This window comes from Lissotriton helveticus, chromosome 7 (genome assembly GCF_964261635.1).
Source record: "Lissotriton helveticus chromosome 7, aLisHel1.1, whole genome shotgun sequence".
Lineage (NCBI taxonomy): Eukaryota > Metazoa > Chordata > Amphibia > Caudata > Salamandridae > Lissotriton > Lissotriton helveticus.
The window spans coordinates 1,812,117,204-1,812,189,292 of NC_136068.1; the positions used below are offsets into that span (position 1 = coordinate 1,812,117,204).

General features: G+C 43.4%; 1 protein-coding gene across 1 annotated transcript; it reads right to left on the reverse strand.

Annotated features, from left to right (window-relative positions):
- Positions 1-497: 497 nt before the first annotated feature.
- Positions 498-57,362, reverse strand: LOC144769723 (phospholipase A2 inhibitor and Ly6/PLAUR domain-containing protein-like). The gene is made up of 5 exons (XM_078653904.1): positions 57,198-57,362; positions 28,644-28,791; positions 26,033-26,182; positions 10,967-11,113; positions 498-625 (listed from the first exon to the last, which is right to left on the reverse strand). The coding sequence occupies exons 1-5, from the start codon at positions 57,360-57,362 to the stop codon at positions 498-500; spliced, it is 738 nt and encodes a 245-aa protein (XP_078510030.1).
- Between the last annotated feature and the right edge of the window lie 14,727 nt (positions 57,363-72,089).

Genomic DNA, 72,089 nt, shown 5'->3' on the forward strand with positions numbered 1-72,089 from the left:
GAGGACAACTAGAAGCAAACAAATGTAGATTGGGACTTTTAAGGAAGATTTTTTTTTCTTCAAGAATACCTTTAGGACCCTTCCTTTGGTCATCTTTGGAACGTGGCCATCTTCTAAATGACTGTTGCCACTGAAAAGTTGAAAAATATTTCAGAAATGTTGAATTTTTGTACACAAAGGATCTACCAAAATAATTAATGTACAAAGCCCAACCCTTCATGATTAGACATACAGCAAATAAATCGAAGTTTTAAAAAACAAACACAGAGTAAATACATTTATTTTATATTTGGGGATGGATAAACAGATAAACAATGATTGTGGGACAGTTAGACAAGATAAGACAAAGATGAAAGATTTGGTTCCCAAAGGTCGAATATTTTTAATAATCATTCTGTAAAGAAGCTATTTCCTGATTTAAACATGGATGAGTGTAGTGAGCTTTGCCAGGTTCGGAGCAAAAGGATCCTTGCTTCAGTGCCTTGTTGCCAAATTCTTTAAACGCCCTTGCTGATTTCCAGAATCGCAATGGTTTGCAGTCTGTATGACATATCCCCTGGGTAATCTTTCTTGCTCTTTGCACTTGTGCAGCCACGGTATGCAGAAGCCTCGGTAGGAGGTGGCTCTGTGGAGAAACGTTGCAGAGTTCACAACTATGATTACATTTTGCAATTATATAGCACTTACTACCCCAGACGTGGCGTTGAAGCATGTGCTGAGTTTGAGCACTGAGTTGGACATGAGACACCCTTAAACAGATTCCACGGGTCCTTGTTTCCCCAATTGTTCTGCACTGATGGCTGGCATTGCAGGAAGGTGTGAAAGCTATTGGAATTCTGATCCACCTAAATGCCTGCACAGCAATTAGTGGGCAATGCAGATAAGATCACCACCAGAACTAACAGGGAGAAGGAAACAACAGAAACATGGGCAGTGGCATGGCATTCTCCAAACCAACACACAGCCACGTATAGAAACATATCCTTCCCTTAAGAGAGTTATATGCTTACCCTCTCCAGTCGGGAGGGAAGAGTTGCCTCTGACCTATTGGGGGATGGGGGGTAGTATCTTGATGATGCAGGACCTCAGATTCTCTCATGCATGTATGTGGGGGAGAGTTGTATATCACCAAAGGGTCGGTTTTTCAGCTCCTCAGATGGCTTTAGCATTGATAACCCTATTTATTTTTATCCTTGTCCACTCCTGTAGTCAGTTGCACTCTCTGTATTAGGGATATATGTTATTAAGGGCAGTAAGTGTTGGAAATTACCATCTTCTGCATGTTGTACTCCCAGATTCTTGCCTGAGCTGTTTTTCTTAACCGTAGAATTCAATTCAATTTCTCCTGCTACCAGTTACAAACTGCCTATGCTCCCCCTCTTAATATGTTGAAATTGGTATACATCTGATTCACATACTTATCTTATCTATATGTCCCTAGCATATGGTACAGAGTGTACCTCGAGCCTGAGAGTTAAATGCTACCAGTGGTCCTGCAGCACCGATTGCACCAAGACCTAGCACCCCATATCTAGGCCTACCATTGTAGCCTGGCTGAGCATTGTTAAACTGCAAATTCTGCGGCCAACAAAAAACCCTTTAGACAACTCAAAAATGTCCTTTTGAAATATAAACAAGTCGCTCCTAAGTAGGCCCTACTGCCCATAAGGCAGGGTGCATTTTATTTAAGGTAGGACATGTAAATGTTGAATGTTCCACACGTCCTTGAGGCGAAATAAGGTCCAAAAGCTATTTTCACTGTAGCAAGGTTGACTGCTCCTTTGGAAAATAGTGGTTTACATTATTACATATATATTACATCTAATCTAGGTTGGAAACACGGCTCTCAACTTGGTAGTACAGGAGCCAAGGTTTAGTTTATCCGGGCTGTCAGGGGTAGGTATGTAGGTATTAGACTCACACTCCGTGAAGGGGGAAAAGACAGACTGGTTCATAGGGAATGAGGGGAAAGCAGAGCAGAAGGAAAGAGAGGCGGAGCAACCCAAAGGTTCAGCATTAGTGGGAAGACTGAAATGATGAGGACTAGCAGGATTTGAGTTATTTTATTTATTTTTGTTTTTTTATCCTCATCTCACCTTAGATCAATGCAGGTTTAACAAGCCGTCTGTGGTCGATCTGGGCGCCCTTCGACTAACTGCATAGATCTATACCCCCTGGGCGACCTCTTGTGACTGAGGTGAGGTGTTATCATTGGACCGGGGACCCGACAACTTTATGCTTAGAGATTGGTCAGATGTAAGCGTCTGCCCCAGTTCAGAACGGGGGACCATATGTTGACCTGTCTCCCTAGCTGGTCTCCCTGGTCCCTTTGGGCGATGTTAAACATAGATTTTACCCAGCTCTCTCTATTTGGGGGTATCGGATCTTTCCATTTTAAGCAGATTTCTCTCCTGGCTAAGATTATCAGATACAGTAATATCAGATAAATTCTCTCCTGGCTAAGATTATCAGATACAGTAATAAACCTTTATCTGGAGGAGCATCTCATCAGTAAAGTAATTTTTTCCAAATATGACCAGGTTAATGTCCATTTCTAGATCGATACTAAAAATTGCAGCCAGTATTTCTCTCACATTTTTCCAAAATATAATTAATTCTGGAGAGTCAAAAAACATATGTAGGTCAAAATTACATCTGGGGCATTTGGGGGTAGGGATTGGGGCAAACTTTGCAATTTTGGCCGGTGTAAAGTAGAGTCTATTTAACACAAAAAAGTGGTTCCTTTTTAAGCTTGCTGGTTTTATATATTTATACAGTATTTTAAAGGATGATTCAAACCTTTCCTCTACCGGACAAGCCTGAGGAAGGGAGTTCCATACAGCGGATTGGGGTGGGATCACACTATTCTCCGCCTGGAGCAGCTTTGCGTACCAATAGGCTATTTCTTTTTTCTTTGGATGTGGATCCAAAAAAAGCTGTTTGAGCTCCCAATCTCCTTTGATCTCGCTCTCTTCTGCTTTATACCATGATCTCAAATGTATGTATTTAAATCTTGAAAGTGTGGGACCAATCTTGGCCGATAGATATTCCCAAGGTAATAAACCATCCCCGTCTGTCAGCTCTGACCAGGTCTGCAGACTCTCCCTCCTCAATGGAGCCGCTAGGCTGTCCTTCAAGCACTCTGGGGTCCCGGGTGAGTCCCATATTGGGGCTAAGTTGGAAAAGTACCCCAGCCCCCATGCTCGCCTCAGCCTATACCATGTTGACAAGGCAGCTTTCAAGACCTTCAAGCGTACTCGTTTAAAGAATCTGGGTGCCCCAAATTTAAACAGGAATAGGTCTTGCCCATTATCTCCTTCTGCTATAGTCATTTCCCTCAAAAGACTACCCCACTTAGATCTGGACGGTGTTGTAAGCAACATTCTAATGTTTTTAAACTGGAATGCCATTAAGTACCAGTTAATATCTGGTAAATCCAAGCCGCCTTTTAGTAGCTTCCTTCTCAGTTTCTTCCACGACAGTCTAGCACTTTTTTGTCCCCATATAAAACTTCCAATCTTCCCCTGGATGTTATTAATAGCTTTGTGTGAAAAAGTGAGGGGGATGGTGTTAAACAGGTAGGTCAATTTGGGCAGGACTATCATCTTTACAGGTTGACCCGACCATAAATAGACAAGGGGAGGTTTTTCCATCTTGCAAAGAGGTACTCTATATCTTTTTCAACTTTAGCTAGATTTAACATGGGAATTTTCTTTAGATCTTTTACAATTTTAATCCCCAAATACCTAAACTCCTCACTTTCTGGGCCACCTCTGTACACTGTGTTCCAACACATGATTTCCGTTTTAGTTGAGTTAGCAAGATAACCCAACAGTGTCCCAAACTCTCGCAGCAATGTCTCAATCCGAGGGATGGCTATATTAGGATCACAAGTATATATAATGACATCATCTGCATAGGGAGTTATTTTACACTGGTACTCTTGTGATTCAAATGGACTGATGATATTGTCCAACCTGATAATTTGTGCCATGGGTTTGATGTAAATATTAAATAATAGGGGGGACAGAGGGCATCCCTGCCTTGTTCCCCTCTTTATTTAAAAACACAGAATAAGGGAGCCGTTTACCAGGATTTTCGCTGATGCCCCAGAATAGCATTTTATTAAGTTTGTATGAATACAGGGCCCATTCCAGCAGTTTCTAGTACTCCCCAAAGGTTTCTCCAGCACACTCGGTCAAATGCCTTAGCGGCATCTAAGCGATACAAAAGGGGATGATGGACGGAGCGTTTGAGCAAATCAAACACTCACCCCCAGTCAACTGATCTGGGTTTAATCCATCACCATTCTTTAGCCCACTCAGCTACCCCATTTCAGACATGGCTATATGCAAATCAGTCTGACCCTGTGCCTCATGGGAACAGTCAAGCCCGAACTGCCAAGCCATGTCTTCCATGGACCGGAAACAAGCATCCTGGGGCCGGTTTCGGATTCATAATCCTCATCAGCCAGGCTATCTTGAATCCAGTGACCAAGTGAGCAAGGGACTCACGTCTGAGCATACCCTGCCACACTTAGGGCGAACAAAGCGATACAAAAGGGGATGATGGACGGAGCGTTTGAGCAAATCAAACACTCACCCCCAGTCAACTGATCTGGGTTTAATCCATCACCATTCTTTAGCCCACTCAGCCACCCCATTTCAGACATGGCTATATGCAAATCAGTCTGACCCTGTGCCTCATGGAAACAGTCCAGCCCGAACTGCCAAGCCATGTCTTCCATGGACCGGAAGCAAGCATCCTGGGACCGGTTTTGGATTCATAATCCTCATCAGCCAGGCTATCTTGAATCCAGTGGCCAAGTGAGCAAGGGACTCACGTCTGAGCATACCCTGCCACACTTAGGGCGAACAAAGCGATACAAAATCTGCACACGGAGCTATTTTACACTGGTACTCTTGTGATTCAAATGGACTGATGATATTGTCCAACCTGATCATTTGTGCCATGGGTTTGATGTAAATATTAAATAATAGGGGGGACAGAGGGCATCCCTGCCTTGCTCCCCTCTTTATTTTAAAACACAGGATAAGGGAGCCGTTTACCAGGATTTTTGCTGATGCCCCAGAATAGCATTTTATTAAGGTTTGTATGAATACAGGGCCCATTCCGGCAGTTTCTAGTACTCCCCAAAGGTTTCTCCAGCACACTCGGTCAAATGCCTTAGCGGCATCTAAGGCCACTACTGCTAAAGGGTTGTTCCTCTTCTCAGCCAAGTCGATGTTACCAACCTTCCGACCATAAAACCTTTCTGGTCAGAATTGATCAGATTTGGTACAAGTTTTGCCAGCCTCCCTGCTAAGATACCCATAAAGATTTTATAATCTGCATTCAGCAGGGAGATTGGTCGGTAGGAATCGGGCAACAATGGGTTCTTCCCTGGCTTCAATATTAAAATTATTGTAGCCTCTTTCCAGGATCCTGGAACCGCCCCAGAAGTGATGTAAACTGAGTTGAAAAGAGTCTGGAGGATAGGTGACAACTCTTCGCTTAATAGCTTATAGACTTCATTGCGGAGGGAATCGGGTCCCGCAGCTTTCTTATTTTTAGCTTTTTTGATTTGCGTCTTTATTTCCTCCACCGAGAGGGGTCTTTCTAGTGATTCATTTTCTGTTTTTGTTAAGACAGGCATGGACTTATCCCTGAACCATGCACTAATTACTTCTGGGGAAGGTGTTATTTCTCGCTATATAAAGTTGTAAATAGAGACCGTAGACAATCTTGGATATCCTCTGAATTACTAGATTTTGTTCCTACATTATCAATGATAAGTTCATTTATATCATTTCTTGCTCAGTCTACTCTGGCTTTCCACGCCAACAATGCTCCAGCTCTCTCCCCATACTCAAAATTTTCCATATTGCGTGTTTGCCATTGAGCCTTACATTTCCTATCGAGAAAAATCCTTAGTTTTTGTCTTGTATTCTCAAGATCTTTTTCCAGTTGCGCCAAGCGCCTAAGACTGGCCTGGATTACTTGGTTTCTTTCTCTCTCGAGGTCTGTTATTCTTACCTCTAGGGTCTGTAGCTCTTGTGCACTTTTCTTATTTTTTATTCTTATTTGGATACCCAACACCCCTCTTAAATTAGCTTTATAGGCGTCCCAAATTTGGTCCATTGAACTAGAACCCATATTAAATGTGAAAAATTCAGTTGAGGCCGCTTTTGCTACCTGGATGATATTTATGTCATTCAAATAGGCTGTATTGAGAGTCCACCTCGACCGTCGGCATGCTCCACTAGTGGTGAAATGAAAAAGTAAAGGGGCATGATCCGAAAGATGCCTAGGTGCTACAGAGATATTTTGGATCTTCTCAATGTCTTCTTTGTTAACTAAGACATAATCTATCCTTGCAAGATGATGGTATTTCTTACTATTTAAAGTAAAGCCTTGTGTGGCTCCCATCTTCACTCTCCAAACATCTACCATGTTGATATTGAGGAGAAGATTCTTTAGAACCCTTCTCGATCTTGGAGATCCGATCACTCTACTGCGATTGGACCTATCCATTACTGGGTCCAGGCGAATGTTAAAGTCACCCCCCACAATAATTGGAGGTGACGCTAAAATAAGATTCTATTGCAGTTTGAGCAAAGAATAGGGATCGTCCACATTCGGACCATAAAAAGAGCTACATGTAATTCTTTTACCTTCCACCTCTAACTGGGCAATAATCCATCTTCCTGATTGGTCTGTGAGGACCGATTTTTTCTCGCACTTTAGACCCTTCTTAAACAATATTGCCACTCCTCGACAATGTACCACTTGCTGAGAGTGGCAGTAACACTGTAACCACGATAATTTGAGTTAAATGCGTTTCTTGTAGTAGACAAACCTGTATTGGCAACATCTCTATATATTTAAGGATTAGTCTCTGTTGTCTTGGGCATCTTAGACCATTCACCTTCCAGGAAATAAATTGGATATTAATACTTTTCATCTTGTCTTTTCATCTTACCTCCCCTACTTAGCAGACAACCATCACCATACTGTATAAATAGCCTGTGAGATGAGAAACTTTTTTTCTTTTTTTTTCTGCCACCGTGTGCTCCCCCCCAACTGACCTTTCATCCTTTCCACCCCATGCCCCCCTAACCCATTACTCCCTTGAGGAACCCTACCTACCAGGATTTGAGTTATTAAGTGTATTTGTAATCCTCATAAATATTCTGTCAAAGCTCTTGAGTTTCAGGTAGGAGGCTTGAATGAGGATGTTACTATTATTGTATAGGGAGATGTTCAGATCAGCATGAAGGACAGGAGAGAGTAGTATCATTATATTGAAACTGTGGGGGGTTTGTTCAGCGGTTTGGAAAAAAGTGAAAAAGTTAGTGCTTTTCTCCATTGAGGTCAGTAACCACCCGTACCCTTTTCTGTGGAAAAGTAGGAGTTAGAGAGTAGCGTTTCAGGAAATGTTTTAAGCAGATTGTGCTTGAAGGACTTTGCCACTTTCTTCAAGAGGTGGGGGGTAGACAATCTTAAATGCATTCAATCCTACCTGAACAAGGAGGTCAGAGGAGCTATTAGTAGGTTGATCCATAGCGAGGATAGCATGCAGAATAAAGGTGGTAATGGAGGCGAGGTAGTCCAATTTTAGGGGAGCAATAATCCAATCAAGGGTTCCAGGTACAGCTGACCAGTACTCCTGCCAGCAATAGCTAGTTGTTGAGCTGACATGCCAGGGTAGTGCAAAATTACACCTTCATAAGAGATCAACAACACTAAGGAAGATGACCACAGAGGGTAGTGAAATGCATCAGCTTATGCTACAGAACAGAGAAAGGTAATTATAAAGGTAATACAGATATACGGAGGTCTAGAGTGGAGAATTCATATGAATTTTATAGTCAAATTGGGATAGCACCCGTAGCTGGAAGAAGGGTTCAACATCAAGTATTCAATCAACAAGTGAATTGATGATAGTGAAAATAAAATGATTTGTATACCCGTGCAACATTTTATGGTGAAGGATTCTACTAGATAATTGGATTTACACTATAGTTGTTACCAGTATTAGTACTGATCAGTTTAATTGTTTTTTAGAAGCTCCTTTCATGGATATATTAGTAGATCCAAAAATCTTTGCTCTAAGCTGCTCAGTTCCTGAGAGATGATCTGTGACGTTTGGCCAGCAAAATTTGGAATGCAGCTGATGAAGCACCATGCGTTTACTGGCAGCACTTAGCACTTAGGCCAACATCTTTTTTATAAGGAAACATTGTTTTTGCACTGGAAATGTATCACACCTTTAGATGCAATATGTCAGCCATATGGATCACTACAAAGATGATATCATGGTGTTCACCCAGTTTGATGTTTACAACAATGGAATTCTGTGTATTATGTAATTGTTTTACAATTCCAAGGTGGCCAACTCATTGCTTCTAAATGTGGCATTCATCTTCGCTCGTTAAGTAATCTTACATTATGCACAATCCCATCCCTGTATCACTGCTCAATGTAATATTTAAATTGTTACTAATTTCTTATTGCAAACATTTGCACAATGCATATAGGTTTCTTTCTACTTTTATTCTCTTAATGTATTCGTATAAGCTTGTCAAGTGTGTGTGTGTTTGCGCATTATATTGCAGTTGGGTTGAGGTGATGCAGTATGAGTTACTGGGTGCCTGAATTCACCAATGTTTAAATAGGCAATTTAAGGTTGCCACATTGTTGGCAGCTCATTGAATGATGGAATCACGCATGCATTTACCGAGCATGCCTTTATAACGCAGACACTACTTTCACTGTGATGTTACCACATGTTCCATTACCTCACAATTCATTATAACTTGCTTCAGAGGAGCACTGGATAAATTACAATTCCACCTCCAGTGGGTGTGTGAGTAGCGAAGGTGTTGGACTTAAAATCCGCTTTCCCTAAACCAAGTTATTGTAATGGGTTGTGTGGAAAAGGAACGCATGGTGGGAGGGTGGTAGTCACTGCATTGAAAAAAGCAGGTTGTGTTCTCTGCCTGATATTTTCACCTCACCAGCCTCAGAAATTATATAAGCTATGTTAGAATTGAGTGACAGTAAAAAATATCCTATTTAATCTTCAAAGTGTTGCTTAATCAGGTCTTTTATAGTCATTTCAGGAAATCTTGGCTCATGTTTTATATAGTCCTTACTGGCAAGTGTTGTTCCTGAATTTGGTCTTGCATGGTACACAGATGCGGCTTCTTCTGCTACCAGCAACATTTATCACATCTGTCCAACTTTTTATTTTCAGTTGAACTCAGGGTTTGTCGATTGATGAGTTACTTAGAAGAAGTATTTCTAGATTACATTTTCAGAGCCTTAACAAGTCTATTCTTTTTGACCTGAAACTTGTCTTTTGTTAAGCCAAATGTCCTATTTCCAAAGATCTGGCCTTACCTCTAAGACCATTTCAGATAGGCATCTATGGATTTTCATTAGATAGCTGAGATGTGTATTGTTCAGTCTTTGTGGAGAAATATTGCAGACTTTGCCATGTATCCTTGTGTCAAATAAAACAAACAATAAACAATAATTAAGAAAGTCCCCCACCTGCCATAATGAGGAGGTCTTACCATGTGGGCTCTTTGAAGATAAGTGTGAGAAATAGAACACATTAAATAAGGGTAAGAAGTTTCCTAGATTCTGTAAGGATATTAGCTCTCTCCACAGATACTATTCAATAGTGTGTTACCAATGTATCTAATCATGTAAGTCAGCCTCAGTTCCGTTATGAAAGGCAGATCCCTTTGATGACGACATGTTTCCATCTGCAGGAACATTAACACATTTAGAGTTGAGAATCCTGAAGACCTGATGTTGGTTACCATTCTTAAGGCATTATATAGAATATATCCTGTGCACATCAGCACCTTTACAGACTAAACTCCTCAAGCCTATTTTTCAGACAAAATATGTATAAGGATGCCGCTGTGGTAGAGACACCTTCACAGTTTAAGTGATGTACAGAAACTAGCTATAGCTAGTACTTCTCACTCTTTCAAGTGGCCTTTAATATTATCTTGGAAGATCATAGTTAAGGGGCCACAGCATGAAGACCAAAGCATTAGGTACCACTTTGTACAAGAGGTGATGACTATGTGAAGATTGATAGTGTGGATTTGTACATATATCACTACTGTGCAGTCAATTATTCTCAGCAATGTGTATAGGGAGTTACCCTTTCTGGTAGGAAAAGGATTGGGTCAACAATCTAACAAAAAGAGGGTTCCTTCTCCTGGGAGTAAATAATGCTTAAGATCCCAACTGGGGGATGATTTGCAATAAAGGAATGGGTTGCAGTGTTACGCTGATTACCACATTACAACTCAACTCAATATGTATGGACCATAAAGATATCATTAAAACCATGAGGCATACTTGTTAGTTAAAACATTTTCATACATTTATTAGTAAGGTAGTAGTATGTACAAATCATATACACAATTTTATTCACACATTTAAAAAAGGTTTTCCAAGGAATAATTAAAACACATTTAAAAATTCACTAATTTGGTACTTAAACATAAACATAAACATTGTTTTATGAATATGATTATGTAATGTTTATGTTTAAGTACCAAATTAGTGAAGTTTTAAATGTTTTTTAATTATTTCTTGGAAAACCTTTTTTAAATGTGTGAATAAAATTGTGTATATGATTTGTACATACTACTACCTAAGATTACTTATTCTAATAAATGTATGAAAATGTTTTAACTAACAAGAATGCCTCATGGTTTTAATGATATCTTTATGGTCCATACATATTGAGTTGTAAATTTGGTAATCAGCTTAACACTGCAACCCATTCCTTTATTGCAAATCATCCCCCAGTTGGGATCTTAAGCATTATTTACTCCCAGGAGAAGGAACCCTCTTTTTGTTAGTCAATTATTCTCAGCACATTGAGATCAAGAGGAAAGGAATATAAAAATCACCTCTATTCAGAGGCACCTACCGGAGCGATAAAATGTTCCTGCCATGTAGATACAGTTGGTCATCTTCCCAACACATTTAACAAATCCATCAGCCTCACAGGCCAGGGCACCAGTCGCATTGCAGGTGGGGCACTTCACTCCATTCAGAGTGTTGCGTATGGGTGGTACTGTACAATGCATAAAGGGAAAGAAGATCTCTGTTGATTCTTAGGTTTTCCATACACGTGTCTCAATATGCAATATATATTCCATAGAGCAGCATTTGCCAAACTGTCATTATGTGGTGAGTCACGAAAGACCTGGTACATATCACATTTAAAACTTGTGCTTGATTCGTACCTCACTCCTCCTCAGTCCTAATGGTAAAAATACTGTGTTTACAAAGTAAATGCAACATGACACCAGCTGATTGGAGTGTACATTTTCCCAGTGGTGTGTGTGTGTTCACAGCATCGTCCAATTTAAATCATGTTATAGCAGATTAATCGCTGACATAGTTCAAAGTGTTCATATTGCCCCATCTTCCACGAAATCAGAAATAGTCAATTATTTCTACCATTAGGAATGCGGGGCAGTGAGTTGCAAATTTAACACAAGCTGTGAGTGTGAGTGACACTGACTCATTCCTACTGTTCTTCCAGTAGGCCTGCCCTGCAAGTAATTAAAATATATTGCCTGAATATGTAGGTTTCGCTCTTGCCCTGAGCGTGTGCAGTTGACAAGACAAATACATTGCAGGCTGCAGCCCTGAACTCAGGCCAAGGCAAATGATCTGCAAAAACAACAGAAAAGCAGATTCTGCATAGTTGTCAAGGTTAAGAGTACTGTGCATCATCTATCAAAGGAGCTCGATTTTAGCTTGCTGCCCCAACAGGAATCAGAAGCAAACCATACCCACATTTGATTGTCTTTAATATAAGTTGAAGAAAGTCCATAAGCCTCAAAAACCTGATTATGTTCTACCAGATTGTTCATGATCGGGCCATAGCTCAACTCCTTGACAATGCCCACAGCATCCCAATACACCGGCCAGCAGGGGACATTATTGCAGGCAGCAGATGTATTCCTTTACACTAAAAATCACCCTGCTTCAAGTCCATTAAAGCTATGTGGGTCACAAATGTCCATTGTCCAAAGTCCATTGAAAGCACGATCTAAATGGGCTTTGCAAAGACTGGAATATAATATTAACACAAACATATCACAATAATGACAGGTCTAGGACATACTTACTACATCACCTCTACCTTTTCAACAATGGAGGTATTTGTGTTGGAGCTCGTTTGGGGCAGGTGTTGATACTAAAAAAATCTAGGGACATCTGCAATCCACAATCAAGAACAAGAATCACTAATAAAAGGTGGCTGAAAATACATACCCTCACTTTTTAATGCTAGTTCATAAGAATAACTCACCCAGGTTCTCTACCAGTGTCAGTATCAACAAGACAATTAGAACTGCTATTAAATAGGGGTGGGCTCAACTCACAGATCTTCATTCAGTGGAATTACGCAGAGTTACATGAAAACTCTACGAGATTCAGCATAGTTCTGCGATCAACTGGAAATCAGCATGTCACACTGCTCGTGCTGATTTGTAGGACTGGGAACTTGTTCCTCACCGAAAAATCTGTGCGAACAGCACCACGTGGGGTGCCAGAGGGCGCTGCAACGTAAATTTGTTTTGCTGCCGAATTTACAATTGGTGGTTGGAAATATACATTAGCTAAGGGGGGATCCCTGCATATAGCATTTATAAACCTAACTTCGCATTTGACTGTGTCAAGAGACCCAAGCTGTGGTCTATCCTCCTGGATCTGGGCATTGACAAATATTTGGTGGCTTTTCTACACTCCGCCTATGCTAACACTACTGCTGAGGTGAGATATAATAAGGCTCCAAATGTATCCCTGCACTTCTCTACACAGATAACCCAGTGTTGCTTGTCAGAACTGCTGTAGGTATTTAACAACTTTAAAATCCTTTTTTCTTAATCTCATACCATGATGATCGCTACTCAGAAGGCTGTTAGGTATAAGTTTTTCTATCGGGGAAGAACTATCAAATGTTTCAACTTCCCCCTACTTGGGTGTGCTGTTTGATGACAGAGGGTCGTGGATTGCGCAAAATGCACACAAAAAACGTTTGACAAGGGCAGTGGGGGAACCATGGACTTTGGAGAGATTAGGGGCTACACCTGTACCTGCCCTGTTAAACGGGTATAGAGATACATATATCCCAATGGCCCTGTATGGATGCAATGTGTGACGGTACAAGGATATGAGAGATTTGCAGGTAGTGGAAAACAAATGTATGCTTGGACTCCTGACCATCCCCCCTGCACCCCTGCCATCATGCACAAGGGGCTTAGCCTGGGATACATTTCAGATCTTATCGCAGTCATGCCCTTAAAGCATTGGATGAGAATCTGGTCCAGCTCCTACTTTAAATGAACTCTTAAAAGTGGACTGCACTGCACTTGAGGGAGTTCTGGTTAAGGTAGATCATGGAGTAGATGAGGCAGCTATGTTGCCCTGATTTGTATATGAACCCCAGGCCTTTACACCCCAGTGACATTACGGACATTAAACATCTTTTTCTGGCTAGGCAGCAGAGAGAAAGGGAGGGTATGGAACTTGCTAAGCCCACACTGAGATTAAGCTTGCAGGTGCAGCACCATTAGTCTCTTGTTAACAGTGTTCACCGTCGCTTCTTGATAACAAGATTTAGATTTAATTTTATACACTTGTTATTAGCCTTTCCCAAGGGCTTCTTTAAGTCAGGTGCCTACAATCTATGTCCAAGTAACAATTTCTCTGAGCAGGACACATTGCATTTGATATTTGTTTGCAATTTTTACGGCTCTTTGCGGGAAAAAATTATCCTTCCGCTGCTTAGATCTAGCCATCTTCTTCAAGTAAGGCCTGCATTATTGTATATACAAATGCTTTCTTCTCCCTTGGTTTGCTTCGAGATTGCAAGGTATTTTTCAGGAGCAGTAAGACTAAGGAAGAAGATGCTCATGGTCCAGTAAGTCTGAATCTAATTTGAGTCCCATGGGAATTATTAGTATTTATTTCATGAAGGACTACTGTAGGGCTTGAACCTGTTGCTTCTTGATCATACCAATGCACTGCCACACTTACACTTTATCTGCTGATTTTTACATCCCATGTCATATTCTGTATTCCCTTTTTTTAATAGTGAGTTTTATTTTCTCGTGTAAAAGTCTTAGTCATTTGACCTGCTAGGTATTTACAGTATTTTTTTTTAAAGCGTATTGTATTTTCTATGTTTCGTTGGTACAATTGTTTTACCTTGGGTGCTTTTTTGGCCGAATAAAGAATCTTTTAATGTAATTAAATTGCCTCTCAAATAGATATTCCGCTTGATTGGCTGCTTTATTATTGTGAACGTTTTCCAACTGCCCGCGTTCGGAAAATCTCACCGGATTCCCTCCTAGCGCCCAAAACCCATGCTAAGGGATGCCAATTCTTGATTGCCAAAGTACCATTGGGAAGCCATACATGAAAAAAGTTGGCGGTTGGCAAAATTTGGCATGAACTCTGCATTGCATAGTGGCCAAAACTCCATCATCTTTTCCGGCGTGACAGAAATTATCCCACCCCTACTATTAAGCTAATACACACCAAACGACATAGACAGAATACTTGATTCCAACCACAAAGGAAAGAACTAAAGAACTCACCCAAGAAGCCAACTAAACACACAGAAAACAACACAAAGATGCAAAGTGTAGGGACGAAGGAGAATACCACACACCCATATTCATATGGATGAGGATATAATGAGAAGGTTGCAAGAATATTAGCTACAATACACCTGCAAATTGCACTATCCAAGGACATGCCTATCAGTCTATCATCACAAAAAGAAAACAGATGATCCAAACTGCAACTAAAAACCCAACATAGGACAAACAAGAGTGTGCTGATTGTCCCAATCCGTTGTAGTCAACTGGCGGTCATCCTATATCAAAAGCATGTGACAAAGTTAGTTAACCCTTCCTTGAATGTTTTAACTGCTATTTCAAAAGACCATCTGTAAAAGAAGTAAAGCCGGTTAGAATGCCATTGCTTGCCGTCAATAATTGTGAAAAACTGAAACTCACAAGGACTGTAATAGTTCATTTTCGTGGACAAAATACGGAAATGATTTTGGTGAACCGATAGGTGTACACAACCTCATCAATCATACAACTTCAAACATGGCACCGCTTCACAACAAATACTAGAGGCAGAATTTGACTTCTTTTAAAACTCACAAACTGGCCCTAGAAGGACAATCAGAGGCACCAACAATGGTAATATAAATTGATTAATAGTAAACATAACACCATCGAAAATAGACCCCATTTATGGATGTATGAACATTTCTAAGCAGTTACAACCGCAAGAGCCAGACATTTATCTGTGAACAATTAAATCTCACTAGACTCCCCCTGTAATATCAATGAAATCTTTCCAACAGTGTTAACATATTCATCTGTAAAGTTTTATTTAGTGCTGGTCCAAGTCATGGGCATATCCTAGGCCAAAGTGAATGAGAGATCTGTCACCCACTACACACACCAATACACTACATACCAAGAGAGATGAAGTAACACATCATAAAGAAAACAGCAAAGTGGGTTTACCACCAAAAAACAAGCAGTCAACCCTTAGCCCCAAACAGACATACACAGAACATACACAGAAGAACACTATTGTATTTATGTTAATGACAGAAACTCCTGCAAAACTAGATCAGTGTCCCTGGAACAATTCATCTATTTCCATAAACACTTGCAGCTGATGCAGTATGGGGCCATCAACAAGGTAATTGCTTCAAACCATAGACTGTCTTAGATAAACACAACCATCAGATGATCGATCAGTTATAAAAATGAAATATCCCAAAACAATATTCAGAACAACCGCCAACCAAAGTACAGCTGAAAACAAAACCAATTCACCAGATGGCTGACCTATTATAGAAAATAAATATTAAAGAAAACTCAGCACAACTGTCCACCAAAGTACAGCTGGAAAACCAATAGCAGGAATCAATAATATCCACCCCTCAACAACAAAATGACAAGGAAGAAAAATAGAGTTTTACAGCTAAACGGATCAGCTGGAACAGGAAATACATGCTCCTCTAATGACACTACAGACACCACAGACATCTACAAGAAAGCAACCACACACTATTCAACCACCACCATTTTCACCTTCATCAAAGTGTATTGTAAGATTGTTATATTTTCCGCCTGCCCTTGAGCAGCAGACCTATAGATCAGGAGAAGTAAGGGGCTATGGCCTGGTCTGGAAGAATGCTCTACTCTATGCATAATCTCAATAACTGGTTCATTTGCGTTAAAGATCAAAAAAGAGTAGTGAAGATGCAGTGACATCGTGACACTATGTGTGCTAGGACCCTTGCAATTCTGAGTGGACTCAATAGTGGAATTAAATAACTTTCTGGGAGGTGTTCAGATGTTGTTATTAAAAGTTATAACTTAATCAGAGTGGAAATATGTGATCGTATGCTGAAGAATGACGATGTTTGTTACAGAGCTCTGTACCTGGTTTACTTGTTTGCATCCTTCCAAGTTGGGAAGGACGCTACAACTGGTAGATGAGTAGGGGATGCATGCCCCAAATGTAACAAGATTTCTTTCCCTCAGAGTTTGCAATGCTACAACAAACTGCTTGTGCATGCCACGTGCACCCAAATAGATGAGAAGCTGTTAGAAAGTGGCGTGTGAGTAGTCGAAGGCCCGCTCCAGCCCATACATGGCCCTCAAAGAAGGTGAAGGCCCTGCAGGGTTGCACATGTTGAAAGTCCACCAGAAACCCATAGGTAAGGCCAAAAGAACGGATACTGTGCCACATCATAGCACAGAGCCATCATCAATAAAAAGCAAAATGCAAAAGGCTGTGATCAAAACAATGCCCAAGTGTGAGAAATGGAACAGTTACTCACCGGCAATAAAGCAGATGACAATCTATAATCTCAGATCAGGCATGATGACTCAAATGCAAGCACAGTGCTTGCAGAAGTTACAGGTCCAAATGAACAGAGGTAGTCGTCTGAACAGCACATGCTCGTAACGGCAGTAGAAAAGAGTACAAGGTATGATTCAGCTCTATTCCTGAAACCACCATTTGACACCGCCAAAAATCAGAACATTGGCACCAGGTGGCCTGCATGGATTAAAACATTTGATGATGTGATAGATGTGATAAAAGAATGAGATGATAAGAAAACCATTAAGTGCTTAAAGAACCATGATGGTAAGGAAGTAAAAGAAGTGTTTAAGAAGATCTTGCAGACTGAGGCAATATTGGACCATTGCATCAAGGAAGTATTGGGTACCAAGTTCAATCCATTGTCAAATGTCGATTATGAAAGGTACATTTTTGATCAAGCGAGACAGTAAGCTGATGAAACAAAGGATGAGTTTGTTGAAAGACTTGATGTGCTTATCAAACACTGTAAATTTAGTGGTTTTACGGAGGAAGAAGCCATTCACCTCAAAGCGTTGAATTATGTCTTTCAGACTCTTTCAGAAGAGAGATGTTTAGAAAGATGCTCAGTTTAGAGAAAGTACTAATGACTGCAAGAGCCACTGAAAGAGCAGATGGACAAGCTGCTGATATGGAAGCTGGAAAAGTGAAGAATAAATCAGCATTGGTCATGAAAAGCAAGCACAAGTAGCAGGTAGATACGTCAACGTTTACATAGAAGAAATGTTTGTGTTTCCAGTGGGGGTTTTCATTACCCTATGAATTTAAATGTACATCCATAGCATAGGCATGTAAAGTTAAAGGGAAAGAAAAACACTTCATAATGGATTGCAAAATGAAAGAAAATCCAAACATGTCACAGCGAGAAAAGAATATGGATGCCAGAATGTTCCAGAAATACTCTCACCATGCCAAAACGGCCCAAAGGTAACATCAGTCACTAGGAGTTCAAATCAGACAGAATTGGTCATCGTCAAGTTCATCTTACAAAGGCTCATCAACGTCATTATCAAGCATAGAAGATGGATGTGCATTGCTGCTATTGACCAGGGAACAAGAGGCACATGAAGGTTTGGCTGTTTGCAAGGAGGAACAAAAGACAAACGCAAACAACCAAATAAAACAAAGGAATTCATTTATACAATGCTCCAAGATGACAATAAAAGTCAACGGTTGCCCCATACCCTATATCACAGACAGTGGTGCGTTGATCAACATCAAACCAGCCAAAAAGTTTAACAGCCTATCTGATATCTCTCAATTAAAACCTCCTCACTCAATCTGAAATTGTGAGTCAGTTTCTGTTGTTGCTTCATGGACTAGGCATGCTGAAAACAATGAAGGTGTAACTTCACATTAATGAGGAGATTTGCCCTGTTGCCCAGCTGCAGCGCAGGGTAACTTTTAAGTCACAAAAAGCCATTGAATAAAAACTAGAAACAGTAATGAAGCATAACATCATTGAGCACACACTCAGTCCTACGCCTTTGTTTTCGCCCATAGAGGTGGTGCCAGAAAAGGATGTGCAGTGTACATCGATGTTGCTATGCACCAAGCTAACAAAGCAATTGATAGAGAAAAACATCCTGGTCCACACATAGCTGGCATGATCATGTGGCTGAACAGTACCAAAGTCTTCTCCCATCTTGACCTGAGCAAGAGATACCAACTCGAGCTGGGAGAAAACCACAGGTACAGAACTACTTTTTCAACTCATGTTGGCTTGTTCAGATACAAAAGATTGACTTTTGGAATGTCGTCCGCTGCAGAAATATTTAAGGATGGCATAATGGTATACGTCAAAAAATTCAACCTGTTATGCATGGTTTTAATTACGATGACATGCTGCTATTTGGAGCAGCACACAATGAGCATGACAAAGCTCTTACACAAGTGTGCCATTTACTTGCTGATGCAGGTCTCACTCTGTTTGCAGATCCATGTAAGTTTCATAAAACCAAACTTACATTTTTTGAGCACACATTCTAGGATGGAGCAATGACTCCTGACAATGATAAAGTGCAAGCACTGTCGGCTATTAGCACCCCATAATATGTCACCCGCTGCGATCCTTGAATGGCCAGTTATTGCTTAAACTACATTTGTTACTTTATTACTATGAGTGCTCCATTGAGAAACTTGACAAAACAAAGTGTCCCTTTCCAGTGCTCTGCTGAATGTGATCAAAGTTTCAAAAGAATAAAACATGCATTTCAGAATGTAACCGAGATTTGCCTATTTTCACCGCAAGTTACAGACAGTGATCACAGTAGATGTGAGCCTGGTGGGGCTGGGGGCAATCCTTGCTCAACCGAATGGTTATTTGACTGCTCAGAGACATATTGTGGCCCATGCCAATCAAAGCCAGTCTGACACAGAATGTGACCATTCTCAGCCAGAGGCGAGTCTGGCTGTAGTGTGGGCCTGCAAACATTTTAATGTGTTTCTATGTGGGAAACGTTTCAATATCATCACAGACCACCAAGCACTGCTCACTATTTTTGGATATCATACAGCCAAGATGCCCGCTCGCATTGAGAGGTGGGGGTTGTGACTGCAAGAATATTACTATACAATTGTACACAAGATGGGTAAAGATTAGAACCCTGCTGATTACTTTTCACGAGTATTGCTACATCAACACAGTTGCACATCCAAAACGGTTGAAGAGTACATTATCTTCATTGTGAGATCCAGTAGACCTGAAGCCCTATCCATAATTTCAACTCAATTATGGAAAAACAGTGCTTGATCTTTTGCTGATAATGTTGAATTTCAAAAATGTTTAAATGTACAGGATGAATGTGCGTGACCCTGGAAGGTGTGAGAGGCTCGAGAATAGTCATACCTAAGAGCCTAATATAGCACGTCATTGAACTAACCCAAGAAGGACATTGTGGCATGTAGCCATCAATAGAGTTCTAAGACACCGAGTGTGGTTCCCACTTCTAGATGAGCAAGTTGTGAGGGAACTAAAAGATTATTATCTTCGCAACTGCCTTTCCCCAAAAGTGAGCAGCATCCTTTGACAATGTCTGACCTTCCTGCACAGGCTTTGGAAAGAGTTGCATTTGATTTCTTTGGGCCCCTAGGAAACAGACATGTCATGGTAGTCATTGATGAATATTAACACTTTCCTTTAGTAGAGGAGATATCATCATAACTCATGACAAAGTAATCAAGTGGCTCGATGAGATCTTTGCCGCATGAGGTATCCCCGCCCTTCTCAGATCTGACAATGGTCTGTCTTTCAATAGCAAAGTATTCAAGGAGTTTCTAGCCAGACTAAATGTCAAGCATCAAAACAGTACACCTCTGTGTCCCCAAGCCAATGCTATTGTGGAATGGGTACTTTAATGAGCATTGATGGAGGGGATTTAGTTCAACCAAACCCTGTGTTAAGCCCTCTGTGGGTATTGTTCAACTCCTCACTCCACAACTGGTCCGAGTCCTGCCACCTTGCTATTTGGGAGTGCCATCGAAAACACACTGCCACAGGGGACAATAGACTGATCCTTGAATGCTGACAAGATTTGGGTCACAGACACTTCTTGAAATTGCTAAATGGAAACATATGCTGATCGTTGTCGATTAGCCCAGGAAACAGTTTTCAATGAAGGTGTCTTGGTCCTGGTCTAGCAGAGACAAAAGCAAAAAACAGACACTCTGTTTGCTGTCGATCCCCTAACAATCCAGATCAAGCATCAGAACATGTTCCATCAGTGCATGGTCAGAGTACCTCATACCACTTGACCTGGCTGACTAGTGCGAGCACCCCAATGACTTATTGAAGAAAATATATTGTGAATGCTGTTTATACTTTTTATTTCACAAAGTTTAAGATGTAGTGTCATGAGACTGTGTCCTATCGCCGACTTCATCAGCACGCATGCACTGACTTCCACCAACTACATCCTTCTCGGAGACCTGATCTTCCACCTGGAAAACAACAGCGACAGCAACTCCTCCCCCCTGATAGACAACCTCGCCAACCTCGGAATGGAACAGCTTGTCACATCGCCGACCCACATCGCCGGACACACGCTCGACGCCATCTTCTCCTAAAGCCCACAAGTCTCCTTCAGCCACGTCTCCGAACACACCTGGACCGACCACCACTGTATCCACTTCACCTTCCGGAAACCGGTCGCACATCACTGCGCCCTACAGATCCCCCGTCGCTGCTGGGGCAGAATCACGGAAGTAGATCTACAGACAAACCTCGCACTCAACCCACCGACCAACCCCTCCAACCCCGACGATGGCACGCGCACCTTCAGATGATGGATGGACGACTGCGCCAACACATTATCCCCGCTGAAAAAACAAACACTCAAAAACACCAGCAAGGGAGCCAACTGGTTCACCCCGGAACTCCTAGCGTCCAAGAGCACCTGCCAGAAGTTGGAGAACATATGGCAAAGCGAGAAGTTGCTTGGCAGCCGCGCAGCCCTCAAAAACGCTATCCTCAATCACCACCACCTCATCAAGACCGCCAAGAGGACCTCCTTCAAAGACTGCCTCAATAACTACGCAAACAACAGCAAGGAGCTCTTCAACGTCGAGAAGGAACTCTCCAATCCCAGCTCCAACGCCAATGACATCCCGCCGTCGCAAGCCCTGTGTGACTCCCTCGCCACCTTTTTCCACCGCAAGATCGCTGACTTCCACAACATCTTCAAGCCCTGGATGACCCCTACAGGCCCCAACACGCAGGAACTACCACACCTCACTGACTACGACCCCCTGACAACATGGGCCAATGAGATCATCGAAGACACAATCAAGACCATGGGCACAATCCACTCTGGCTCACCTTCTGACCATTTTCCACACCACATCTTCCACAAAGCCGGCAGCTTCATCGCACCTTACCTACACAGCATCATTACACAACATCATCAACCTCTCCTTCGAGACTGCGACCTTCCCTGAGAGCTGGAAACACGCCGAGATCAACGCCCTACTGAAGAAACACAAGGCAGACCTGAGCGAACTGAAAAACTTCTGGCCCATCTCCCTGCTTCCGTTCCCAGCTAAGGTCATCGAGAAGATAGTCAACATCTAGCTCACCCGCTACCTTGAAGACAACAGCATTCTGGACCCCTCCCAGTCAGGTTTCCGCAGCAACCACAGCAACGAGACAGCCCTCATCGACACCACAGACAACATCAGGGCCCTGTTGGACAACAGCGAGATGGCGGCCCTCATCCTCCTAGACCTCCCCGCCACCTTCGACACCGCCTGCCACAGCACACTACACACACAACTCCACCACGCAGGGATCCAAGACAAGGCCCTGGACTGGACATCCTCCTTCCTCTCCGGCAGAACCCAGAGAGTCTGCCTCCCCATTCCGATCCGAAGCCCCCAAGATCATCTGCGGCGTCCCGCAGGGATTCTCCCTCAGCCTGATGCTGTTCAACGTCTACATGGCGCCTCTCACACGCATCGCCCGACAGCACAACCTTAACATTCTCTACTACGCCGATGACAGGCAACTGATCCTCTCCCTCACCAAGGACCCCCTCACCACCAAATCCAACCTCCACCAGGGAATGAAGACCGTCGTCCAATGGATGGAGCAAGACAAGACGGAGATCCGCATCGTCTGGCTCAGCACGGGACGATTCCTGGTGGCCCGCATCACTGGGGACATCCCCCTCACCCACCACCAACGCACACAATCTGGGAGTCATCCTCGACTCGAAACTCACCATGACCAAACAAGTCAACGCTGTCTCTTCCACTTGTTTCAACACCCTCTATATGCTCCGCAAGATCTACAGATGGATCCCGACAGACACAGGGAAAACAGTCATCCAGGCTCCGGTCAGCAGCAGACTCGACTACGGAAACGCCCTCTACACTGGAGCCCCGACCAAGCTCATCAACAGGCTTTAAAGAATCCAGAATGCCTCTGCACACCTGATCCTCGATGTCCCGCGGCGCAAACACATCACCCCCCACCTGAGGAACCTGCACTGGCCCCCTGTTGACAAAGCTCCTTCAAGCTCCTGATCCACGCACACAAGGCACTCCACAAGACCGGCCCAGCCTATCTCAACAGCCGACTCTCTTTCAACGTACCCAACAGGAAACTCCGCTCCGCAGACCTCTCCCTGGCACCGTCCCACACATCTGTAAAACCACAGCCGGAGGAAAACCTTCTCCCACCGCGCCGCCAAGACCTGGAACACCCTCCCCCTCATCCTATGACAAACCGAAGACCTTCTATCCTTCAGGAGACAACTCAAGACCTGGCTATTTGACCAGTAGCAACAGCACCCCCTTCCTACCCTCCCTTCAGCGCCTTGAAACCCTTGTGTGTATGTAGTGCGCTTTGCAAATTATTTGATTGATTGATTGATTGATGTAGGACCCTTGCTGTTCTTGGCACACTCATGAAAGGAATTGTGTAAATTGCTAGGAGGTTATTAATGGTTATAATGTAATCAAAGTGCAGTGTGTGATCTATGCGGAAGAATAAACACAACTGTGTGTGTGTGTGTCATCCCAATCCCGCTCTTCCGTGTGACATTTGAGCCTCATTGAGCCTCTTCTGGGACAACATACTCTACCTGATGGGTGCCCCTGATTCCCACGCCAACCCAGCTACCTGCACAGAACAACCAGTTGCTAGACAACCGGCTGGCCACCACTCCTCTCAGCGTATGACACTAGCGCATCGTAGGCTCTCCCCCAGACCAGACCACCACCCCGCCCACCTCACCAGGCTACTTAAGACCAGCTGCTTCACGGCAGCACCAAAGGCAAGCCCATCTTTGCCTGTGTGTGCCACCACCGTGCCCAGTGGGAGAACCTCTGGCTCACCGATCATCCACCACTACTCCAGCTCCACTCCCCGAGGAATGGATCCAGGATGCTGCAGCACCCTCTACTTCACCTGCTCATCCAAAGAAACCAAAGAAGATTTAAACTGCCTCCACTGCAACTTCACCTGCAAATCCACTGAACCACATGCCCCTACAAAGACCACAAACCACCAGCCCAACCAACAATACATGCTACTCAACGTCCACTCCCTGACCAAGCACCCCAATAAACTCTGGGACACCACCACCAGCCCCAAGTGTTACTCACAGAGACTTGGCTCAAGGACTCCACAGTCCCTGGTGCAGCTACTGCCACTCCAACCAGCTACAAAACGACTAATAGAGACTGGCCAGGCAGGTCTGAAGGAGGAATTTCAGTAATCCACAAGGACACCATCAGGTTCACCGCTTGTTCTGATGATCCCCTCTCACCCGACATGGAACACCTCAACTACCACCTACATACCAATGCCAAATTAACCGTCAGAGGTACACACACCTACAGACCACCAGGACCCCGACCGCCCTTCTGCAACACCGTTTCTGAAATCATTGTCCTCATGTCCCGCTCTACATCCTGACAGACTGGACACCTCACTGCACAAAAGCACAACAGCTACTATATCCTCCAACCATTTTGGAGCTCTGACCAGCATCCACTCCCCCACACCTTCAACCTCGGACACAAAGTAATCAGACCCTACTCACCAACATAAACAACTCGATGTCCAGCTCCACTGCCTTCCCAGAAACCTGGAAGCACGCTGAAGTGAAATTCCTTCTGAAGAATCCCACAGTGGAACTATCCAACCTCAAGAACAACCACCCCATATTGCTCATCCCCTTCCCAGCAAAGGTAGTGAGAAAGCCTTCAACAGGCAACTCACAGACTACCTGGATTCCAACCACTTGCTTGACCCCTCCCAATCTGGCTTCCGCTTGAACCACAGCCCAGAAACCACCAATATAGCCACCACGGATAACATCAGAGCCATTCTTGACTACGGCAAATCAGCAGCCCTGATCCTCCATGACCTGTCAGTGGACTTTGACACCATCCCCCACCGCCCTCCCCATCCAAAGACGAGACGACATGAGAATCCATGGCAACGCCCTCAAGCTCCTATCCTCTTTTCTCACAGGACACACTCATAAAATCTGTCTCCCACTGTACACTTCTGACCCAAAGAGAATCACCTGTGGCATACCCCAGGGAACCTCACTCAACCCCACACTGTTCAATGTCTGCATGACTCCACTGGCACCCATTGCTCACAACCACAGACTCAACATAATCTCCTACACTTGGACAATACCAGAGCAAACGTCCATAAGGCTAATGACTGATGTTACTGACTGGATGAGAGCCAACTGTCTCAAACATTCAAGCCCTTCATGACACAGGACCAGAATACTTGTACAACCACCTAACCTTCCAACAGCCCACCAGAAACTTGTGGTCTGCCTCCCTGCCCCTCGCCACCGTCGTCCACATCCATCACACCCGAGGACGCCCTTTCTCCCACATTGCACCTAAAGCCTAGAACGAATTCCTCTTCCATCTCCAACCCATTACCTCCCTCGCCAAATGCAGGAGTGGACTAAAAACTGGCTGTTTGAGTAGTTCCACTTCACACAGCACCTGGATAACCCTCGGGGTGATATGCGCATGCTACACGTACTGATTGATTCATTTATTCATGTGCATGCTCTCAGGCAGGGGAGGATGGCACAGATGCAGAGCAACGCAATATTTGTCAGCATAGCGATTGAGGCCTAAGGAACTAGGGGATGATTTCACACAAGATCTACATCCTTCTCTAAAAAAACCTTCTCACAGAAGACAGTAGTAGGTACATCAGCAAACCTGCCTGCTGTGATAATCCAAGATTACCAAAGCGTTCTATAAAAGCCATAAAACCACAACTACGAAACTGCAAAGCTTTGGCAGTAAGGCGAGACAATCATGCATTATTGAATTCAACTTATCTGATGTAAATTAGAAAAAAGAGAACATGAGGGTTAGAGAGCTTGTAAAGATAGTAGGAACTAGAGATTGTTGGAAGATAGTTTGCTCACAGAAACATTGAGGCCGACCAATAAGTAATATGTAACAAGCGATCATAGCCAGGAGCCAGGAAAATATGTTGAAAATTTGGGCAGAGATAAAAGGAAGGCACATGTTAGAGAAGAGAATGTCATGAAGATCAAATACTCACATTGAAGAGGATTTTTGTTGCAGCCATTAGTTTGGCAGACTTCAATTTTCAGCTGATAAAAGCTTTGTCTTGCTGCACTCCTGTATATGGTGTTCTTCTTTCTCGATACTGAGCAATTCTTGAAGGAAGTAAAAACTGAGCCCACACCCCCTGGATATCAAAAGAAGAACACAAATAGCATTTGTATGCAATTCAGACTGCCAAATCAACCTCAGGGCATCACCTTCCATGGCCAAATTCCATGGCCATCATAAGAGGCAGACTGTTTCTGATATCGACACACAAACCTCAAGATGAGACCAGAACATGATAGCAAATGTGTCTCAGGTAGAGAATTTGCTTTTTATCATGTCACATACTCCTTCAGGGTGAAAAGTCCAGTGCAGAGTCCTCCTCATTCAAAAATGCCATTGCTCATTCAAAACACCCAAATGTATAGTTCTTGTGAGTGTGTTTTGGAAACAGACGTAATCCGGTGCATGATATTTTATGTGATGGGTGACACCTTTCTTTCTATTCTCATTGGTTACCTTCTTCTGCTTTCTTTTCACTTTGAACTATGAGGGTATCGCACATTGGAGCCCCTGAAAAGTTGAAAGACAGCTCACATGTACTACTGTACGCTCAGGACTCAAAGTGGCTTTCTTTGTCAACCTGCTCTGTAGTTGTCATCATCAACATTAGTATCAATGTCCGATTGATGTGATATTCTACTGATAGCTACCAAGATGGTGCATATGATCACTAGCAGATGTCCCTGATAAGATGGCTGCCACAAACAGCAGACAGGGAACACAGGTGATCAAAAACAAAACAAAACTGAATTAAAAAAGTTCTGACACACATTGCTACCCACTCATAAATATGATAAAAACCTGTACACAACTGAAAACACATATGCACGAGCAAAGGCACTTCCAATTTTGCAATATACATTAGATGTAATGCTTAGTTCTCTAGATTTCTATCCAGAACATTGGAGAAAGCAGAGAAAATAAGGATCAAAAATACTCCACCACGATCCATTATTCTTACTCTCATTGACTAGAGGATCAAAATGCATCATCTTAGATCAAAAGCAACAGTACATCCTCCACGTACGGTGATGTCCAGATGTCACTGTTGCGAAATAATAATTTTCATTAGAAAAATCGTATTTTACTGCACAGGTTAGTTCAGTTATCATATCCAATACATTTTGAATAGTGCATGTTTAAATATTGTGCACAACAATTTGTTTTCATTTAGTTTTCGATAAATCATTGAAATTCAGCTCCAGCCACAGTTTACCTCTGCACTTGAAGTAAGAACTGATGTGCTTCTGCAACGTTGCAAGAATATGAGCTAAACATCAGTTTATGTACTAGTAATGTTGCACAGTGTATTGTAGTAAGTTGCATTACCCATGTTTCTGTCCAGTGAATATTGTTTTAGCAGTTGTTTTGAAAATGAGCAGTTGTATTGGTTTAATGCACACGCTACATTTTAGAGTTACCTTACTACATGCTATGAGATTATGTGCGTATTTGTTATCAACATTCTAAATGCTGAGAAAGTCTTCTACCAGTCGTAAGAGATTACATATTTAGAAGCCTGGAAAAAGTAGGAATGGGCCAGTAATATCTGAAAACCAAAATGGCTGAACAATTGCACGGAGAATTATTATTCTGAAATATTTGGAGATTCTAAGAGTTGCATGTTGCAAAATATGTGGTAATATTTAAATCTAGAGTATTGGTTACATTACACTAGATACATTGTTTACCAGAGCTTGGAGGCAAGGTAACAATGGAAAATGTTGAGCTATCGATTTGAAATCAGTAAACGTCACAATATAAGGTGGAAGTGAAGAACTTGATTCGAAATAAATTAATAAGGAAAAATAATATTTAGCATGCAGCTGAGAAGAACTAGGCATTCTAGATAAAACACAGCTATCCTCAGAGACTGATGTACATTATGCAATAGGTAGAAAAATATATTTTCACCACAGGCCTGTGCCTCTGAGACGCTGGGTTTAGTATTGATGTGGTGCAGTTGAGTGGACCCCACCTAGAGCTCAGCAATAAGGGAGGCTGACATGATGAAGCACTAGCCTGACATGGAACTGACTCTGCACCCAGCCCTTCAATTCTTGCAGCAGCCCTGGTATGCTTGCTCATTGCCTGTTCACCTCTGATTAGTCACATGCTCATTTGTCCAAGAGCTAACTGCATAAGCGTCATCTTGACCAACAACTAGAATGGTATTTTGTAGAGCTCAGCTACTGACAGCATGGAAAGGCATGGAAGAAAGATATGGTTTGTTCCTCAAGGTTGCTCCTGTACTGGGAAGAATATGCTGTTTTCCTGACGTGATTGATAGTACCAGGAGGGAGTTGTTTTGCATTTAATGAATGCACATCTGTCTTTCTTGCTTGAGAACCAAGATGCTGTGTCATTTTCTGATGCTGGGAAAGGCTGAATCTATCTGTTCCTAGAGTGTTTGTGTCAGACATTGCATGAGCAGCAGCACAATGTGCGTCATTTCTTTCAATCCTGCTAATTAATTTTTGTTAAGACCTGAGCATAGACATAATACCATGAGGATCCCTCAACTATCTGGCACCTACCACGGTTGTACTCACTGACTGCAGACAGGCAGCCTTCCACATTCGTGGGACAGGTCACCAGCTCACCAGAGCATCTCTTATTGGCTAGGTCCAAGCAGTATTCACACTTAATAGCATTTCCTGAAAAATATAATAAGAATAACAAATACTATTAATAAGAATAATACCAATACTACCAATCATAAAAATAATAATAATTGGACATGAAATGCACTATGACTAAAGGTTTCCATCAAGTGTCCCAGGGTTTGAGTCATATATTTAAAAGGATTGATATCCTCTCAGGGCTCTTTGTCAGGTGGTTCAGGTTTAAATGGACAACCTGTGCACAATCCCATCTGGTCTTTCACTTCATCCACTCTCTTCTTTATATTTTGTTTAATGGGGTGGATGAAGGTGATACTTTCCCTTGTCTGCGTGGACTGTTATGCTGCATGGCTGAGGTTAGTGAGAGACACAACAGTGCAACAAGACCTGTGGAGGGCAACATGTGAGTTATAATAAAGGAGGGCAAACTCTCCACCACACTCCTAGCTTGACGACTGTCCTGCACACCTCTTTACCCCGAATGTGCTGCTGCCCCCAAAAGCCATAATGACCAGTGGTGTTAGAAAGTATTGATACACAAGACATTGGTCAGATAGGAGGTGCTGCATGAAGAAAGAAGACTTATCAGGTGTTTTTTTTAATTTTGCAAATAAGGTTCACCTTAGTGTACATACTATGAAAGTGAACATGTGATTCATTCACTCCCTGTGCTGTGATAGTGGGAACAGATCATTTATTTTCTATGGATGTGAGTGGTGTTTCTTCTGCTACTTGGAGGGGAAGAGCAGAACAATGTACATCTCTTGTCACCTCCACCAGGCATTTCTCTTCCACTGCTGTGTTAACACCACTTCCTATAGGGGAGATTGGCCACCAGTAGCACATTTTGAAGAACAATGGGCTGTGCCAGACACCACTGCACTGGGGTGTGTGAATGCTGAATGGGCATCACCAAGGCCACTACATGGTATGTGTATTTAACTTCTTAGGGCCCAGGCCTTCACTTCCTCCCTACCTTTTCAGCAAGGGGAATGGATGAGGGTGGGATGCATGGCACTATAATGGGCTTAGATAAGATCCTTAGCTGAAAAGAGACTCTTTTTAGGAAATTATAAAACACAACAGTAAAGAATGCCTCTGTTCTTTTGAACATCACATAGCAGGTATATTTATAAATCACATGTCCACCCCTTGGAGTGCTTTGGTGCTGAGTAACAAGGGTTCATTATTACCTTGCTTAATGGTACTTATTTGTTGCCCTCATCAGGATCTATATTATTCTCTAGGGCCCATTAATTAATTCTTAACAATTTCCCCACTAATCTTTAGCAAAGGACACACACAAGAGAACATATTATTATTATTACGTTTTTCCTAAGCTCCCCATGTTTAGAGCCCCTGTATCTGTGCAGCACCCTCCAGTCCACCAAACTCCCCACACCTGCCTCAACATGACTCTAGAGCTCATGACACTCTCCACTGGCCTTCAGGGCCCACAGCCCCCCCAATTTACACTTGTACATTTCTGCATTCATCCTGCAAGTGGTGTTTCCACTAGAGATAGTAGAACTCACTAACATAGAGTAGGAATGTGCTGGACCTCGATTACCCAGGAATTCGAGTCCCATTGCTGAGTGGGAAGACCGTAGTTGATGCTGAATCAAATCAGAGGCGAGGGTTGGAGCGTGGAGGGTTGAACGTGGAACGTGGAGCACAGAGCATCTCACGGACCACAGCTTGCTGTCTACACTGTGGCCCACAACCTACATAGACCATGGTGGGACTAGCTAGACTGGTCTGACTGAGCACTGGGACTGGTACAGCGGTGCAGCTCCATTTTCTACAGCACATTCTCACCATACTACCCTTTCACCTGCACGCCACACGCCAATTGGTGCTCCTGCCTATTACTTGCAGCTACAGGCAGTGCATCACCCAATGGCCTGTGATGGCTAGTGAGGCAGGTGAAGCTGCAACTCCTGTGTCCCCTTCTCTGCACGATCCTGCCCAGCCCCAGTCTCACTTGCACAACCAACAAGGACAGAGTGGGGCAAAACAGGTATGGGATCCAAGGCATGAGAGGTGAGAGGTGCACACAAAAGCACAAGCAGCAGGCCCCACTTAATTTAACTTCAGCTCTCACAAGTCCTTCTGGTCCCAGATTAGACCTGCATCAGTCTTTCAATCTTTCCTATGGGATTTATATTTCAGGCAGACAGGATATCCGTCACCGTTGTGACAGAATAACCCATCCGCCGAGTTCTAAATCGGCCCAATGTTTTCGAAGCGCCCGTAAGATGGCCTTGAAATTGGACTAGGTTTGGATCCCATCTATATAGACAACTGCACACAATCAATAAATTACCATAGGGCCTCATTTATAAAATACTGAAAGGCTTCAGGTGCATTCCAGAGTCCGAATGGAAAGGCAAGGTAATTTTAACAGACCAAATGTGGTTCAGGAAGCTGTCTTACACTCATCACCCTCTCCGACTGATAACAGATGGTAAGCACCCAACTGATCTAGCTTGGTGTAAATATATGCCTTCTTGAATTGATAAGGTATTGTGAAGATTAGGGGACGAGGGTACCTGTTCTTAATAATGATTTAATTCAGGCCTTGTAATCTAAGCAGGTTCTGAGTTTCCCATATTGCTTCACAATTAAAAACAGTGGATAGGATGACAGACACTGTAAGGGCGGTGAAAAACCTATTGCCAACATTTCTTCAAGGTACTGGCACAAATGGATGTAGTTATATCTTGCAATCGAATGGATGATGCGGTGGAAGAGTTGTGGCCATATCTCTTTATCAAACACATCTCCAATTTCCTGGTATTGTTACAAGAGTTTGAAATAGCTTAAAAAAACAGAAGACAGGAGATGTTTGGCAGTTTATGTAATTAAACATTACAGCCCGGAGAACAGTTATAGGCACAAGGTCTTAGAACTGTCCTAATTTATAATCGGTGTCTGTCTTTCTTTTATTCAACACATGATGGGTTCTAAAAGTTTCTGGTATACTATATATGGTAAGCAATGTTGGTTTCTGTGTTTCAAGTCGCAAATTTATTGTCAAATAGTTATCAAAGGTGGGACTAGACCTCACGTGGACACAATATGGCCAATGCATACGGTGTCCAGATGTCCGGCATGGGAAGCAATATGATCACTGCATGTGCTAGGTCCTGATTGGCTATGAGTTCCTAACTCATGTGGCATCTGACTTTTCCTGGTATTTTAGGTGTGTACGTACCCCTCCAGCCATGTGTGCTTTATTGAAGCAATTTCCCTTGACCCTTGTAATGATGCTGCGCCTATCTGTGAGATTGATCAAGAGTTTCCCTCCTAAGCCACACACTTTCTCCCCATGCCCTATCAATCAGCAATCCTGGCCTTGGTCCCAGTGCCTGCTTGACTACATATATTTTCTAATAGAGGTTGATGTGGAGTTTACAACCGGCAATATTTCATTTTCATCGAAGAATGCATCGATTTCCATATTAACATTGCCCCCTCTAGTTGATTCTTCAACTACACTACCTAACCCATGCATTTTGACACTTTCTTGGGGACGCTGAGTTCTGGGGGATCCTGTTGTTGTTTGGGACCACACCTTCCAGATATCCCTGGCACAAGAGGAGGAGGAACCTACAACCAGCCACCACCCACAAAGCTTGCTGCGCTATAAAAGTGCTTTAAAATCTCCCACAATGCTGGATGTGCCTGGGAAAAGCCTGGGCCAAGGGTGTGCCGTCCAGCACCAGTAAGTGACAGGAAGATGCATTGGCAGGGCCACCTCCCTTAGGTTCTACATTCATGAATCCCCAAGTAGATGAATGGTCCCTTTGTACTTTGCCCATGGTGTTAACATCATTTTAGGTGCTTGCCTGGCTAATGATGCACCGTCAGTGTTGTGATTATGCTTGGCAAATTTGGGAAAGGTTCGACCAAGGCAGAGCTGTCAATAATGACATATTGCCGCGACTCAGATGCCTTCAACACCACAGCTCACCTTCTTTCCCACAAACTCTGTTTCCTTTTGACTCTGACTCAGTGAACTTGAGTTCCAGACAAACTTTCCTTTTAAAACAGATTACACTGCCTCGCTTCAGCTGCTCTATTTTGCTTTCTTTTTTCTTTTTAGTGTACCTCACTGCAAATGCGGTGACACTACCAAGATTCAAGTTTATTTATTTGATTTAGTTCTCTACTGAGAACAACATTTTTGTTTAAAGAAGAGATAAAAAGACATCTGTTATAAAAAATTAATAAGTGATCATTCTAGTCCAATTTTAAAAATGTAAACAGATTATAACACACAAATTCATTAGGAGGTGAATTAAGAAGCAACATTAAGCTCTGTACGGTTATACTATTTAATCTTTTTTGAATTAATTTTAGGTACCATTTTCTGGCATCTACCACTGTCGAATTAGGGCAAACAAAAAAACATGCTTCAAGTCTTGCACACCTTTGTTACAGAGGTCACATAAAGAACTGGCATTTTCATTAAGATTAAGTATGGGCAAAATCGGCAAAAAACTCTGCGAGTTTGCAAAAGTTCCTGCGAACTCGCAGATTTTTTTGCCATTTGCACAAATATGTGACCACGTGTGCCTGTAACTTTGCCAGCGCGCCAAAAGGCGCCGAGGTCCCTTGAGTGAGATGGCCATTATAGTGGGGATGGGCGGGAAGACGTTTCATACCGCTAGTGTGTGGTGGACGGGGCCAAACGGACGGGTCTTCTATGCGAGTTCACATGCATCTTGTTTATAAAACGTCAGAGATTGAGCAGAGCAGCAGATGAGGAAAAAGCAGCCTCCTGGTCACAGGAGCTACATGGGGATGGTGCTAGGGAAACTCATGGATGCAAAAATACATCTGGCACAGGACCCCAGAATCCTTCAGATATCCAAGATAGCTCTGCTGCGCGTTTTGATCCAAAGCCATTGTGATCCTGCTCAGTGGGTTCAGGCGCATGCAGCTGTTGCTGCTGCTGGACAATGTCCCATCTCATACTAAACTGCCCCGTACAGGCATATGCTGGCGCTGGGCAGTAGGGTGCAGTGGCATGTGGGTGCTGCACGCCTGGTACATGTGCATACCGTTGCCAGGGGAGACACATGTTTATTGGTGCTGTGTAGCAAGTTATGACTTTACATTTTGACTGCACCAGACAGTGGTACCACCTACACGGATCAGGAGCATCCAGGCACCAGACTTAACAGTGCAAGAGCATAATGGTGCTGTGCGGTACGGGTATATATGTACTGGGGGCAGGGGGGCACTTAGCACAATGTGTGCTCACACCCAGAGGGCTCACAGGCAATTGAGCACAAATGATTTTCACACTGAGAGGGCTCCGGGGCAGTTCAGCAGCGCGGGGGCTCAAATCCACTGGGCCCTGGGGCAGTTCAGTAGCACGGGGGCTCACAACCCCTGGGCAGCTCAGCAGCACGGGGGCTCACACCCACAGGGCTCCCGGCAGTTTAGCAGCACCACCCTCTGGTTCATCACTGCCACCCTCTGGTTCATCACTGCCACCCTCTGGTTCACCACTGCCACCCTCTGGTTCATCACTGCCACCCTCTGGTTCATAACTGCACCTTCTGGTTCATCACAGCACCCTCTGGTTCACCATTGCCACCCTCTGGTTCACCACAGCATCTACTGGTTCACCACTGCCACCCTCTGGTTTATCACTGCCACCCTCTGGTTCACCACTGCCACCCTCTAGTTCATCACAGCACCCTCTGGTTCACCACTATAGATTATGAGGAGAAAGCACACCTGCCCAGCCTCAACTGAGACAAATTAATTTGGGGCTGGTTAATGTGTTCACCACTGCCACCCTCTGGTTGAGCACTGTCACCCTATGGTTCACCACTGCCACCCTCTGGTTTATCATTGCCACCCTCTGGTTCATCACAGCAACCTCTGGTTCACCGCTGCCACCCTCTGGTTCACCACTGTCACCCTCTGGTTCATCACTGCCACCCTCTGGTTCATAACTGCACCTTCTGGTTCATCACAGCACCCTCTGGTTCACCACTGCCACCCTCTGGTTCACCACATCATCTACTGGTTCACCACTGCCACCCTCTGGTTTATCACTGCCACCCTCTGGTTCACCACTGCCACCCTCTAGTTCATCACAGCACCCTCTGGTTCACCACTATAGATTATGAGGAGAAAGTACACCTGCCCAGCCTCAACTGAGACAAATTAATTTGGGGCTGGTTAATGTGTTCACCACTGCCACCCTCTGGTTCAGCACTGTCACCCTCTGGTTCACCACTGCCACCCTCTGGTTTATCATTGCCACCTCTGGTTCACCACTGCCATCCTCTGGTTCACCACTGTCACCCTCTGGTTCATCACAGCACCCTCTGGTTCACCACTGGTGATTATGGGGAGAAAGCACACCTGCCCAGCCTCAACTGGGACAAATTAATTTGGGGCTGGTTAATGTGTTACTGAATTTGAGCTTTAAATCCACCAATTGCTTCCTTATCTGTAAGTGCTTCCTGTTGTGGTTTAATTTTTGTGACAGGAGCATTGTGCCATACTTGTAACTATTCTCTGACCCTGCTTCGAGGATCAGAGAATAGTTGCAAGTAGGCAACAAACTCTGGAGGCGCCGCTCAGGAGGCACTTACAGGGTTACATCAGGTGCCCAAGTTGAAGTTAATTTCTTTGTAACCATTTTGTAAATGGTTACAAAAAAATTAGTTTCAACTTGGGAACCTGCTATAACCCAGTAAGTGCTTCATGTACTTCAGTTTTGCAAAATCTGTTCCGCTCGCAATTTCGGGGAGTTTTCTGCAATTTCGCGAGATTCGCGGTTCGCTAATTTGCAGAAAATCTGCACATTACGCCAGCAGAACGAATTTTCCGCCCATACTTAATTAAGATTCCATTTAGAGGTAAAAGAAGCTAATGATGTTGGTAATGGCTCTAGCATATGAGCTGACTATAGAAAGCTCAAGGCACAGAGTTTGCACAGGAGCTGCTTGATGCACTTTAATCAGTTTATGAAGTATTTTCCCTTCTTTAAGTTGTATTTGTTTCCATTGTCTTATTGGGATTTATTCGAGCGCGTACAATAGAAATGTGGGATCTTGGAGGTAAACACCTTTAAAAGAGAAGAAAAATGCCTGTTGACACTACCTGTAATTTTGTTTAAATACAGTGCATAGGAGAGCTGAAGATTATATAGGTTTTATCACCAGAGGAAATACATGGCAGTGGCTACTGTTAGCATGGTTAAGAGGAGGGCTTCAGAGGTTGTGCCAGGCATAGGGAAGCAAGTGAAAATAGGGAAGAGTGCAGCAGAAAACTGCACTCTAGGCACAATTGATCACTTAATCGAGGAGGTTGAGTCAATCTTAGCTGATAAACAAAAATGGCCCCTACGTGCACTAAGGATATCTCAGCTTTTTATAAAATGCAGGAAGGAGAGTGATCCTCTGAAACTGTTGAACACAGCGCTGTTGCAGAAATAGCTCCGCATAATAAAGATCCATTAGCTTAATTGTTTTCTTCTAGATTGAGTAATAAAAAGGGGCCATATTCTTATACTTCTTCACAAGTTATGAACATCATCAATAATGCGGAAGGGGGTGGAGGTGAAATTACCATATGTTGTTCAAAGAGATATGAGCCTTTAGCCTTTCTGAGAGAGCCAGAAGACAACACAACAATCCCTCAACCCATAAGTGTAACTCTATTGAGCACAATTATGAAAAACACACCACCCAAACTCCAGAAAGAGTCGCCCCACTAATTGAACCAGAATACTCTAATCTAATAATAACTGTTCGAGACTTGATGCTCTGAATAAAGAAGTTGAAGACCTAAAGAAATTCATTGGAAAATTAGTGTGCCAAGCTAACAACATACTGTTTAGCTGAGAGGCAGACACTAGTGAGCACAGTATCATGTGTGCTGAAAAATCTCAACTAATAATAATTTGTGTCCAGGGGTCCTAAGCATTTCCCCATCCTCTTAGATTGTCAACAAATCAAGCAGTTAGCACCAATAATAAGAAGAACCCAGGAAACTTAAACTCAAACAAAGAGGTGGACAAGAGTAATTGGAATACAGGAGAAAGGCAAGCGATACATCACTCGACATTAGGAGGGTGGGAAGTGGCGATAGGCTTTAGCACCAGTGGAGGAAGTGAGATCAGCTGGTTCCCAGGTGACTCCGAGTATCTGGCAGGCCCAGGAAGAAATCAGAATCAAAGACCAGAGGCAAGTGGGGCGCTAGGTGGCGCAAGAGCGGAATGGCTGCACTACTGTGAGGCTCCCGCGGTCCGACTGCAAATCCTTTATTTATCCTAATTAAATTATCCTTCAAGTTACTGTTTTTCGTGAATTCCCACTGTGGTAACTATGTGGGGCACCAGCTGGCGCACGGACAACGGGATTGTGGCAGTCTTTGGTGATTAGAAGCGGCGAGAGCTGATCAGCGGGAGATCGTTGAGTGTGTTTTGCTGCTTGAGACCGGACTCGGTGGCTACGCAAGAGCCGCGGCGCCCTCGAGGCTGGTAGGCCTCTCACTGGCGGACGGAGCGGAGAACCGACGGGACTCCTGTGGTGGACTGAGCACTTCAGCGGTGAGTCGCTCCGAGCTTATAGACCCCAGCGGGGCATAGGGACATATATCCTGCGGCCAAAGCAGTGGTGTGCGGTGTGGTTGGCTGTCGGCAAATACAGTGCTGGAGAGCGGACATTTTTTTTGAGTGCTGGGAGCGGACCCTGAGGGTGACGGAGAGGCTTTGAAAGTCGGGCCTGGCAGGAGGGCTAAGCGAAGGGGGAAGCAGATGCCAGGAAAGGTAGAAATGTACTGGCGTACTTGGATCAGCATCAAATACAAATTGTTTTATTGCAAGAAACGCATTTAGGTCCGCGCTCCAATCACACATTTGCGAGTAAATGGGCGTTAGTCAGATGATTCTCTTCATATTCTGCATATGCTAGAGGTGCTGCTGTCCTAATCAAAAAGTCGGTACTCTTTGTGGTGCGTGTGGATCTGCTAGACTCGGAGGGGCGATTTGTCTTACTATGGGGCAGGCTTGTCACTGACACAGTTACGATAGTGAATTGTTATGCCCCAAACGCAGACACGCCTGACTTCTTTACACACTTGTGGGGCAAGGTGGTGAACATAGGTTCCATGCATTATAAGGGGAGGCGATTTCAATGTTGCGATGGTGCCGAGAATGGACAGATCGGATTTATGTGCCCAATACAATAGACGTGCCAGGGATGTGTTGCAAGGCATTATGGAAGAGGGGGGTTTAATTGATAGCTGGCGGTTTGTTTACAATGCGCTTCGAGAAGGGATGCATTTCACCACATATTCTAATACATGGGCACGACTTGATTATTGCCTATTATCTCGTGGGCTGAGTGTGGATTTGGGCAAGGTTGTACACTTGCCGAGGACATATTCGGACCATTGTCCAGTATTGGTTCAAATTTGTATGCCAGTTTACGACAAGACAAAGCCCTCCTGGCACCTTCAGCCCACAGCACTATTAGACGAAGTCTTTAAATTGGAATTGGGTGAGGAGATTGCAGCGTTTTTTCCTAGGAATAAGGGGTCGGTAGATAACGTGGAAACAATTTGGGAAGCTTTTAAAGTAACAGTCAGGGGGCACTGCATCTCCAAAAGCTTTGGGGTGCTGAGGGACATTCAAGGTACTATAAGGAAGCTAGAACAGGAATTGAAAGAGCTAGAAGCAAAGATGGCACAGGGAGTAGCGGGGCAGATACACAAAGAATTTAGGGACAAGCTTACGCAATATGAGGAAGAGGCAGCTAGGGAGGTAAAATTCAGGGGTAAACACTGGCTTGCTAGGCGATACTGTGAGGGGAGAGGCCAGGGCGGGTGCTTTCAGAAATCACCAGAAACCCACGTTATAGCACGCATATACTGGAGATAATTACGTCAGAGGGTAGGAAATGTCAAGATACTAAGGGAATTCTAGACTTGTTTATGACACATTACGGCAGATTATACACTACACAACAAGTAGGGGAGGTGAGGTTTGAGGACTTCCTAGACGACGTGGCACTATGCTGGTTAAGTGACATACGTAGACAATTTCTTAGTGCTCCTTTGGAGCTGGACGAAATTCGGGACGCAATAATGTCTTTAAAAAATGGTAAAGCCACTGGCTGGATGGGCTTCCGGCCGAATTTTACAAGTCTTTTATAGACATAATGGCCCCGGTGTTGAAGGAGGTCTTTGAGGCTTCGTTAGAGGTAGGGGTGCTGCCATGCTCAATGCGTGAGGTGGTGATTAATTCCCTCCTTAAACCTGGGAAAGATCCCGCAGAGTACGATTTGTATCGGCCGCTGTCACTCATCAATTGTGATGTAAAAATCTTAGCAAAAATACTGGCCACCCGATTATCTCTCCTAATGACCAAGATAGTGCTCCCAGATCAGGCCGGTTTTGTTCCTGGTAGGTCCACCAATCATAATCTGTGTACCCTTTGCTCCCTGATTCGAAACATAGCACCGGAGTTTCCAGTGGGCGCTGTGTTCCTGGATGCTACGAAAGCATTCAATTCAGTAGAATGGGATTACCTATTTACCGTCCTGAACAGGATGGGGTTCCGCAAACTATTTATTGCATGGATCAAACTGCTCTATACCAAACCTACGGCAAGAGTGCTTATTAATGGTGGGCTATCTAATCCAATATCTATCACCAGAGGTACCAGAGAGGGGTGCCCGCTTTCCCCTTTGCTTTTCGCAATTGCGATTGAGCCCTTAGCATGTCGTATTCGACAACTACACAAACAAAGTGCTTTTAAATGTTTCCAGCGGCAAATCGGTCCCTATATGCTGATGATTTGACACTGTATGTTACCGACCCTCAGTCTAACCTTAATCCCCTGCTGCGGGAATTTCTAGTGTTTGGGCGCTTGTCTGGCATACAAATTAATTGGAAAAAATCACAGCTTTTCCCCCTCACTCCAGCGGTGTCCCGATTTCAGCTGGACTACCCGCTAGACTGGTGTAGCTCAGACCTCAGCTATTTAGGTATCCGGGTGTCCATAGAGAAGGAAGAGATGATAAGACTAAATTATGGTACTGCAATCACGAAATTGGCTGATAATGTTACGCGATGGATATCGTTACCATTATCCATGGCGGGTAGGGCCTCGCTTATTAAGATGGTGGTCCTACCTGGGTTTTTGTACCTTTTTCAAAATATTCCATATTATCCGGGGGCTTATTTTTTTAAAACACTGAGATCGGAACTACTGAGGTTGTTCTGGGGAGGCAAGCAGCCGCGGCTGGCATAGTCTGTCATTACCCAGCCATATGCAAATGGGGGATTCGATGTTCCTGATTTCGTTGTATATTATCTGAGTACGCAGGCACAATACGCATATCATTGGTTTGCACCGACGCCATGCATGCCACAGCTGGCTGTAGAAGATTGGATAGCGAAACCCCTCCCTCTGAAAAGAATCATCCATGGCCCAGTTGAAGCTATAGAGACGCCGTTCACTACAGTGACATGTACGATGGACGCCTGGAGGCGTATTCTTAATGTTATGTTATGTTATACATTTATTTTTATAGCGCACGGCTACTCCAAAGGAGTGTCCCGGCGCTTTATCGAGGCAGCTCAAAATAAAAAACATAACACCAGACAGTGAACAGCTGAGACAGGAAGAAAACAACAAAGATACTAAAGGTTAATATGCTGCACTTCACATTATTATATGCGCCGGGCATGCCACTCGTCTATCACCCCCAACTGGCGCTGCTGCAAGAAGGGCGGTTTCACAAAATGTGTCAGCGGCTAAGCATTGACAAGTGGGGGGACCTATTCCTGAACGGACAGTTTAAGAGTCGGGAACAAATGTTTCAGGGAACTCAACCTACACCTTTAGAAATATTCTATTATGTTAGATTACGGCAGGGATTGAAGAGTGTGTTACCACAGTTTCCGGCTGAGCCAGAGACAGTGATGCAACTGCATGTTGTGCTGACATCTGCAGATGGGCGACATATGGTATCCCAAATATACAGGAGCATTAGGATGCAGTGCGAGGGCATGGAGTGTAAAGCTCGAAAAAACTGGAATGAGGAAATAGGCATCGAAATCACTGACCCGCAGTGGACCTATTGTTGTGGTATTACTGCTAATATCTCCTCTAGTTGAAGGCTCAAAATTATTCACTTTAAGTTCCTACAAAGGTTGTATTATACACCGGTCAAAAAAATGAGATTCCAATTAGTAGACAATGATAGATGCGAACAATGCAATGCAGAAGGAGCGGGATTTATTCACCTAGCATGGGAATGCCCAGGGGTATATGATTACTGGACCCAGGTTCAAACGGCTCTGCAGGGGATGCTTGGAGGGGTACTGGATAGAGATCCCCTCATTATGCTATTAGGATACACGATGAAGACACCTAAGCCCACTAGAACATTTGTTGACATTGCCGTAGGATTGCATGTCGCTGGGGGAGAGGGAGAGCCCCAAAATTTAAGGATTGGTTGACTGATATTATTTATTGCCAAGACCAGAATACTATATATGCAGAAACACAGCCAATGCGTAATAGGCCTAAGGATGTCTGGGATCCCCTGAAGAGATATCTTATGGCTAACTCGACTCCGTCGGATGATGAGGGTCAGGAATGTACGAGCAACACTGCATAATTATAGACTTGCGGTCATTGTGATATTGGTTATAGATGATACAGACTTGTGACGCAGAAGTTGAAACACTGGTGGGCAAATGAAAGAGAAGAATGGATGTACGCTTGCTTACTATTAATGGTTCATAAACAGTCTGTTGCTGATATTGTAAAGAAATATGTATGGTACTGGACCAAGGAATGGTGATACAGGATGGTGGAGAAAGGTTAAGGAGGGATTGCCCGATGTGGCGGACACTGGTACTGGGAATTGACCCCTGTTATCACTGTAACTATTGTTGTCATGACAATATGTTTTGTATGTTTTGCTGTGATTGCTACCTGTAAAACTGCACCTATATAAAAACTTGAAATTCCATAAATAAAGTTTAAAAAAAAAAAAAATGTAAAAAAAAGACCAGAGGCAAGTGAAAATCCAACGAGCCAAATGCAGTTAGGAAGCAAACACCCAAATTCAACACAACACATGATAGCCAACCTCAAAAAGCCTCGACAAAGTGGGGAAGACCTCAAAGTGTTCATGATTAATGTAACCAGGTAAATAGTTTATTGTGATGATTATTTAAAATCTTACAATATTACACATCTCAGTCAAAGACTAAAAAAAACTACTTTCTACATTAAAACTCTTAAAATGTCATTGTTCATGATTAATGTGCCAACGTTAAAGCTGGTAGACAGCATGGATGAAGACTCTTCTAAGAGCAAGTAGACCATATATGGCCGTCAATACTTGTTCTAGTGCAGAGGTCTTCAAACCTTTGTAGGTTGAGCCCCCCCCCCAGCTGCATTTTTTTAGATGTTGGGCCCCCCCATCACCTGACGAAAATTTCTGGAATCTGGTACACTTCATAATCGACCACCACACCATATCCAGCAAATAATGTTCAACTCTATAAAAGTGTTTAGTAAACTGCAGGTTTGTGAGTGGGTGTAGTGAAATGACAAAGGCTTATTACACAGCTCAAACCACAATTTTCCAAGATAAAATGTGTGCAAATTGTTTTTACTAGTATGCTTTGTTTTACTCAGATTAATAATAACACCACCAAAATTAATGTGACGGGTGTGCCGTTTTTTAGCCACATAGACTGTCAATCTGTGGATGGATTTTTGCTACTGCCATCCTCAGGTTGTGCTACACATCTTGTCTTGGAGGACACATAGGGTCATATTACCAAGCAATAGCGATAATTATCGCTATTGCTTGGTTAGAGACAAAAATGTACCACTGAGCAGCGGCGATTTTTATCGCAGATAAACCTTGGTATTACCAAGGTTTGTCGCAAATGCGATAAAAATCGGCCGCAATGCATGAATATCGCTGAAAAGTCTGCGATATTCATGCATTACCAAGCTAATGCTCTTAGCCATGTTATCCACCTCCCATTGGATAACATGGCTAAGAACTGCTCACGGCAGGTGTTAGCTTTTGGAGATATTCGTGCTTAGCGCGAATATCTCCAAAAGTTGGTAATAGGAGATAGAGATGTTAGCGACTGTTTCCAGTCGCAAACATCTTGGCACGCCCACTTTGCATGTCATTAGTGATAAATATCACTGACATGCAAAGTGGGGCCCAAGATGGTCGCTATCTCCTACTAGCTGTCGCTAACTGGTGTTAGCGACATCTAGGTAATAGGGAGATAATTTTATCTCCGCTTTCTTGGCTTTTAAAGCCAAAAAAGCAGAGATAAACCCCCTTGAGAATATGCCCCTTAGTCTTTTGTACTGCAAGTGATGAGAACCCAATCTCACACATATAGCACGAACTGAAAGGCAAGAGAGTTTTGATAGCAGTTTCACTTAAAGCTTAATATTCCGCAGACATTTTCAGCCAAAACATTGACTGTAAGGGAGATAGTGTTATCATATTTTTCGAGCACCCCCTACCTCAGAGTTGGTACACGAGAAACAATTCTTCACTAGAAACCATTAACAAACGTTTTAGGCAGCATTATAATGGAATAATTGCCCACCAATCAGTTATGGATCCGAAGACAAAGGTGAAAGTCCACAGAGAGGGCGCTGAACGAACACCTAATTGAGAATTCCTTAGTGGTACGATAAGTTGCTTGCCTGAAGCAGTGGGGGTTTAGGACACGTCGGGCTTATGTTTTAAAAAAATAGAACAGTTAATAATTGAATGATGTTGCCTATTTTACTTCAGAGCAATGTTGTCTGACAGACTTTGTGGTGGCAGGGACATGTTAAGAATTTTGGGTGCCCTGGGCCAATACTATTTTGTGGGCCCCTGTTCAAAAGAGCTTTGAGATTAAATTATTCACTTTCAGCTCTGCCATACCATCTTTAGCCGGGCTACTAAGAGTGCACAGGCGCTATGGTCGAAATTCTAAAAGTGTTTACATCTATTATTCAGAGATAGTGATGAGTGTTTTCACTGTTGTAACAAAGCAGCAGCCCACAAATTGTGAAGCAAGTAATATCTGTGATATCCTTCAATTTCTCATATTTCTCATATGTGAGGACTACTTTTGATCTAAAATAAACTTTTTCATGGTTGTTGCATAAAACAAAAACAAGCAAAACGGTATTTACACCTTTCTGGCAAACATTTTTATTTTTATAGCACTACTCATTGTTTACTCACATTCAGTTCTTTGATCTGCATGGTACACATTCTTTGTAGCAGGCACATTAACACTCTGTGCTGTGTGCAACAGTGTGATAGGATAAGAGGAGTGACTGCAGGGTGAGTGATGTGACCATATGAATTTGCCTGTGGATGCAAGTGCAGAGTGGGACGAAAGAATGTATGGTTAATAATGGTCTTATTTGAGTGAGATTGCAGATTGAGCAGTAAAGAGGACAGGTGAGTGAAGTGTCACATGAGTGCAGGGTGAGTAGTTTGCTTGTGTGACTGCAGGGTGAGGTACAGTGTGAACAGCGCAAGTGCATTATGAGTGCAGAATGAGCACTGTGAGTGCAGTGAGGGAGTAAACTATGTGAGTGCAAGGTGATCAGTGAGTGCATTGTGATTGCTATGAGTACAAGGTGAGCATCAAAGTTAAGGGCGAGAATGAAGAGTAAGTTGTCTGAATGCAGGGTACATTAATGAACCCTTGCAGTAACCCAGCAAGCTATTGATGACAGCGTAGGTTTTAGGATATGTTAAACTATTGCTATTATGGCATTACCAGGGATCAGGGTGGAAGAAACAAATGTGCTGATCTTACAAAAAACTTCCAGTTTTATGATTAGGGTTGCCAGCTCATTATTTTGATGTCCCAGGCAGTACAAAAATAAAAAGTAGTCACCAAAAGCTGTATTGTCAGCACTTGTGTGTGTATACCGTGAACAGCAAATATAAATAGAAGCACTGTTAATTGTGTTCTAGGGTTGCCTGAATGATCCAGGACTGATAATAAGATGGAACAAAGACAGAAAAGTCACATTACAAATGTATACATACTTCTTTATAAGCATACTAGCAGCCCGTCCCGACGTTGTCCAGGTATGAATTGCTGCCGGCCAGTAGTATATTGTTTTGTAGGATTTAGTTTTGATAGCATTTCTTATCTGTGACAGGCCTGTGAAACGCTCCGATTCACAGTGCACTGCTGATGCACTTACGAGTGCGAGTTCAGTAGTGTGTGAACTTGAGTTTCCCTACTTTATTTTTCCTTGCAATATTATATAGCGCAAACTCGACAACATGGCATGAGCACAATTTACATTACCGAAGAACACAATAATTTGTGGTAGGCACGGGGAAACAAAGCGATTTGCCTGGAATCAAGGATGTTGAGCTGATGCCGAGATTCGTACATCGCTCCCCAGCTCTAAAGTTCGCAATTCTAGAACTTGTGACGGGAGGTGTGTCTAAAAGTGTATGTCGGTGCTGGCAATCAATGAGAGAGACCTGTGCATTTTTTAAATGGGTGGTGAAAAAATATGAGTATGTTACTGGCGATGTGGGCCGCCGTGCCACCAATGTACTTACCGGGGGAGGTTAAACACCCGTATTCCGCAACTTTCTTTCCGCATACCATCACTCCGCATACTTTCATTACGAAAGTGCCATTATTACGCATGGCATTACATTTTACATGCTCTTACCACGCATACATTTTCAACGGAATTCGTTATAAGTGCATAAATGGTAAAAGCATGTTTTGTTTTTTAATGTTTGGATAAGGTGAGTATGGGTATAGGGGTATATGTTTTGGGGTACTGAACTATATGTTTTGGGGTGTTTGGGTATTTCAAGGGTTAAGATTTAGGTTTGGGCTATGGGGTACAGGGGTAGTTTTAGGGTTTAGGGATAGGCATGGGTTTTTGGGTACAGGGGTATTTTTGGCGTTCAGGGCTAGCTTTGGGTTTTGGGGTATAGGGGTATTTTTAGGGTTCAGGGCTAGCTTTGGATTTTGGGGTACAGGGGTATTTTAAGGGTTCAGGGCTAGGTTTGGGTTTTGGGGTACAGGGGTATTTTTAGGGTTCAGGGCTAGGTTTGGGTTTTGGGGTACAGGGGTATTAGAGGGCTATTGGGTAGGTTTGGGTTTTGGGGTACAGGGTTACTTTTAGGGTTCATGGCTAGGTTTGGGTTTTGGGGGACAGGAGTATTTTTAGGGTTCAGGGCTTGGTTTGGGTTGTGGGGTACAGGGGTATTTTAGGGTTCAGGGGTAGGTTTGGGTTTTGGGGTACAGGGGTATTTTTAGGGTTCAGGGCTAGGTTTGGGTTTTGGGGTACAGGGGTATTTTTAGGGTTCAGGGGTAGGTTTGGGTTTTGAGGTACAGGGGTATTTGTAGGGTTCAGGGCTAGGTTTGGGTTTTGGGGTACAGGGGTATTTTTAGTTTTTAGGGATAGGTTTGGGTTTTGGGCTACAGGGTATATTTATAGGGTTAAGATGGATTAGTGTTTAAGGGTGTTGGGGAATTTTAAGGAGTAAGGGTGGGTTATGATTATGGGGTGCAGGGGTATTTAAAGGGAGCAGGGTGGGATTAGTTCTTAGGGTGTAAAGGGTAATAAAATAAAATAATAAATACAAATAATATAAATAATGCAATTTAAAAGAATAAATGTTTTAATTAAATTAAAAAAATGTGTATACATATATATATGTATATATTACCTACTGGCGGTCGCCAGTAGGTATATATAGTTAGGATTTTTTCTCTATGGGTTTTTTGAAAATTCTATGTCTAATAACTTTGGCGTTTGTGGACGGAATTGGCTGAAATTTTCAGGAAAATGGCACATTTTGTTTCTGAGCAGCCCCTGACAATTTTGGGGGGGTTCGTCAAGGGGGGGCCGAGAAAAAAGGGGGGTCCCAAAACGCGTTTTTCCCATGTTAATTTCCATAGGGCGGTTGGCCTCACTTTTAGCCCGAACGGCTGAATGGATTTGCACGAAACTTGGCAAAATTGTAGGGACTGGTAGCCCGATGTGCCTTTTGTAGGTCTCAATATATGTGCTTCAGTGGATTTTGAGAAATTAATGTTCAAAAAAAGATATATATCTGTAGCAGCGGACTGGGCAGCGCTCCGCTACGCGTACTTTTCGCGCAACGGAGCTTTGTGAAGCGAAGCTGATTGGTTCTCCGGCGTCTGTCAACATTCCAAACAGTCCGTAGCGGCCGCCATCTTGTCTCTCGGTAGGATCGAGAGACAAGAGGAGGCCAAAGCGAAGGGGCAAATGACCATAAGGGGGCATAGTACATTGTCGCTCACCCCCTAGGTTTGATGTGGAGGTTTTAAAAGGGCCCCGCGGGGCAAAAAAAAATAAACATAATAATAATCGAACAGCTGAATGGATTTGCACGAAACTTGGCAAAATTGTAGGGACTGGTAGCCCGATGTGCCTTTGCTAGATCTCAATATATGTGCTCCAGTGGATTTTGAGAAATTAACGTTCAAAAAAAGGTATATATCTGTAACAGCGCACCGCTTCGCGTTCTTTTCGCGTTACGGAGCTTTGCGAAGCGAAGCTGATTGGCTCTCCGGTGTCTGTAAACATTCCAAACAGTCCGTAGCGGCCGCCATCTTGTCTCTCGGTAGGATCGAACAGCTGAATGGATTTGCACGAAACTTGGCAAAATTGTAGGGACTGGTAGCCCGATGTGCCTTTGCTAGGTCTCAATATATGTGCTTCAGTGCATTTTGAGAAATTAACGTTCAGAAACAAGATATATATCTGTAACAGCGCTCCGCTTCGCGGAGATAAAATTATATGTGTATTACCTAGCTGTTGCTAACACCAGTTAGCGACGGCTAGTAGAAGATAGCGACCATCTTGGGCCCCACTTTGCATGTGAGTGATATTTATCACTAATGACATGCAAAGTGGGCATGCCAAGATGTTAGCGACTGGAAACAGTCGCTAACATCGCTATCTCCTATTATCAACTTTTGGAAATATTCGAGATAAGGGCGAATATCTCCAAAAGCTACCACCTGCCCTGAGCAGTTCTTAGCCATGTTATCCAATGGGAGGTGGATAACATGGCTAAGAGCATTAGCTCGGTAATGCATGAATATCGCTGAGTTTTCAGCGATATTAATGCATTGCGGTCGTTTTTTATCGTATTTCCGATAAACCTTGATAATAGCAAGGTTTATCTGCGATAATTTCTGACGGTAAAAAAATCGTTGCTAAGCATCGTTAGGGATAAATATCGCTTAACTTTGGTAATATGCCCCAACGTCTGTTAACGTTCGATTCGAAGGAAATCAGGAAGTGTTGAAAAACATTGTCTGCGCCATCTTGTCTTTTTTCAAATGCCACACTTTTGTCGTGCACGGCAGCCATTTTAGATGCCTTGACCAGACCCACTCTGTGCACGCTGTCGATCCTTAGCATGGCTCCCCACCCTCGCAAGCATCTCCCCCAGGCAGTGGTCACCCCCGCTCTCTGTCTTATGCATGGGTAATAAACCTCCCCCATCTGCGCTGCTGTTCCCTGAGAATCACACCCTGTGCCCGCCCGACACCTCCCTTTCGCCCTATTCACTACCGCACCCTCTGACACTCCTTTTCCTCTGTGTCCGATTGTCCAGGCCGGTCCTAGGCTATCAGCTAGCCCTGCAGATGTAGTTTATGGCCACAGCTGTAAAGAATCACCCCTCTTCAAAGGAGTTATAGTAGATCAAGGCCCACACTCGATGAGATCCGTCACAGCAGAAGCGTTGCTATTATCTGAAAACCATCCTGTATTGTGATTGGGGAGGGGACCGAGCCTGAAGCGGAAGATTCCAGGGATGACTGTTTGTACATCAAAGTTTTTACAATTATGTGTCACATTAAAAATATATAGCACTCCGACAAAGTAGTAAGATTATAAAACTTTAATAATTTATAAATATATACAAGAAAACAAAAATAGTAATAACATATAAAAAATTTTAGGGAAAAACAACGAAGTAGCGGTCGGCTGTGCGAATAGTCCCAACGCAGCACAACGTCCAGATTTCCAGCGTGGGGCGTCGCGGGGGGTGGGTCATCAGTAGCAAACTGTTGTGCGAATAGTTCCAAGGCAGCAGAACGCGCCGAAATCTAGATGACACGAAAGTGATGTCTAGTAAGTTGCCACCCAGCAAATAACGGCATGGGGCGTCGCGGGGGGTGGGTCATCAGTAGCAAACTGTTGCGCGAATAGTTCCAAGGCAGCAGAACGATGGCACCAAGGTGATGTCCAGTAAGTTGCCGCACTGGTTTTGGTATCCTACAATGCTGCTCCGAATAACGGCGTGGAGCGCCCCGGGGGAGGCGGCGTGAACGGGCCTCTCCAGGTGGAGTGTCATCTGTTGTAGTGGGGCGCCCCTTTACCGTTTCAGTTGCCATTCCGTCCGTTTTTGGTCCACTGTGTCAAAAGCCGCAATTCAGCTGAGTTGCGCCCACTCTTGCGGTGCAGCGATAGGCGGCTGTCACAGGACTCTCAAAATGGCGGCAGGCTGTTTCCTTTTTGGGCCTGGTCCACTGAAATGGCCCTGGGACACCTTGGAAATCGGACGCTTGTCTGCTAGGTCTTGGACCCCATTCTCGAAAGCGTCCCCTCCGCCTTGATAATTCATCAAAAGTTTTGGGGGCTCCGACTCCTGCAGGCTTCTGGTGGGGAGCGGCTGCCATGATTGCTCGCGGAATGACCACGACGGAGCTACGAGATGGTGGTGCTCTCATGCTGACGCCAGTTTCAGTCTGAAACATCCAGAAACAAGGTGGGGCTTTCATCGTTTGGGAAAAAAAAAAAGTTTTCATCCTATGAAAAGTGTTGTTTTTAGGTCACATGATCATGCCTTCCATCATTAGGAAACCAAAAGTAAAATGAACCAATGAAAAGTTTTATAAACAAGTCACATGACCTGTTATGCGGCATAGGGTATAAAATGCGGAGAAAATACGTTGGCACGTGAGGCGGCGTCAGTAGCGGACCGATGTGCGAATAGGCCGAAGGCAACACAACGCGCCAAGATCCGGATGGCACCGAGGTGGTGTCCAGCAAGTTGCAGCACTGGTGTGGCCATCCTACAATGCTGAAAGTCGGCGTGGGGCGCCCCGTTGGCCTGTGAGTTTGCGTCAGTAGCGGACCGATGTGCGAATAGGCCGAAGGCAGCACAACGCGCCAAGATCCGGATGGCACCGAGGTGGTGTCTAGTAAGTTGCCGCACTGGTGTGGCCATCCAACAATGCTGAAAGTCGGCGTGGGGCGCCCCGTTGGCCTGTGAGTTTGCGTCAGTAGCGGACCGATGTGCGAATAGGCCGAAGGCAGCACAATGCGCCAAGATCCGGATGGCACCGAGGTGGTGTCTAGTAAGTTGCCGCACTGGTGTGGCCATCCTACAATGCTGAAAGTCGGCGTGGGGCGCCCCGTTGGCCTGTGAGATGGCGTCAGTAGCGGACCGATGTGTGAATGGGGCCGAAGGCAGCGCAACAATATTTTCTACTATATTTCCGGAGTAGAAGACACCACAAGGCGCTGAGATGCCAAGATCCGGATGGCACCGAGGTGGTGTCTAGCAAGTTGTGGCACTGGTGTGGCCATCGTACAATGGTAAAAGTCGGCGTGGGGCGCCCTGTTGGCCTGTGAGATGGTGTCAGTAGCGGACTGATGTGTGAATGGGGCCAAAGGCAGCGCAACAATATTTTCTACTATATTTTCGGAGTAGAAGACACCACAAGGCGCTGAGATGCCAAGATCCGGATGGCACCGAGGTGATGTGTAAGTTGCGGACCGATGTGCGAATGGGGCCAAAGGCAGCTCAACAAAATTTTCTGAAGAGAATACACCACAAGGCGCTGAGATGCCAAGATCCGGATGGCACCGAGGTGATGTCTAAGTTGCGGACCGATGTGCGAATGGGGCCAAAGGTAGCGTAACAAAATTTTCTGTATGGAAGATACCACTAGGCGTTGAGATGCCAAGATTCGGATGGCACCGAGGTGATGTCTAGCAAGTTGTGCCACTGGTGTGGCCATCGTACAATGGTAAAAGTCGGCGTGGGGCGCCCTATTGGCCTGTGAGATGGTGTCAGTAGCGGACTGATGTGCGAATGGGGCCAAAGGCAGCGCAACAATATTTTCTGACTGACACCACAAGGCGCTGAGATGCCAAGATCCGGATGGCATCGAGGTGATGTCTAAGTTGCGGACTGATGTGCGAATGGGGCCAAAGGCAGCGTAACAATATTTTCTGTATGGAAGATACCACTAGGCGTTGAGATGCCAAGATTCGGATGGCACCGAGGTGATGTCTAGCAAGTTGGTGTGGTCATCCTACAATGCTGAAACTCGGCGTGGGTCACCCCATTAGCCTGTGAGATGGCGTCAGTAGCGGACCGATGTGCGAATAGGCCGAAGGCAGCACAACGCGCCAAGATCCGGATGTCACCGTGGTGGTTTCATAGTTGAGAGGCACTTCATCTGCAGTGGGGCGCCGAGATCCGGATGGCACCGAGGTGATGTCTAGCAAGTTGCTGTACTTGTGTGGTCATCCTACAATGCTGAAACTCGGCGTGGGTCGCCCCATTAGCCTGTGAGATAGCTGTTCTTTGGATTTGGGCCTGGTCCACTAAAATGGCCCTGGGACACCTAAGAACTCGAACGCTCGATTTTTTTTTCCTTTCCTGTACATGCAAAAAAAGGTAAATGCCCGGTATGTTACACGCTTCATCTGCCACGATGAACTCTCCAGAGGAACCGAAAAAATATATAGTTGTGGTAACTATACCATGCATCGTCATATGGAGAGGTGGCACCAATTAATTATAGTGCTGCATAAAAGAGAGATTTGGAGGAGAACCCCTGACCTGCTAGTACATTCATTAAAGAAGTGGCACTGAGAGCTTCAGAGGCAAGGGAAACGGTCCCAAATATTTAGAAGAACTTTGGAAAGATTAAAATGACATGTTTAGATTGTGGTAAATTAATTTCATGTGGGCAGATGAGTGTTACTCTAATAAATACAGCATATGAACATCATCATAGTCGATGGTTGGTAGAGACATTTTGACTATATCCTGGACCTGCCCGTCCTCGCCCAAAATGGCGCCGGAATAAATGGGACTCGTAACTCCTTGTTGTGTACTGGTTGCACAACCTTGATATCACGAGATACGTATGCAGTTTTGAAGCACATGGCAGGCGGGGACGAGAATTGATTGAATATTTCGACATCCCTATTGATATTAAGTTCTGATGTGTTATTGATTACTGTACTGTTGAAAATTCGAATTAACGTCACCCATGGTACTTGCCCGCAAATGTATATCTAGATAATTTTATTGTAACTGGCCCTGTCGTATTTTAATTATAAAATGTACGTCCACCAATTCCGTAGCTGTTAGACACCTTAGTTTTTGCAACCTAATGGCCCGCCCGTTTCGTTCCTCTACAGTGTAAATGTCTATTCATCATATACGATTACAGTTTGCTCCGTGGCAGGCCCACGTGGTTATAGGCTCGTATTTGTATAATGAAATTTTCACAATAAAGGTTTTTAAAAGAAAACATGGTAGTAGTGTATACATTGGTAAAGTTTTTAATAATAGTCACTGTTTTAGAATCAGTAAAAGGCAAGTGAAATAAAGCAGACCAATTACATGAAGGGTAAAAGGTATAATACGAAGGAACGCAGTAAAGATAAATGGTCAAGGGCTGTTGTGTTTTCTATTCCTGCAACATAAAGTGATCGATAAGAATCTCATATTCAGGCGTATCGGCGACTAAGACAGCAGGTCGACCCTCTTTTGCTCAACGGCTCCGTCATGGGACGAAGAAACGCTCTTTTTCTCGAAAAAAGAATATATTTTACTTGCAGGACAGTTGTAAAATTTCCGGGAAAGTACATTAGCCTGGAACATTATAACATATATTTAAGAGAAAATAATGTTCGGAAGTAATTAAAAGCGTAATTTTTAGGTGATATGACCAAGGCTTTCATCATTAGAATAAGAAAAGTAAAATGAACCAATGAAAAGTTTTATTAACAAGTCACATGACTTGTTATGCTTACGTTACGCGCTGCGCGCCCCGGATGACTTCCGGATGCGCTAACGCGGCGCGTCATATGACGCATTACGCGACAACGCAGGTCCAGAATATAGTCAAAATGTCTCCACCAACCAGCGGTCGAAACACAACCCCTTTCAGCAGGCTAAATAGTTCTGTTAAATGACAACAGAAGGGACAGGCAACAAGAACCATCAGTCAAAGAGGGGAGGGCTAGTTCTTCTCTACCGGGTTACATTGGGGCGCTACCGGAACTGATCGAATTGGTAGTCTACAGTGTTTCTGGATGTTTCAGACCGAAGCTGGGGTTAGCATGAGAGCAGCACCATGTTGTAGCTCCGTTGTGGCCATTCCGCAACCAATCATGGCAGCCGCTCTTTATCGTTATTTTGGGCGGGGTGGGTGGCGGAGCCGAGCTGTTTTGCAGCCATCATTGTGTGGAGTTCAGTTCATCTCACTAGTTTTGTATTTGTCATGAGGGGTTGTTCCTAATGTTTCTATTTTAGCGAGGTCAAAAAGAGATCCCATTAGTGGCCTACTGATTTTGCTCGATTCCTTTTCTTTTTTTTTACACGATTTTTCGTTATCTGCAAAGACTAAACAGAGTATTGCGACTCTGTGTTTGTTTGTAAATAGAGAATGAACCAAAGAGAACTAATTCTAAAACAGTAAATACTTGGATAACAATCAATCAAATGGAGAGAGAAGCAGGCACGACGGATTACAACGGGGGCAAAGGCCTGCGTTAACTACCTTTCACTATCTGCAAAGAGAGAGTACTCCTAATAGAAATGAGGGGGGGGGGCACCATTCAAAGCAGATCAGTGTGCATAAACACGAAAATGTTTTCACTTACCACGTACTTGACATTCGACAGCTTATGATATTTGCTATTAAAAAACCATTGAAATTCACTTAAAAAACCATAGGTTATAGACCATATATAGTTAGGAATTAGCATTTACAAAACCTTGAAAATTCACTGAAAAAACCATAGGTTATAGACCATATATAGTTAGGAATTAGCATTTAAAAAACCTTATTTTACTCACACAAAACCATTGAAATTCCATATATAGTTAGTTGCACTAACTATATATTGCGCACCCGCAATCCACTGCTGATCATGTCACATATTACATCATTCATGACATGGTCAGTGACATCACTGATGACATCACTGATGACATCTCAAATGACATCACTGATGACATCACTGATGACATCTCATTTGACATCAATGACCACATCACTGATGATATCATTCATGTGACAATACAATGCATCTCCTCACATTTTAATATAACCTCTGTTTCACCCAGTGTTAAATACAGAGTATAATTTTTGAAACCATTGACACACCAATACTAGTTACTACATACGTACTCACTGATTCCTACGTCTACACACACATTCACTCATTCACCCATACAATCATTCATACATACAATCACTCATCTTTACAACACTATCATATGCACTCATACACCTATACAGACACTCACACTCTGCCACTCATCCATGGAGTTACTCACACACCTAGTCAGTCCTGTAAAGAATCAATCACACTTCCATTTTCTTGTCTATACAGTTAAACATAGAGCACCTTACATTTTCAAACATATAGTAACACATACTTACTTTCTTATACAATCATTGATACAAGTACACATTGATCTGCACAGAGTCACACACCTCCCAGCCAGCCACACACACACTCAGTCTCCCATACAAATACTTGGACAATCAATCAATAACCCATATAGTTAATCATATAGCTACTGATCAACACATGCAGTAGTTTACAGAACAACAGACATAATGATGCACAAATTAAGACAGTTTAGTCACTAACCCATGCACTCAGTGAGACACATTTAATCACTCACTCATACATTCAGTCATGCACCTACTAAATCCTTCGTCCAGACAGTTATACATCTACTCATTCTTCAATATCTAAAACATATTTAAACTTTACAGAAACACACAGTCACTGGATGATGTCATCAGTGATGTCATCAGTGATGTCATTTGAGATGTCATCAGTGATGTCATCAGTGATGTCACTGACCATGTCATGAATGATGTAATATGTGACATGATCAGCAGTGGATTGCGGGTGCGCAATATATAGTTAGTGCAACTAACTATATATGGAATTTCAATGGTTTTGTGTGAGTAAAATAAGGTTTTTTAAATGCTAATTCCTAACTATATATGGTCTATAACCTATGGTTTTTTCAGTGAATATATATATATATATATATATATATATATATATATATATATATATATATATATATACATATATATATGAATACACATATATACAAACATATATTTGATGTTTTATTAAAGTACTTTTACAATGTATATGACATTACCACACATGCATTTGCGTTATAATGGCATGCGTGATAAAGTCATATGCGCTGTAAAAGTTTTAGAAATTATGTCTTTGCGGAGTAATAGTCCCACGTTATAAAAATTGCGGAGTGATGGTATGCGGGATGTTGGTTTGCGGAATATCATCACATATTCCCGGGAGAGGGATAGTCCCTTTCTTGCTATTTCCGTGGAGGCGGGCCTTGTGTCTGGATGTGCGTGGCGCGAGGCCTGTGCGCAACAGAAGTGGAAAATCTCCAGTGTGCGCTTCAGGCGTCACCGAAAGTAAAGGCGAGATTACATTTCCTGCACAATGGCCCCTGTTTGCCATCCTCCTGGCCCTTGGGAATAGCGCCATGCCTGACCTCCATACAGTAAAGCAGGTGCACGTCACTGGGAGCGCGGGGCAAGCACACTCGGAGGTGGAATGTACAGAACCTGGGAAGAAAAAACAATGAAATATTGGGCACAATGCTCGCTTTTTTTTCCGTAATCCCGCGCCCCACACACGTCCACGCCCCCAGCACACGCCCACAGCACACAATATGAGACATGGCATGAAGGGCAGAATGTACCACATGCCCCCAGCATTTGTCACGCCCCTAGTACACGCCCACAGCACAACGCAGACACGCCCACAAGGGACTACTTTGCTGGCACGGTTCTTTTACCTTTTAAATGTATATGGTGGCTGTGGTTCCTGAGATTACCCGCCTCAAAGGTTTGGGATCTCTCTTTATTATATTAGTATATATTTAATGTCAAGACAATGAATTTGCAGGCTGTTTAAACACATGGTTGGCTGTCATTTTTCTTTTGGCTACTTGAAGCCCTGTGTAAATTTACAAGAAACTTTGTTTCCTTTTGCTAAGAGTAAACTTTCCCAGGACAGGGTTAAACTTGTAGAGCTGAAATGCTTCAGCTGCAGTGGAAGGCAGGATGTCTCCTCTGCTAAAACTGAAAGAAGCTACAGACGGTCATTTCAGCTGCAGTGGGAGGCTAGGACTCTCCTCAGCTATGAAATCAAACGTGAAGGAACAGGACTGTCTTCTTCTTCGCTTTCGTTTTTAACATGAGACTCGGTGCTTCCCACTGCAGCTGAAGCATTTCAGCTCTGAGAATTAACCCCCTCCTGGGACAGTTAACTCAGCTCTTTACATCACAAAAACACGCACTCCGTGCCTAATCTATTTCCTCTCCCTCCCACTCCAACCCTCTTTTACCGGAACTCCACAATAAATAAAAAAAATGGGTGAAGACTTGCAATTCGGGACAGCAAAACCCCAACAAAGGGAAGATCTTAGTGTGGAGTGCACGCCCCCCCTGAGATGGTGCCGCGCCCCCATGGGGGGGACACGCCCCACAGATTGAAGAACTCTGTTCTAGTGCGATCTGACATCATTCACGTTCATCTAGTGGAAGTGGGGATTTCGACAAGATAGGGCTTGTATGTAGGTGGTCTGATTGCACTAGAATTAAGGACTAGCCTACCTCCAGATTCCTTATTAAGATTCAAGCTGAATAGACCAAATAGGGAAATTATTTGTACTTGAGGTATTCAGCAAAATCCTGTACCTCCTACTTATACTACTGACACCTTAGAACCTGTCAATTGACTGACAAGGCTGATAAATAGACCTAGAAGTGACCTGATGTGAAATCCTTGTAAATCTGTTTCCAGAGCCCCATTGAACTGTGTTATAGGAACATCCTGCATCATATCCATTAAAGGGGACAGAGGGATTACTAGCCTTGCTAGCGGATGAAGTACACAAGTTGAGTGCGCTCTTGATGGACTATCAAAGATACGAGTAGATAATATTTCAATGATGTCCTGTTGTCCTTTTTTTCTTTCTTCTTTCTTCTTTCCTATTCCTCTTTTCTCACTTTCATCTTTATAGTCCTCATTCATGCTACTTGTTCTTCTCCTAAACAGGCGTGTATCTTTATTACTCGATTTTTATCCACATATATTTTTTCTCGTTGTGTAATGGTATTTTCATCTGGCTTGTACCTGAGTTTCCTGGATGTTTTAGTCTTCTTTGTATCACTTTTTATATATTCTCCACTTATGTGGTTTGTTTTCTCTTTCAGATGTTCTCTTACAGTGTTTCTCATCCTTCCATGTATTACCCTCCTTACCCTCCACTATATGTAAAATTGTTACGTGGAATGTTTGTGGTCTCGGAATCCGATTAAACGACAAAAGGTATTGTCTCATCTTTCTAAACTTAATTCTCAAATTGTTTTTCTTCAAGAAACACATTGTACTGAAGCCGAATCTCTCAAGTTAAAGAGACAATGGGTTGGTCAGGTTGTTCATTCTTCTACGTCCAACAAAAAAGGTGGTGTTGCCATACTATTCCATAAATCCTTATCTGTACAAATGTTATCAACTCAAAATGATGAAGAAGGCCGATGGGTAATGGCAAAGATTGTGGTACAGAACAAAACTTTAACCTTATTAAATATTTACGGTCCAGTTAAACCTGATCCAAAATTTTGGAATGATGTTAAAATTTTACTTTCCTCAGTTGATTGTCCCAATGTTATTGTTGCTGGTGACTTTAATCAGTGGTTGGACCCTTTTTCGGACAGACTATCTAAATGTAAATTTACTCCAGATAAAACGCACAAAGCCTTTCAATCTGTCATTGCCTCTCGACCAATGCATGATGTTTGGAAGACGTGTAATCCTGATTTTTTTGAGTACACTTTTTTCTCCAATGTACACCACACTAGATCTAGAATTGACTATATTTTAGTTAGTAAATCCATGTTGCCGTCTATTCAAACTTCCTCTATTGGTTCCATTTTTATTTCTGACCATGCCCCAGTTCATGCCACATTTGACCTTTCCCATATTTCTTCTCAATTTAGTCGTTGGAAACTGACCAATTTTTTACTGTCTGACTCTGTTTTTGTTGAAAAGGCTACTACACACATTAATACATTTTTCACTTTTAATAACCCCATTGATACTTCTGTCCCTAATAACTGGGATGGCTTCAAGGCCTCTTTTCGTGCATTCACCATTTCCTATGTCGCAAATAAAAAGAAACTCACAAGAAAAAAATATGAAGATCAATTGCGCCAACTCAAAGATTTAGAACATACCTATTTTACCTCTAGATCATTGATCAAAGCTAAATCTGAACTCAATAAATTGCCAACAACTGAAGCATGTAATATTTTACTTAAAATTAAATCTAAGTACCATGGTGGCCAAAACAACGCAGGTCAAATGTTGGCTAATTACCTGAAGATCAAATCGGAACGTAAAACAATTGGCCCTATTATGAACGTATCTTCTAATAAATTAGTCTCGTCCAATGAAGATATTGCTGATGTTTTTCATAAATATTATCAATCTGTTTACACTGATGACACATTTCCCTCATATCATAATTTAGACACTTTCTTTTCCGGCCTCTCAATTCCGCCTTCCTTACCCGATCAATTTGCTGCTCTAGAGGAAGACATCTCTTCTCAAGAGATTATTCACGCTATAAAATCATTAAAAAAGTCAAAGGCCCCCGGACCTGATGGTCTTACCGCAGAATTTTATACCACTTTTACTCCTATTTTTGTTCCAAAACTTTTAGCCCTTTTTAACTCTTTTGCTGATGCCAAGGCGTCTGGATCCTTTATGGATGCACTGATCATTATAATTCCCAAACCTGACAAGGATCACTCTTACTGCAAGAATTATCGTCCCATATCCTTAATAAATTATGATTGCAACATTTTTGCTGAAATTCTAGCAATCCGTCTTGAAACTATAATCCCTCCATTAATTAAAACTGATCAAGTCGGGTTTGTTAAAGGTAGATTAGCATCAGATAATGCAAGAATGTTTGCCAATATTATCTCCTATGCCAAAAAATACAAATCTCCCCTTGCCCGTTATCTTTGGATGCTGAGAAGGCCTTTGACCGTATCAACTGGCCATTTATGTTTGCAACTCTCCAGTGGTTCAGTTTTGGTCCATCTTTTATATCTCTCATTAAATTGGTATATTCATGCCCCAGAGCTAGCATCTTTGTTAATAATCACTTTTCCAAATTTTTTCTTTTGACCAGAGGTACTAGACAGGGTTGTCCTCTTTCCCCTTTATTATTTATCCTTTGCCTTGAACCTTTCTTAGAACGTATCCGTGCTTACCCACAGATTAAAGGCCTTCTACATAATTCCATAGAAACTAAAACTTCTGCTTACGCAGATGACATATTAATTTACATGTCCAACCCCACTGAATCCCTTCCTCCTTTTATGAATGAAGTGCAATTATACTCCAGTATTTCTGGTTATAAATTGAATCTTTCTAAAACAGAAGTTCCCTCTCTAAATTATATTTGCTACCAGCTCATGTTTGACAATACTGAGTTAGCATGGTGTCCCTCCAAAATCAAATTTCTTGGAATTTGGTTTTCTTCTTCCTTAAATGCAACCATTAAGCTCAAGTTTCATGCACTACTCTCCAAACTTCAATCACTTTTGCCCACTTGGTCCCCTCTATTTTTACCATGGTGGGGCAGATTGGATACTATCAAAATGATGATTACACCACATGTCTTATACACATTATCTATGCTTCTTATTAAAATTCCCCTCTCCTATTTTACCCAAATCAACTCTACATGTACAAAATTGTTATGGAACAAGAAACATCTTCTTATTTCTCTTGCCAAGCTCATTCGCCCTAAGGGAGAAGGTGGTGTACGATTTCCAATCTTTAAATTGTATCACTCTGCTTTTTTATTCAAACAATCCTTTGCATTAGCACATGATTTTGGTGACACTCCTCTCCCCACATGGATTATTTTTGAACGCTCCCTTCTTAAAGATTTTTCATTTCATGATGTCGTTTTTATGTCCAACAGCACTTTTTTATCCACTAACCCTATCTTAAAACACTCCCGTAACCTGTTATATAATACTTTTTCTACTGGTTTTACTCCGCTCCAATGTTTCCTATATTCCACCTTATGGTTTAACAGATTTCTTAAATACAAGGGTAAATCGTTCTATTTCAAATACTGGAAAGAAAAGGGTATTCTTTTTGTACATCAATTACTACACCTCAACTCTGTTCTTCCTTTTCATACTCTACAAGTTCAATATCAACTACCTGACTCCTTCATAGATGAATATACCATTATTTCCAATGCTCTACGTTCTCCTTGAGCTACTTTTGATGTACCAGATGATACACCCTCTTTTACCCCCTCCTCTCCTTTGTTTTCTTTATTTCCCACGCATAGACCTAAAGCTGCTCTTATATATAACTTACTGTTATCATCTGTTTTTGAAAGACCCAAATCTCACATTGAAACTGCTTGGGAAGTTGATTTATCTATTTTTCTCCCCATTACGACTTGGGATAAATTGTGGTCTAAATTGTTCAAGGTTTCTGCTGCTGCTCGTATAACCCAATCTTTATATTTTATTTATAATGGAGCCATTATTACTCCTGTTTGTATCTCTATATTTTCTCCTTCTTCATCACCGATGCATTTGTCCTGCTCTACTGTTATGGGTTAATTGATTCATCAACTTTATGAATGTTCTAATGTTCTCTCGTTTTGGAAATCGGTTTGAAATATTTGCATGAACATTTTTCAATGTAATCTTTCATTATCATTACGAAATGTTTTTTTAGGCTCTTCTTCTCCTGATATTGCTGTTACTTCTCCCATTTCCCTGTTATTTGACCTTTTTATTGCTCTTGCTTTTAAAGTTATTTTATCTTCTTGGAAAGATAACTCTAAAATATCCTTAATAACTTGGTGGAATTTTGTTTGTGGTGAACATAGGATTTCTACTGTTTCCTCTACTTCCCTTTCTCAAAAACTATAATTTGATCTTTTATATGATTCCAAGCACTATAAACAACCCTCCGTTGGACCCTCAGTACTTCCAGTACCAGTCTTCTAGACACGGACAGCACAACATGGCTGCTGCTGACCAGAAATACGATTCTGCCGTCCTGCTGCTGAGCCAAGATCTAACAGGGGAAGGCAGAACAATAGGCGTCCTGTCACAGGGAGCTGTGACTACCTCCCAGACGGAGTTTAGTGTGTTGGGTAGGGTGGTGGTGCTTGCCAGCACCACATAGTCTGCGGGCAGGGCACAGTTGGTTCTCTCCATGCATAGTCCAATTCAAACTAGTTCAAAGAACCATTGGCTCCCACTCTGATGGGAAACTGGACAAAGGACAGAGAAGTATCCTCCCCCTTGTGCATGCCCTCCATAGGGAGGTATCCCTGTATCATCCCAACCCTTTCCTTAGGGTTTTTAAGGGCTTACCTGAGGGCGGGTTCCTAGTAACCCTGGGCATAGGACTACTCTTCGCTTGCAGAGCGCGCGTAGTTTGCACTACTACACACTATGTGAATTGCATGTAGCACAGTGCAAAAAAGTGTAGCAGGCATTTTTTGCTTGCTGGCGGTCCTCAACGTCAAGTTGCCGACCGCGATCGAGCAAATTCAACATCCCGGCAAGACTTTTTCCTCGGTCGCGATCAGCAATATCAAGTTGCGGATCGTGAGCCTGGAAAATAAACCTCCCGGCGGAATTGTCAACATGGGGAGATCAGGTTTCTCATTGCGAGTGGTCGCGTATGCCTGCAACCGCTTGCGATGAGAAACTACCAGTCCACTTGAGAAAGCTGCCGCCTGAGTACAAATCCAATCGAGCCGCAGAAAACGACTGCTTGCACTGTGCAAGATGCCGTTTGCAATGATTGCACAGCGCAGAAAAGCATCCGGCACTGTGCAATCAGTGCAAACAGCATTTTCCCTACCCCACTACGAAGTTAGCGTAGCTACGCGTAGCATGCGTAGTGCGAAGTGTACACCCTTCTCAGCTACTCGTAGTGCTACTATCCAAACTATGCCCAGGGTTAGTGCCTAGATTCGTCATGGGACACAATACAATTCAGACACCACTTCAACTTCGACCATCTGGGCACTCCAGACTGCGCTGGACTTTGCTCTGGGCATCAAGCCTGCAATGGGAAGACTCCTGCTACTCCTGACTTCTATGCCCTGCTCATCTCCTGCAAAGTCCATGCCTGTGCTCCAAACAGGAACTCAGCCAGGGCCTGTTGACATCCAAGACACCAGAAGGAGTCCCTACATCTGCAGGTACCACAACTAAGCTGACTGGTCTGCTGATCCTAGGCTCCTACGGACTCCAAATGTCTTAGCAACACAGGTGGTGGTTCTTCACATCCCTCAAGGCCTGCCCTGTTCTCAACTCAGTTTGAGGCCCGTAACCCTCATCGGAGCTGCAGGAACTGAACCCCTGTGTACCACATTGACTGTTGCAAAGGCTTATTGGATTCCTTCCACCAAAATCTTCTGGCCCCAGGCATTTCCAGTGACCAAGATCTTCATCCTCCCTGTACACTTCCACAGTGGGTCTGCATCTTTGGTGAGCTTCCCGAGGTCCTTTGTGACTCCAGTGCCTCTGGCCTGTGGGTCCTCTTGAGGGTAAGCTTTGAAATCTTTTGCCCCTCCCTGATTGCTTGGGGCTTGTGGTGAGTCTCCTGGATCTTGCTGGTTCAGACAGTATACCTTCTTCAACTTCCACATTGGTTGCAGTTGTGAAGGCTTGTTGATGCTCCCACCGGACACCGACCTCACAACAACTCTTGACATCCAACATGGGACAGCTCATGTACAGCTCCTGGTCTGCCACAGCTGTAGTTCCAATTTCACTGACAACTCCTCTACAGCACCCAACATCGGTCGGCATTTATCTTCCGTGCCACCTGGTCACTACCAAGTGGCATAGAGTCCCTTCCCTTTGCTTTCAGGTACTTCTCAACTTGAATCCACCTTTAGGTTCCACCAGGTACTTTCACCTTCTCCAGCAACGGCATCTTCCTGAAGTACTCCATTGGTGTTCGACTGCGGTTTCCAATGCCTCTTCACACTTATGCACCCACCTCCCCTGGGGCAGGTATCCTAGTTCCTAAGGCATGCACGGGTGGCGGGCACTCTAAACTTCTGAGTTCCATGGGGTTTTATCAGGGTCCACTAGAAAGGGTCCTTTAAAATTGCAACTGCAACTTACACATTGATTTGTACGGAGAACACAGTCATGTTCCCACACTGCACACGACCACTGTGGGGCTCCTAAATACTCACCTTGGGTGGTTCCATGGGTCCCCGGCATTTCTATGTCCTCTGAGTATTGTCTTGACTTGAGTTGTGGTTCGCATACCACTATTTTAGTATATGGTTTGGTTCTCCTCTGGTGACAACTGTGCAGGTAATACCTATGACAGAATCATGAGTTAGCCACAAACAAGGGCACTGGTGTGCTCCAGAGGTGCTGTCCCATAGGACTTCAGTGCATTCATAAGTGACTCTCTTGTGGGACAATAAGAACTAAATATTTTCAAGCCCCAGACAAGGAACAAATGACAGAGGGTACACTTGAAAAGTTGTTATAGTGCAGAAACCAAAGTCGCTGCACCTCCTTATATGAGACTGAGACCAGGACAGCACAATATACTTTAAGATATTGTGCTGCTGCTCTCTTCCCTAGTGCCAGCACACAATCAAGCTGTGTAGTGCCACTTACACCCCTATTCACAAGTGTGTAAAGTTGTTTGTGTGATGTCTAGACAAACGTTAAAACTATTCCCAGATTGGTTTTGTGATATAGAGTACAGAACAGGTGCAAAATCAGAACAGCTTATAAAAATACAAATATTCATCCTTTTTAACAACATCCTTAAAGAGGCACTTTTTATGGCACACATTTTGTCTGCAAATTTAGTATGTAGGGGTTGAATCATAAACTCAGTGTTACTGCATGGTAACACCCATGTACCAACGATGGTATGACTGCTTGGCACAAAGCTTAGTAGGGCTACTTCCCAGCACAAACAAAGGGCCCCATTATGATGTCGGTCAGAAAGCAAACCGTCTGACTCCACAGAATACGATGGTTCCAAAATAACTGTTGGAAAATCTCTCATTTTGAGGCAAGATGGCGACTGTGTGAGCTTTGTGAGTGTCACTCCCCCGACCACTGTGGCTATTGAGCGGGATAACGAGGAGCTAATGCTTTGATGAGCCCCAAGGATCTGCGGCTAACAGAAACACGAACCCCCCCTCTGCTCCAGATGATCAGCTTTGAAGGATTAAATAACTTCTAGTTACCCGTGGCGGAATTCCGTTTCTGCACACTATGGAGCCGAACGTACCTGGGTGTCTGGCGGGTGTGGCTGGCTGGCAAGCTGCTGGGAGAGAACGTGAGTCTGAGTAGGATGGCCCCACAGAGAGCTGCACCAAAAGAGGTAGTTACCGGCGCGAAGGAGGCTGTAGTGCCCAAGGAACTGCCTGCTGCTAACGAACCTGAGGCGGCTGTCGCCCCCACTCAGGACAATGTGGAGAAAGCAGGAAGCAGAAATGGGACTCCCAATATCGAACGCCATCTGCCAGAGGGGGGTGCAAGGAAAAAGGCCCCTACTGTTCCCGGGATGTTTTCAGGCAAACTGGTAAGCGGAAAACAGTGTAAGCAGCCTAGTCCTTTGCTTGACAGAATCCCAAACCAAGGGAAAAACACAGGCACAGTCTCTGGGATTGTATTTGTTTCTGCTACCACTACTGTTACTAATAAAGCATGCAACATTGTATTTGCTTCAAAGGGGAAGATTACACAGGACCCCCTCTGTATTAGAGAGGCTGACAGTGTGCAAAACTCCCCAGAGACTTCCGACATCCAAACAGTGGGTCTAGAAGGAGTACCTATCAGGGAGAACAGGAGGGGGGGGCAGGTGTAATTACTATTCTCAGTGAGGGTGTCGGTGAATCACAAGAGCTGGGCAATATGGTGGCAGGTACTCCAGACGAGGAAAACTTTTTTTCACTGGCAGAAGAATCAGATCTAAATAACGCTAGTGAACCTGACAACACGTATATAGACGGCTCAGGGGATGACAGTGATTATTCTACAACCAATCTGGAAGCGGAGGGGGGGCCAGGGCTTGGGTTCCAGGAGGAAAATCTCAGCGTCTCGTATAGAAAAATGGAACCTGTCCCCACAATCAGTTTAATATACACAACTCTTAAGGGCAATGCAAGTTGAGGCTCATCAGGAGCACATAAGAGCACAATTGGTGACCAAAAAAATCCAGGGCGCTATTCGCAAGACAACTAAAGCCTGCACAGAGGTGGTAGCAAGAACCACTGCCCAGGAAGAGTGCGTAGTGGGACTGGAGCCCAGTTTGGAAAGTACTGAGCAAAAAACATCTGCCAATGATGCAAGAATGATAGATATCCTCTGGAAACTGGAAGAATCTGAAAATAGGCAGCGAAGAAACAACTTACGTCTGTTGGTCAATGAAGAAAAAGCTGAGGGGAGCGATATACGCGGTTTTGTGCTGAAGCTCTTTAAATCGCCTTTCCCAGAATTATCCCACATGAACTGGGAAGCAGAGATCCAGCATGTCCATAGATTCCCCCTAATGGTCAAAAGCAATCCCGGCCCCAACTCAAAGCTCCGAGCAATTTCAATATTCTTTGGGAACTTCCTATTGCAACAGGCGATATTCGAAAAGGCTAGACCTGATGCCAAAAATTCAGCAGAGGGGCAGACATTTTTTGTGCGGCTGGATTTCTGCCACACTACCATGGAGAGAAGGTGGCGTCTCCGGCAGCTGATCAGCCTCATTCAAAACCACGAATGTGAAGTGTAACTGATGATCCCTGCCCGGCTGAAAGTTATACATCAGGGGCGGGTCAGGGTATTTACTTCTGAGATTCAGGCTGAGAACTATCTGTAGGAGCTGCTCATCAGAGAGGCAAGATGGCATCCTTGGCGGACCCGTGAGCTGACCGCTTCTGCCGTAACCTGCGTGGCAAACTTCGGATAGAGTGGAGAGACGCCAATTCTTTCCCTTGATATACGCTGTAAGGTGCTTATGAGAATCCCGGCTATTGTTTGAAAGCCTGACCCCCGAATACCTTGAAAAAGACTGTCCTCGTACCGGATAAAATGACTCACTAATTTGGTCGTCTGCTTTACGTCGTGCTTGCTGGCTCTTTGTCGACTCTCTGCTGGCTCTCTGCTCTGTTTGTTCTGCTCCGCCGGATGCCGATGCTGGGGTTGTTGCTGTTATCAGCCGTGGGGCTGATTCGGTCCCGGCAAGTTTGGTGGGCGTTACCATTGGAAAGTACTTGGCTTACCTTTGGGCTGACATTCAATTTTGCAAGAAAGTCGAAATTCCCATCAGAACCTCGCGTCCAGAAGGAGGAGAATGCCATGAACATGAGACTAACACAGTCGACTTCCAGGTGAGGAAGAATCTCTTGAGTAGCAGTCTGGAATACAGCAAAGCGGCTGAAACTCTCCCCACGGCTACAAGAGCCAAAGGGGGCTTGCTGAACAAAAAAATACCCGCTTTGTTTTCCGCAGCCAAAGACAAACGGAAAGGCAAAAAGGTTGAAGTGTCAACTGAGGGTGCAGAATGGGTTGACTCTGAAGATGGTGGGCCTCCGTGCAAGACTAATGCGGCTAAGTTGGACATAGACGCAATACGGGTATTTTGACTCCGAGTTCAGAGGTAATAGCTCAGGAAGGTGCTGAAGGGGGGGGGGCAAGAGTCCTGTTGGAGACTGGTAACCCAGGTGGGGTAGTTGAAAAGGTCATTTATAGTGGCGACTCTGGTACCACGGGTATCTCTAGTACCACGGGCGCCACTGGGGGGCCCAATGTCAAGGGGGTGCACAAGGTCCTGAAGTTGACTTGGGGGATTTGTTCTCCCTTTCTGAGCAGTCCACGTCATCCTCTGCCTATTTAAGTTAGGTGGATGGCAGTGACCACAGTAGCTTGTTTCTGGAAGGAGCAGTAGAGCAAGGGGAGATCCTCTCCCACACTGTGCAGAGATTGGCCTTGAATGTTGATAAAGGTTCCTTGTCAAAGTCCTTTTCCCAGGGAGAGCATATGCAAGCTGAGAGGGAAGAAGTCTCTTTGTCACTGATATATGATCCATCATGTCCCACTGGGACGAGACCCGAGAGGAGAGCCAAAGGGTTCAAAACTCTTGCTGCAAACTGCAGAATTTGGTCAGATGGCTAGCTAAATCTCAAGCTGACTTTATAACTAGGATTATTGAGGCAGAATCTTGAATATCTACCCTAGAGGATGAACTTGCGCAACAGAATACTGCAACAGATTTGATTGAGGCGACCAAGGAGTGCACTTTGTGGAAATTGGCAGACAGTGAGAATCGCACACGTAGAAACAACTTGAGGGTCCTTCGGATACCAAAGGGGAATGAGGGACAGGATCCGCAAGGATTCATTGTAGATTTGTTTAAAAAAGCTTTTCCTGATGTGACCTGGTGGGATTGGGAAAGAGAAATTGAACGTGCTCTCAGGTTTCCATTTAATATTCGTTTGAGCGTCGGTCGGCAGGCTTCAAAACCCAGAGCCTACCTGGTTTCCTTTAACAGTATTCTGGCTTAAGAGGAGTTTTTTTTTATTAGCACAACCTGATAAGAAAAGAAGTGGGTGCAGAGTTTTTTTGTACGACCACATCTGTGTAACACTCTGTTGAGCTTCGCTGGCAACTCCGGCAATTGATTCCAGAATTCCAGACTAAAGGGGCTCAAGCCTTTCTAATGTTTCCTGCAAAGCTAAAAGTAATTTTTCATGAGCACACTCGCTTCTTTACTAGTATAGGGCCCGCTAAAGATTTTTTAAGATCTATTTAGCTATGCTGACCTCTTTGCAGCAGGATCTCTTTTCTTTCATCTCTCGCTCCTAATTTTTTCTTTTTCTCTTTTTGGGAAATTAATTTGGCTGGCTGTTCCCTTTACACTTAGGGAGAGGGGAAGTTGCTGTTCCCTTCTTCTTAAGGGGCGGGGCCCGCAGGTGAAGGCAGGGGGTTCACGGTGAGCTTGCATCCATAGGACCATGCGTCCTAAAGCCTCGTCAATGGGGGGAGGGTGGGTGGGTGCCAGGAGTTTACAAGGATGGGTGACACTGAGGTGGGGTAAAAGGGGTAAAATTTCCACAGCAGCAAGTATGCGAGTTAATTCTTGGGAAAAGAAAGTTCTAATTTGGTTACAACGCAAAGGTTTATCCCATAGATATTTTATGTGCTCTATTCGGTAGCTATTTGTCATATGTTAAGAAGAGGGAGCTCAGGAAAGCTGTCTAAACTATCACAATGGTATCTAGAGGGATTAACATTTGCTCACTAAATGTCTCTGGTCTTAATAATTGAACAAAGCTGAAGAGGGTAGCCGCTGAATTATGAGTCATTCAGCCAGACCTGGTGTGCATTCAAGAGACACACATACCTTGGTCCAAACAGAATACTTTAAATGAGCTGGGGTTTTCACTGATATCGGCCTCTCAGCAAACTGGTATCACTCGGGTTGTTGCTATTTTAGCCAAATTAAATGTGTTTACTATTGGTCGTACCATAAGTGATAAGCATGGCCGTTTGGTTATAACTGAGTTTGGGTTTGCGGAGTGTAAGATTACGTTCTGCAATATCTATGGTTCTAACCTCGATGAGGCTGAAACCCTAGAGGAGTTATACATGGAGTTGGCATCTTGGGGGCAAACTTTGATAATTTGTGGGGATATCAATATCAATTTGTCCAACTAAGCACTAGAGGATGGACCCCATAAATATAAGGGGCGGAAGCCATGGGTTTTCAAAGCGCTTCATAATTTAGTTAGTAATCATTGGCTAGTTGATGTGTGGGGAAAGTTAAAGAGTTCGGATTTGGACTACACATTTTTACCTTTTACCACAAAAAGATCATTCAATTGGATTACTTTTTTGCACCTTCCTCTTTTTTAGTAGCTGCCTCTGTTCAATTGTATCTTAGGATCTCATCTGACCACGCCCCTATTGTTCTGGAATTAACTTTACCAAGACGGAAGGAACAACCTCATTCTTTTTCATTTGATCGGAAGCACTGTTTAAATGATGAGTTTAAAGAATATATGAGTGGCTGGATGAATGATTTTTTTGTTGATAACAGACAGTCGGCACATATCACCATTATTTGAGACACATTTAATGATTGCTTTCGGGGAGAGGTATTTAGCTTTGGATTGTATCAACAAAAAAAAAAAATCTGAATTATTGTGCTACTATGATACTTTGAGAAAGTTGGTGGCTGCATTAACTATAGGTATAGCTTTGCAAGAAAATAACATCTTAGATTTAGAGAACATTGTTGTCAAATCCCGGGCAAAAAATCAGGGGTTATGGAATCAGGAGAATGCTAAAAAGTACCTAATATTTAAGAAGCAAAATCATGAGTATGGGGAGACTATTGGTATAGGCTTTGCATTACGGTTGCGTATGAAAGAACCCGTACAATCTATTCCTTCATTGAAGGATCAGAGTGTCAATGTGTGCCAAGATCCACAACAGATACTCTCCATCTTTCATCGGTTTTATACTGACTTATATAGACAGGAGGGAGGAACAGAGGGTGTTGAAAGTGTATTCTTGCAGGAGGGAATATCACACGTATATCCGTTGACAGCAGAACAACTTGATACTCCAATTACTATGGTAAAATTAGAAAGTGCGGTTAACAGTTTGGCCCTAGAAAAAGCGGCAGGCCCTGATAAGATTCCTGTGGAGGTTCATAAGCTTTTTTTTTCATCAAATAAAAGATGAGATGTTGAGTGTTTTTCGGGCAGCACGGGAAGGGCTGCGCGCCCAAATCCTGGGCAGAGGCCACTATTGTGTTTTTTTGCAAAAAAGGTAAGGAATCTGATTTGGTGGGTTCACACCACCCGATTTTGTTACTAAATTGCGATAGCAAGATTTACTCCAAGATTTTGGCAAATCGGCTATCTAAAGTTATTAGTACATTAGTCTCCATAAACCAACATGGTTTTATACCATCGCGAGGAACTGTGACTCATGGAAATAAAATGGTGACACTCTTTGACATTGCAGACACTGAAAAGCGGGATTTGGGATTTATTTTATTGGACGCGGAGAAAGCGTTTGATTGGGTGGAATGGGATTATTTGTTGCAAATGATGTATCGATTTGGTTTTGGCAGTAGATGTATGGCTGCGCTGCAGGGATTTTATAAAGCACCAATTGCTATGGGTTTATTATCTGAACCTGTCTGTATTACCCGTGGTACTAGGCAAGGTTGCCCCTGTTCCCCCCTTTTGTTTACTTTATATATTAATCATTTTGATGAGCAATTAGCTAATAATCCCCGTATCAAGCCTTTTTCTGTTCAAAACTACTTATATGTAGACGATATTGCCGTAACTACAGTGGACCCCTCTCTGGCACTGCCAGAGATTGAGCGATTAGCGATAGTGTTCGGCCAAACATCTGGTTATAAACTTAATGTTGCTAAAACACAAATTCTGTGTTCAGAGAGTATGATTTGTCTAGATGTCAGAGTAGTAAAAGAGGTGATGTACCTGGGTATTAAAATAAGGGTATCTATGTCCGAGCTGGTCGATTTTAATTGGAACACGTTGTTACAAAGTGTTGGGAATCATTAGATAAATGGGAGTGTCTACACTTTACATTAATTGGTTGGAGTAACATTATGAAAATGAATATCCTTCCCAAAGTCTTATATTTATTTTGGTCATTTCCGTTGGAAGTGGCGTGTCCCCTGTTGAAGTTTATTTGGGCCCCTGGCAAATCCAGATTTACAGTGAGATTTATGACATTGCGGGTTGAGAGAGGGGGGCTAGCTATACCCGATTTCACTTTGAATTTTGATACATGTTTTTGTTAAAAATGTGGGTTTTATTTACCGGGGAGGGAACTAAGAGCATTGCTGAGGCTCCGACGATTTTTGAAATATTGTTGGGCCTGGTCGCTAGACAATGTCTGTTTAGAGAAGTTGATGGGAGTTACTTCAAGCGTACACGGTTCAAAGTTTTGGATAGTGCCTTTAAAGTATGGAAAAGAATAAGAAAATTAGACTCCATGAATAAAATATCTTATTATACCCCCTTCAATTCCTCCAAGATTCTTCCTTCTATTTTTGGGGACAATATAGTGTATAGTTGGAGAAACAAAGGCATTAATAAACTAGGGGACTTTTTTTTCTGTCGGGGGAGTGCTTTTGTCTTTTGAAGAATTACTTAGACTATATAATCTGTCCAAATTTCAGATTTTTAAATTTCTTCAGATTTGGGATTTTTTACCACAGACAATGGTCAATGTTGTATTTAACCCACTTACAGAGATAGTTAGACGACAGGAGAAAATTGGAGTGTTGTATCAGTCACTATTGTCATATAGATCGGATGATTTTGCCAAACATAACGCCAAATGGTCTGTAATCATGGGCGAGTAGAATACATCTATTGAGAAGGCTATAGTTAGAGCTAGGGATATACTATTGTCGGGCAACTTGAAAGTGCAAATTTTTAAAATGATATTCGACTTGTAATATACCCCCACTCGAATGTCGAAATGGGGGGCTGGGTACGATGGAAAATGCTTTTGTTGTGGGGGAGATAATGCTGATAGTCTTCATGTTTGCAGTAAACTATCCAGATTTATATCAGAGATAGAGAAATGTTTGTCTATAATTGTGAAAGGCCCATTGAATATTACTCCTGTGATGATGTTGTTCGGGATGGGACCTGACAGTAGCCAATCGAATGTATTTCATAAACATCGACACTTGATTTTTATTGCAATGACTGTTGCTCATCTGTGTATAGCTTCTGAATGGCTGCAAAGAGAACCCACAGCATTTGAATTATAGAGGGCCAAAATGTATAATTTATACAAATTAGATTGGAGTTTATTTGTGGTTAAGGGGGTTCAAAAACAGCATACTGGTTTAAGTATTTG

Bases quoted from the DNA above. Each gene is read 5' to 3' on its own strand.
- LOC144769723 (XM_078653904.1), bottom strand. From the start codon at position 57,362: ATGAGAAACACTGTAAGAGAACATCTGAAAGAGAAAACAAACCACATA. The intron at 26,183-28,643 runs GTAGGTGCCAGA...TTTGATATCCAG, and splicing joins AGTCAGTGAGTACAACCGTG to GGGGTGTGGGCTCAGTTTTT. The intron at 11,114-26,032 runs GTGAGTATTTGA...TGCATTGTACAG, and splicing joins CAACAAAAATCCTCTTCAAT to TACCACCCATACGCAACACT.